Source organism: Oncorhynchus mykiss, chromosome 25, assembly GCF_013265735.2.
Source record: "Oncorhynchus mykiss isolate Arlee chromosome 25, USDA_OmykA_1.1, whole genome shotgun sequence".
Classification (NCBI taxonomy): domain Eukaryota; kingdom Metazoa; phylum Chordata; class Actinopteri; order Salmoniformes; family Salmonidae; genus Oncorhynchus; species Oncorhynchus mykiss.
The window spans coordinates 29,707,005-29,779,093 of NC_048589.1; the positions used below are offsets into that span (position 1 = coordinate 29,707,005).

Consider the following 72,089-nt stretch of genomic DNA (forward strand, 5'->3'; position numbering starts at 1 on the left):
TACTACTGTATTTAATGACATGTGTGAAATGTGTATATAGACTCTACTACTGCATTTGATGAGATGTGTGAAATATGTATATAGACTGTACTACTGTATTTGATGAGAGGTATGAAATGTGTATATAGGCTCTCCTACTGTATTTGATGAGAGGTATGACATGTGTATATAGGCTCTATTACTGTATTTGATGAGATGTGTGAAATGTGTATATAGACTCAACTACTGTATTTGATTAGATGTATGAAATATGTATATAGACTCTACTACTGTATTTGATGAGATGTGTGAAATGTGTATATAGATTCAACTACTGTATTTGATGAGATGTATGAAATGTGTATATAGGCTCTACTACTGTATTTGATGAGATGTATGAAATGTGTTTAAAGACTCTACTACTGTATTTGATGAGATGTATGAAATGTGTATATAGGCTCTACTTCTGTATTTGATGAGATGTGTGAAATGTGTATATAGATTCAACTACTGTATTTGATGAGATGTATGAAATGTGTATATAGACTGTACTACTGTATTTGATGAGATGTATGAAATGTGTTTATAGACTCTACTACTGTATTTGATGAGATGTATGAAATGTGTATATAGACTGTACTACTGTATTTGATGAGATGTATGAAATGTGTTTATAGACTACTACTGTATTTGATGAGATGTGTGAAATGTGTTTACAGACTCTACTACTGTATTTGATGAGATGTATGAAATGTGTTTATAGACTACTACTCTATTTGATGAGATGTGTGAAATGTGTTTATAGACTCTACTACTGTATTTGATAGGATGTATGACATATGTTTATAGACTCTACTACTGTATTTAATGACATGTGTGAAATGTGTTTATAGACCCTCCTACTGTATTTGATGAGATGTATGAAATGTGTATACAGACTCTACTACTGTATTTGATGATATGTGTGAAATGTGTTTATAGACTCTCCTACTGTATTTGATGAGATGTATGAAATGTGTATATAGACTCTACTACTGTATTTGATGAGATGTGTGAAATGTGTTTATAGACTCTACTACTGTATTTGATGAGAGGTATGAAATGTGTATATAGGCTCTCCTACTGTATTTGATGAGAGGTATGACATGTGTATATAGGCTCTATTACTGTATTTGATGAGATGTGTGAAATGTGTATATAGACTCAACTACTGTATTTGATTAGATGTATGAAATATGTATATAGACTCTACTACTGTATTTGATGAGATGTGTGAAATGTGTATATAGATTCAACTACTGTATTTGATGAGATGTATGAAATGTGTATATAGGCTCTACTACTGTATTTGATGAGATGTGTGAAATGTGTATATAGACTCAACTACTGTATTTGATTAGATGTATGAAATGTGTTTATAGACTACTACTGTATTTGATGAGATGTGTGAAATGTGTTTACAGACTCTACTACTGTATTTGATGAGATGTATGAAATGTGTTTATAGACTACTACTCTATTTGATGAGATGTGTGAAATGTGTTAATAGACTCTACTAATGTATTTGATGAGATGTGTGAAATGTGTATATAGACTCAACTACTGTATTTGATTAGATGTATGACATGTGTTTATAGACTACTACTGTATTTGATGAGATGTATGAAATGTGTTTATAGACTACTACTCTATTTGATGAGATGTGTGAAATGTGTTAATAGACTCTACTAATGTATTTGATGAGATGTGTGAAATGTGTATATAGACTCTACTACTGTATTTGATGAGATGTGTGAAATGTGTTTATAGAGTCTACTACTGTATTTGATGAGATGTATGAAATGTGTTTATAGACTCTACTACTGTATTTGATAGGATGTATGACATATGTTTATAGACTTAACTACTGCTGTATTTAATGACATGTGTGAAATGTGTTTATAGACTCTCCTACTGTATTTGATGAGATGTATGAAATGTGTTTATAGACTACTACTCTATTTGATGAGATGTGTGAAATGTGTTAATAGACTCTACTAATGTATTTGATGAGATGTGTGAAATGTGTATATAGACTCTACTAATGTATTTGATGAGATGTGTGAAATGTGTATATAGACTCTACTACTGTATTTGATGAGATGTGTGAAATGTGTTCATAGAGTCTACTACTGTATTTGATGAGATGTATGAAATGTGTTTATAGACTCTACTACTGTATTTGATAGGATGTATGACATATGTTTATAGACTTAACTACTGCTGTATTTAATGACATGTGTGAAATGTGTTTATAGACTCTCCTACTGTATTTGATGAGATGTATGAAATGTGTTTATAGACTCTACTACTGTATTTGATGAGATGTATGACATATGTTTATAGACTCTACTACTGTATTTAATGACATGTGTGAAATGTGTATATAGACTCTACTACTGCATTTGATGAGATGTGTGAAATATGTATATAGACTGTACTACTGTATTTGATGAGAGGTATGAAATGTGTATATAGGCTCTCCTACTGTATTTGATGAGAGGTATGACATGTGTATATAGGCTCTATTACTGTATTTGATGAGATGTGTGAAATGTGTATATAGACTCAACTACTGTATTTGATTAGATGTATGAAATATGTATATAGACTCTACTACTGTATTTGATGAGATGTGTGAAATGTGTATATAGATTCAACTACTGTATTTGATGAGATGTATGAAATGTGTATATAGGCTCTACTACTGTATTTGATGAGATGTATGAAATGTGTTTAAAGACTCTACTACTGTATTTGATGAGATGTATGAAATGTGTATATAGGCTCTACTTCTGTATTTGATGAGATGTGTGAAATGTGTATATAGATTCAACTACTGTATTTGATGAGATGTATGAAATGTGTATATAGACTCTACTTCTGTATTTGATGAGATGTATGAAATGTGTTTATAGACTCTACTACTGTATTTGATGAGATGTATGAAATGTGTATATAGACTGTACTACTGTATTTGATGAGATGTATGAAATGTGTTTATAGACTACTACTGTATTTGATGAGATGTGTGAAATGTGTTTACAGACTCTACTACTGTATTTGATGAGATGTATGAAATGTGTTTATAGACTACTACTCTATTTGATGAGATGTGTGAAATGTGTTAATAGACTCTACTAATGTATTTGATGAGATGTGTGAAATGTGTATATAGACTCTACGACTGTATTTGATGAGATGTGTGAAATGTGTTTATAGAGTCTACTACTGTATTTGATGAGATGTATGAAATGTGTTTATAGACTCTACTACTGTATTTGATAGGATGTATGACATATGTTTATAGACTCTACTACTGTATTTAATGACATGTGTGAAATGTGTTTATAGACTCTCCTACTGTATTTGATGAGATGTATGAAATGTGTATATAGACTCTACTACTGTATTTGATGAGATGTGTGAAATGTGTTCATAGACTCTACTACTGTATTTGATGAGAGGTATGAAATGTGTATATAGGCTCTCCTACTGTATTTGATGAGAGGTATGACATGTGTATGTAGGCTTTATTACTGTATTTGATGAGATGTGTGAAATGTGTATATAGACTCAACTACTGTATTTGATTAGATGTATGAAATATGTATATAGACTCTACTACTGTATTTGATGAGATGTGTGAAATGTGTATATAGATTCAACTACTGTATTTGATGAGATGTATGAAATGTGTATATAGGCTCTACTACTGTATTTGATGAGATGTATGAAATGTGTTTAAAGACTCTACTACTGTATTTGATGAGATGTATGAAATGTGTATATAGGCTCTACTTCTGTATTTGATGAGATGTGTGAAATGTGTATATAGATTCAACTACTGTATTTGATGAGATGTATGAAATGTGTATATAGGCTCTACTACTGTATTTGATGAGATGTATGAAATGTGTTTATAGACTCTACTACTGTATTTGATGAGATGTATGAAATGTGTATATAGGCTCTACTTCTGTATTTCATGAGATGTATGAAATGTGTTTATAGACTCTACTACTGTATTTGATGAGATGTATGAAATGTGTATATAGACTCTACTACTGTATTTCATGAGATGTGTGAAATGTTTTTAGAGTCTCCTACTGTATTTGATGAGATGTATGAAATGTGTATATAGACTACTACTGTATTTGATGAGATGTGTGAAATGTGTATATAGACTCTACTACTGTATTTGATGAGATGTGTGAAATGTGTATATAGACTCTACTACTGTATTTGATGAGATGTATGAAATGTGTATATAGACTACTACTGTATTTGATGAGATGTATTAAATGTGTATATAGACTCTACTACTGTATTTGATGAGATGTGTGAAATGTGTTTATAGGCTCTACTACTGTATTTGATTAGATGTATGAAATGTGTATATAGGCTCTACTACTGTATTTGATGAGTGGACTCTCATGATATTTCTACAGCTTTTTTCCCTCCAGACAGAATCACCCAGGTCCATCATTATTCTACTGTCTGTACCTGACCTACATTCCCACCAACTGGCACACAGACTTGAGAATTCATCTGAATAAAATAGCTCCATGACATAGTCACTGACTGACTGAGCGGGAGATAGAGTGGGTGACTGACAGACATAAAGGGCACGTCAGTGACACGAAGAAAGCTGCTCAGAGTGTATGTATGCAGCCTAACATGAGCAGGCCCAGCCCAGTTAGAGTTGGGAGGACCAACATTTATGTTCCTCTTAATTGCCGATGAGAAGAAGAACATGCTTGGGGGAAGAAGCAGGATCAACAGACAGCACTGAGGGCAGATTCAGGCAGACCCGTGCGAAGTAGTGGACCACTAACATTGGCATGCTGTGTCTGTGCAGAGCCAGAAAGGAAGGTTTGTTTAATCCCTAAACCCTCCTCCCTCTGCCAAACCCGTAATCCCACTAATCTCCACCACATTGCCCAAGAACACACAGAGACTCAAAAAATCCCCATACAGCTAGTCATCCAATCCTTGCCTCCCTCAATCCCAGCAGAGTGCAACCACTCTCTTGGTCAGTATGGCATCCCTGGCAGCTAAACACAAACACACAGGGAATTTGCAGTGTTGGTGGTGTAACTGCACAGTTTGTTGTATTGGTGGTGGACGGTGGTGGTGGGGCCAAATAAGGGAAATGTTACCCTGCTCGACTACTTCCGCTCCTGGCCCCTTGCGTGCGAGGCAGGGTGTGCTCATTGATGCCAACTATTGAATTGTAGACACAGAGGGGCTTCTCGCTCGCCGGGTGGCTCTGCTCTGGCTGCCGGAGAGAGAGAAGTGGTGACCCAGAATAACTTCATCTAACCACTACTAGGAGACTAAAGTGGAATAATCAGGGCTATTTCGCTCTCTCGCTCTTTTCTAGTCAGACACACTTTGCAACAGAGTGAACGTTGAGCGATCAGCACGGAAATTCTCTCTGAGCCTCTTAACTACTCTGTTGGCCAAACAGCTAGCACTACCATAACAAACAAAAGTATATGAGCATAAACAGGCCTGGTGTGAAATAATCCCAGGAAAACAGACTTTGAGGGAGAGGAGAGAGAGCCTGTGAACCTGAATCTGTCTCTCGATTAATTGACAGACAAATTGCTTATTGACTTTCCAGATTCTCTCTCTCCGACTAGAGGCAACAGCGCTCATTGGATAGAGACAACAGCACATTTGTGTTTGGGCTAAATAAGTTCCCATGATGCTCTCTGGCACAGTGCGGTGCAGTGCAGCGAGGTTGATTCCCCACCACTAGCTCCCTGACATTTCCATGAGCCATGCACTTGAAATGTTGCACAGTAATTGATGTTGAGCCTAACATGTGTTCAGACTCCACTACAAATTAGAAGGGAAAAGGTTATCATAATATTTAGCTAGCCCAATTTGTAGAACTTGAACTGTTCCCTGTGGGGACATCCAGAGGAAAAATATATGTTTTAAAGTTTAACTTTTGACTAAGGGGATAGCAATATTGCTGAAATATTAAACAGAGTGGAGCACTCCAACAATAATTTGGAGGCCTGACTGTGGGGATGGAAGGCTTGAGCACTCCAACACCAACACCGGAAGGGCTTCTCAGAGGGAGTGAAGTATAGTGCAAAGTTCAGCCTAAAAAAATATAGTTTTTGTGGATTGTGTGCTGCCCCTCCCCTTACCCAACACCATTTAACAAACTTCCAACTAATGGAATTAGGTATTCCATCTGTGTATTTTACTACATTTGAATCATAATTATTCTACCAACTAATTGTACTTTAAAAATGTTAGTCTTTATTAGATTAAAAACTATTTGACACTTTTTTTCAGAGCTAGGGCATAAGTTACACAAGCAGTGAGTGAGAAATTGTATTCAGGTCCATTGGTGGAGTCAATTCCCAATATATTGGGAATAAGTGTACTATTTATGAAGACTCTATCAAAATCGGCATGTGCAGGAAATTAAGTTATATAACGATGAGGTCTCATAATTACCAAAGAGAGTGCAAGTTGTAGACAGAATTACAAACTAAAAGAAATAATATGAAAATACTTTCATTTTGCGGAAATAAATGTAGGCCCATTTTTTTCTGTTGGATATTTAAAGAGGGGTGTAATTTAAAACTCAGTGTTATGTGTAGGCAATGTGTGTGTTGAAGGCCTGTTTATAAGTTATGCTTGAAAAGTTGTCTCCTGCTGTCGTCGCTCACTGACCGATGCGACCACGGTTGTTGTAAAGAATGTGTTTGGAGTTGCAGAGTGACGGATGGCAGAGTACAACTGCAGGTGTACATTCTTCAGACAGCGAACTGGCATCCACTCAGCACCACGCTATTTCCGCGCGCTAATGGAGTCGTCTCTGTTCACATGGGCTCAGTGAGCCTCCGCCGCTATAGTACGGCGCTCATGGGCAACCAACACTGATCTATAAATGTACTTGTGATGTTGTGTCAAATAAACACCAACTGACGCATTAATGGTCACCAAGCATTGTATATTCAAAGTTGAGAAACTCTTTTCAAATGATCCTTTGGGGGCAACCTGGAAAGAAAAACAGTCCTGACATAAAATCAATATCAGAGGAGGAATACAAGCCACCACTAAACGGTGCAGGAAGAGAAAGACCACATACTAGTGTAGTGTAGCCTACATGAAGAAGTCTCGTTTGGTATAGGCTATGGTCTCAAAATTGACATACCCTCCTCAATTTGCAAAGGGACTTTTTTGTTTCTTGTTGTCTAACAGAAGTACTACATCATTTAGCTTTTTTCTTTTCCTTTTGGTGGAATTATTATTTGTGCCAACAATTGGAAAATAATGAATAAACAAGTTAGGCTACTAATGCCACAATCCCATTCAGCATGTTATCTGGAAACAGAACATACGGTTTATCATCGGTAGAACTTGTGATTTCTCATTAGCATATAAACTAGTCTACATATCTTCTACGGCAAAACCCGCTATTAAATAGCCTACACGTTGTCGACAGCTCTCTTCTGTTGTTAATAAAATGCTACAAACAGAAGTAGAATATGCAGATTAATTCATGAAATTATGTGAATGTGATTTATTTAGGCCCATTTATTTTGCAGAATGGGGGGCCACTGCCGATGAGGGCTATTCGAGGTGAGATTTTCATTCACCAGTAGGGCCTAAACATTGGTTCCATCCTTTGTATCGTGTTTCATACACTTTCCTGTTTGAATTGATTATCATTATTGAGATATCTGTTTGGTTCTCTTTGATTGATCGTGCACGCTGTGTCGGAAGGCTAGACACAAGATTTGAATTCTCGTTTATTTGTGGAATATCTCCCGCAAAATAAATATCATTATCATGTTATAATGTTTAATGTTTTTTTTATGCATTAGTAAATCTTCTTTGAAAATAATGGTATGAAGATTATGATAGTCTACTAAAATAACAATAACGATCTTATAATAACAGCAACAAAAATAACATTGTTAATAATAATGTAGGCCTAATAATAATTCATTATAAATTATAATCAATAATACAATCAGTTAAATGTCTACGTAATAATAACAATATGCTAATGGTAATACAATATTTAATAAAAACAATAATAATTACAATTGTGCTAAGTTAGTTTCTTATTTCAAGCATCTGAATATTGGTAATGACCGGTGTCTCGAATTTCGTCCCTTAATTAAACAAATCCTCGGTAGACTAAACTGTAATTTTCGTTGCATTATTGTTATACCCGAAGAATCGTGTAGGCACACCCAAATTAGAGTATAGCCTATAACCAGCTATAACAAGTGAATATCCTGCCTTTCCAAAAATTTATTGCTGACTCTTATCGAATATGGCTACAGTTTAAAATTTGTGATATGTTTGTAATAATGTTTGCAATAAGTCAACAACACTAATTATTCATTATTCATTATTTCAAAGGCAATCCTTATAGAGGAGATGGCTTCTCTGCTGCATTTTTCTGTTTCGATATGCCACGTACCGGTAGGTAATCTTGATTTGACCAAGCTTTCAAAGAAGGCAAAGTGTACAACCTCGTCCACTATTTTGACAATCATGCCGAGAAGTGCACACAGCATTCCTTTATGTTCAACAGAAACTATGAGATAAATCAAAAAATATTTGCGCTGGTTCTAATCCCCTCAATAAAATATTTGTAAGAAATTAACTTGGTAATTTAAGTTTATGGTAGTTTTAGCAGGGTAGTATTTATGGAAGGATGCACTTTAAACGTGTTATTATTCCTTAATAGTTAAATGTTCGATGGAAACATACGTCTTAGTGTTTGCAAATAATTTTACTTGAAGCAATCACTTCTGCTCTTGTTTGTTTGGGTTTCCTATAATAGTCACAAGGCTGGTAATTCATAATATTCATATTTTTGTCTTGTATGGAATGCATGTTTTCATTTACCGTCTTTCTTAATTTTGTATGTTTTTCTTGTGGCCCTTGGTGCCCAACTAAACACAGAAGTAGGTATGCGTGGACCCTGATCCATTGACTAACGGAAAACATTTTGTATTGAGCGCCATCTCATGGTAGAATAGTAATTGTTGTACATTCAACAGTGCGTGTAACTTTCCAATGTGCCAGTATAAACCAGCATAAGTTATGTGCCTTCATATCTCCAAAGTATGAAAACGGATAACTTATCTCTTAAATAATAATAAATAAATGTATATCTCTGGAAATTGATTACGAATTAGTCCCCAGAATGAATTACCCAACCTACTGTACCTAGGCCTTCATACCAATAATAAACCATCTGATTCAACCAGCTCTCAATCATATAAATGTAATCTCAACATGAATCTCCAAGTGAATGATAGTGTCTCTCTCTCATCAGTGGCATTCAGCCAATGTGCATATGGTTTTGTCTCACCTCTGGCTTGACTTTCTTCTCCCAGTATGGGGAATGGCTTTTTTCCCCTCATCTTTCTCCCTGATTCTCCATGCTCATTCTTCATACAGTCCCCCTAAACTATGGAAGATGCAGCATGAGTATGGGTGCCATGATTAAAATAACTTGCAATTTGTAAACATATGTTCTCAATAACTCCTGTTGCCAGTGTACTCAAATGTAGGTCAAAATATAAGGCACGAGGCATTGGGGTGTATGTGTAAAGCAAACTCACAAATCATGTAATAAATCCATGGTATTAAAGACTTACATATCAGCTTTGAAATATATTTATTTAAATGTGTAGCCAGAGAAAATAATGTATTCCCTGTAGGCAAAAATGCATTAAAGGCTGGTTGCAATCGCGCAAAGAGCACAAACATACTGTACAGTAGCCACATACGCAACATTCAGCATCACATCATGAACACATTTCAACACTATAGACTAGAAAAGCAGCTAGCTCATGATGAGAACAAATGCTTACAGGTATTCTACATTCACTGTTTCTCTGTATCCAGGCCTCAGGATTTTGCCTCCACACTCTTGAAGCCGAGTCCGCTCTCTATCTCCCTCTCTGTCTTTGTCTTTCCACCATTTCTGGCTATACTGGTTTTCTGTGAATTCTTATCATGTCATCATATAAAGGTACATTCAAGAGTGAAATAAAACTTGAGTAATAATAGTATCAGTTCTCACTCTTAATACCGCTAAGGTTAGTCCTGAGCTGTCTCGTTGGGTCGTACCCAATCACAGTGAAACACATCTAATTTTGGTTTTGACTAAATCGTTTAGCTGGCTTTTTTGGGGGGGGGGGGTTGTTTGCTGCTGTTGACTTAACATACAGTACACCTGGATGATCCTTCACACCCAGAGTTATACAGTATAAGACGTTAGATTGTCTTTCATGAGGCAGGGAGGCAATACACCTGATTGACTCATATACAGACAATTAGAAATTTGATTATTTGTTAGTTAGAAAGTTAGTTTAAAGGCAGAGTTTGGATATCGAGCCCCTAGCTGCTGGCTGGGAATGGAGGGCTCAGTCAGTCACTCAGTTAGTTGTGTTGTGGAGGGAGTGAGACGGCTCTTAAGGGGGCAGAGGCAGCAGTGTTCAGTACTACAGCACGTTGACTCTTAAGGGGACAGTATCCCTGCATTTACAGTATTCACATCACGCTGACTCTGTCGCTGAGGGCCGCCATGGAGTCCACCTCCTCCGACTCGTGGTCAGGCTCCACCCCCTCGCTAACGTCGGCGTGTGGGTTGACGAGGTGGGCGGGGTACGTCAGGCCGTGCTGCTCAGCGTGGCGTTCCCAGCGGGTGTCATCGCTCTCATGCGTGACGTAGCGCTCGTGCATCTTCCATTCTAGGCCACGTAGGTCCAGCCACATTTGGTAGTCCTGAGAAGGACATCATTAGCAGGGACACAGTAGTTAGCATTAGCCTAAGGTTTCAATTGTATTCTTTTGATTGTGTAAAAAAAAAAAAAAAAATTTTTGCGGCTGTTGGATGACAAACTCGTGTCTCTCATCACTCTTGCTGTAGGGCTTACCTGTATCCAGGAGTGTCTGAGAGACTTAGTGTAGCCCGGGTGGTCTGACAGACTTACCATAGCCAAGGGGGTCTGACAGACTTAGTGTAGCCAGGGGGGTCTGACAGACTTACCGTAGCCAGGGGGGTCTGACAGACTTACCGTAGCCAGGGGGGTCTGACAGACTTAGTGTAGCCAGGGGGGTCTGACAGACTTAGTGTAGCCAGGGGGGTCTGACAGACTTAGTGTAGCCAGGGGGGTCTGACAGACTTACCGTAGCCAGGGGGGTCTGACAGACTTAGTGTAGCCAGGGGGATCTGACAGACTTAGTGTAGCCAGGGGGGTCTGACAGACTTAGTGTAGCCAGGGGAATCTGACAGACTTAGTGTAGCCAGGGGGGTCTGACAGACTTAGTGTAGCCAGGGGCGTCTGACAGACTTACCGTAGCCAGGGGGGTCTGACAGACTTAGTGTAGCCAGGGGAATCTGACAGACTTAGTGTAGCCAGGGGGGTCTGACAGACTTAGTGTAGCCAGGGGGGTCTGACAGACTTAGTGTAGCCAGGGGAATCTGACAGACTTAGTGTAGCCACAGGGGAATCTGACAGACTTAGTGTAGCCAGGGGGGTCTGACAGACTTAGTGTAGCCAGGGTGGTCTGACAGACTTAGTGTAGCCAGGGGAATCTGACAGACTTAGTGTAGCCAGGGGGGTCTGACAGACTTAGTGTAGCCAGGGGGGTCTGACAGACTTATCGTAGCCAGGGGGGTCTGGCAGACTCAGTGTAGCCAGGGGAATCTGACAGACTTAGTGTAGCCAGGGGGGTCTGACATACTTACCGTAGCCAGGGGGGTCTGACAGACTTAGTGTAGCCAGGGGGGGTCTGACAGACTTAGTGTAGCCAGGGGGGTCTGACAGACTTAGTGTAGCCAGGGGGGTCTGGCAGACTCAGGTTAGCCAGGGGAATCTGACAGACTTAGTGTAGCCAGGGGAATCTGACAGACTTAGTGTAGCCAGGGGGGGTCTGACAGACTTAGTGTAGCCAGGGGGGTCTGACAGACTTAGTGTAGCCAGGGGGGTCTGGCAGACTCAGGTTAGCCAGGGGAATCTGACAGACTTAGTGTAGCCAGGGGGGTCTGACAGACTTAGTGTAGCCAGGGGGGTCTGACAGACTTAGTGTAGCCAGGGGAATCTGACAGACTTAGTGTAGCCAGGGGAATCTGACAGACTTAGTGTAGCCAGGGGGGTCTGACAGACTTAGTGTAGCCAGGGGGGTCTGACAGACTTAGTGTAGCCAGAGGAATCTGACAGACTTAGTGTAGCCAGGGGGGTCTGACAGACTTGGTGTAGCCAGGGGGGTCTGACAGACTTAGTGTAGCCAGGGGAATCTGACAGACTTAGTGTAGCCACAGGGGAATCTGACAGACTTAGTGTAGCCAGGGGTTCTGACAGACTTAGTGTAGCCAGGGGGGTCTGACAGACTTAGTGTAGCCAGGGGGGTCTGACAGACTTAGTGTAGCCATGGGGGGTCTGACAGACTTAGTGTAGCCATGGGGGGTCTGACAGACTTAGTGTAGCCAGGGGGGTCTGACAGACTTAGTGTAGCCATAGATGGCTGACAGACTTACTGTGGCCGGCCTCCCGAGTGGCGCAGTGGTCTAAGGCACTGCAATGCAGTGCTAGCTGTGCCACTAGATATTCTGGGTTTGAGTCCAGGCTCTGTCTCAGCCGGTCACGACCGGGAGGCGCATAGGGCAGCGCACAATTGGCCCAGTGTCATCCGGATTAGGGGAGGGTTTGGCAGTCAGGGATGTCATTGTCCCATCGTACACTAGCGACTCCTGTGGCGGGCCGGGCGCTGTGCACACTGACACAATCGCCAGGAGCACGTGTTTCCTCCGACACATTGGTGCGGCTGGCTTCTGGGTTAAGTGGGCATTGTGTCAAGAAGCAGTGCGGCTTATTGCAGCGAGGAGACAAGACTGTAACTACCAATTGGATACCATGAAATTGGGGAAAAAATGGGGTTAAAAAAGAAAAAATTATATAAAATACTTACTGTAGCCATGGATGGCTGACAGACTTATCCAAATACAATAAGTCTTCTTACTCCTTTGTGCTATGTACAGTACCATTTTATTCATTTTATCTGTTACATTGTCTGTTAAATCTCTCATTTAAATGAGTTTCCCCCCCCCCCCCCCCCCCCCACGTTGTAGACATACTGTACTAGTAAAGGCCAGTGAACTACTTTTGTGATTTTTTGTATTACTGTTTACCATAATTTCTAACTTGAGTCTGATGATTATCTGAACAAAACAGTTGATCTGATAATACTTGTGGAATATAAAAATACTTGGTTGATATACACTACCAGTCAAAAGTTTGGACACACCTACTTATTCAAGGGTTTTTCTTTATTTTTACTATTTTCTACATTGTAGAATAATAGTGAAGAGATCAAAAGTATGAAACAACCCATACGGAATCATGTAGTAACCAAAAAACTGTTTAACAAATGAAAACAAGCCTCCCGGGTGGTGCAGCGGTTAAGGGCGCTGTACTGCAGCGCCAGCTGCGCCATCAGAGACTCTGGGTTCGTGCCCAGGCTCTGTCGTAACCGGCCGCGACCGGGAGGTGTGTGGGGCGATGCACAATTGGCCTAGCATCGTCCTGGTTAGGGAGGGCTTGGCCGGCAGGCTGGCTTCCGGGTTGGATGCGCGCTGTGTTAAGAAGCAGTGCGGCTTGGTTGGGTTGTGTATCGGAGGACGCATGACTTTCAACTTTCGTCTCTCCCGAGCCTGTACGGGAAATGTAGCGATGAGACAAGATAGTAGCTACTAAAAACAATTAGATACCACGGAATTGGGGAGAAAAAGGGGTAAAATTCAAACAAAAAAAACAAAAATGAAAACATATTTAATATTTGAGATTCTACAAACGGTGCCTTTGCACACTCTTGGCATTCTCTCAACCAGCTTCATGAGGTAGTCACCTGGAATGCATTTCAATTAACGGGTGTGCCTTGTTAACTTGTGGAATTTCTTTCCTTCTTAATGCCTTTGAGCCAAAGGCTGAGAAGGTAGGGTAGGTATTCAGATAGCCCTATTTGGTAAAAGACCAAGTCCATATTATGGCAAGAACAGCTCAAATAAGCAAAGAGAAATGACAGTCCATCATTACTTTAAGACATGAAAGTTAGTCAATGAGGAAAATTGAGGAGGAAAGTTTCTTTCCAGTGCAGTCGCAAAAACCATCAAGCGCTATGATGAAACTGGCTCTCACAAGGACCACCACAGGAAAGGAAGACCCAGAGTTACCTCTGCTGCAGAGGATAAGTTCATTAGAGTTAACTGCACCTCCGATTGCAACCCAAATAAATGCTTCACAGTGTTCAAGTAACAGACACATCTCAGCATCAACTGTTCAGAGGAGTCTGCATGAATCAAGCCTTCGTGGTCGAATTTCTGCAAAGAAACCACTACTAAAGGACACCAATAAGAAGGAGAGACTTGCTTGGGCCAAGAAACATGAGCAATGGACATTAGACCGGTGGAAATCTGACCTTTGGTCTGATGAGTCCAAATTTGAGATTTTTGGTTCCAACCGCCATGTCTTTGTAAGACAGATGATCTCTGCATGTGTGGTTTCACCGTGAAGCATGGAGGAGGAGGTGTGATGGTTTGGGGGTGCTTTGCTGGTGACACTGTCAGTGATTTATTTAGAATTCAAGGCACACTTAACCAGCATGGCTACCACAACATTCTGGCTGTGTAAGGGCTATTTGACCAAGAAGGAGAGTGATGGAGTTGCATCAGATGACCTGGCCTTCACAATCACCCAGACTCAACCCAACTGAGATGGTTTGGGATGAGTTGGACCACAGACTGACGGAAAAGCAGCCAACAAGTACTCAGCAAATGTGGGAACTTCTTCAAGACTGTTGGAAAAGCATTCCAGGTGATGCTGGTTGAGAGAATGCCAAGAGTGTGCAAAAATGTCATCAAGGCAAAGGGTGGCTATTTGAAGAATATCAAATATACAATATATTTTTTATTTGTATATGACTTTTTTGGTTACTACATGATTCCATTTGTGTTATTTCATAATGTTGATGTCTTCACTATTATTCTATAATGTAGAAAATAGTAAAAATAAAGAAAATCCCTTGAATGAGTAGTTGTGTCCAAACTTTTTACAGGTACTGCATGTTATCCAGTTTCTTGAAATACTTCGCAAATGCAACTTCTTTCTACATGAAAACTGAAAAGTTTTATTCATTCCTTTTCAGTAGTGAGTGGATACATTTTCATATGTTCGGTCCACCATGGCAATCAAACCCACAACCCTAGCATTGCAAGTGCCACACTATACCAACGGAGCCACATTCTCACATCACAAACCACTTATGTCTCAATGTACTCAATTACTGCATTGTGCATTGTTTTTCATCATGGTGATAGAAAGTCTACAGGTCCAAACCTAGATAACCAGCCTATGTACAATGCAGTAGCGTACCTTTACATTAAGTGGTTTGTAAGGATAGTAATTTAATATTGCACAAAAAGTGACGTTATTTGATCAAGAAAACGATTTAATTTGATGTGGATGTTTTGTGTCTTTGCCCATAACTTTGCACCTTTTGATGTAAATCTTTGAGGACAGGGTTTTGTTCTTTCTGGATTCCATTAGAGTGACAATAGGAGAGAAAGGGGCATGGGAACTACTCTTACAATATCAACTATTGAATCCTGCAAGATACTGTTCTTAATTATACAACTAAGTGGAGATGCAGATTTTTTTTTTCTCCATGCATTACAGACATCTATATCAGTGGAGGCTGCTGAGGGGAGGACGGCTCATAATAATAGCTGAAACGGAGGAAATGGAATGGCATCAAACACATGGAAACTATATGTTTGATGTATGTGATACCATTCCACTCATTCCGCTTCAGCCATTGCCACGAGCCTGTCCTCCCCAATTAAGGTCCACCAACCTCCTGTGGTCTATATCAGCCCGATAATACTACTAAAGGCCCAGTACTTTTGTGATTTTTTTTTTTTTTTTATTAATATATTTTTTTATTAATATATTTTAAAATTGTGATTTTTCAGGAGGTGCTGCAGCACCCTCAGCACCCATACTTTCCGCAGCTATGGAAGGGTAGCTTATCTGTAGCCAGGGATGGCTGAAAGACAGGCCGAAAATGTCTTCTTTTTAAAACTATTTTGTGATATTTGCAGTATGGAGTGTACGTAGTAGGGAGAGCTTACCTGTAGCCAGGCATGGCTGAGCGACTTGTCCACGCTGTAGCGCTTCCTCATCTTGACTTGCAGCAAGTTATTAATGAGGTCAATTGCTGGAACAACAAAGCAGGCCGTCAGAGGATAACTCATGGTGGGAAACCTAGAGGATTTGGTGCAGGCCCCTTTCAGAGCCATGCAAGGGCTAATGAGCAAAGCCAACATCATGTTAAGATTATTTCAGGGGTCATGGTTCTCTGAGTCCCAGTTGGGATTCTTGACCTTTAGGCCACTCCTCTATAGTACCAGGGATCGCTTGGCATTATGCACATGAATAGGCTGAAACAAGAATTGGTTCTCTCTCTCACACACTCTCTCTCCCCCCCCCCCCCTCTGTCTATTCCTCCCTCTCTCTCAAGCACACACACACTCTCCCTCTGTTGCTTTCTCTTCCCTCTGTCTCACTCACTCACTCACTCACTCACACACACACACACACACACACACACACACACACACACACACACACACACACACACACACACACACACACACACACACACACACACACACACACACACACACACACACACACACACACACACACACACACACTCTCTCTCTCTCTCTCACTCTCACACACACACACACTTTCTTTCCTTCCTTTTCCATCTCTCGGACAATGACGCATGCCATCCGCTCAATTCAATAGCAGCATAGTTGTTGGGGCCAGGATATGTGTTGTAGGCTTTCAAAGTGGTTTTGTGAGCCACTGAGCACTAGAGGTGAGAAAAATTGTGATAAGAGAGGTTCCTATGCTAGGCCCTAACACGAATCAATTCTAAAAAATCTGCAGACTCCCTCAGATAAACATAAAACTGACTCACTGACCTCGTAAATGCATGTATTCATGTGAAAACATATATTTTTAAAATTTATAATTCGTCTCTGTTTTTCATAATTTCTTTTCAATTTGCAAGAGGCTGAATGTATCTCACCGGAGAAAGCATCTAAGTGAGCGAAACAGCGTCCCTCTGTTTCTGTATGTGTATGACATCTATCTGATTCTGTCTGGTCCTAAAGAGTATGACATTGTTGCCCCCTGTACCACTGAATGCAAGGGAAGCCAGTGAGCATTTGGCCTCCCTTGACAAAAAAGTATAAAATAATAGCCAATCAGCTTTGAGCTAAACTGAGCGAGCACAACAGTGAATGGTCCTGGCACACCAAAAAAAAGTGTCAAGGGAAGCCAGTTTAGATTTTGCTTCACTCCTATCACATCGCATAAAAATAAATACGTAATTGACAGAAACAACTTAAATTGTTGCATCTAGTTGTGTTCTGTTCCTCCGGTGGCTAGATAAAATTGTCCCTTTCCTAAATTAGCCATGGATGGAGTTAGGGATTTGGGCCTGTGATTTTACTTCATTCTCAGTACTGGCCAATGATTATAATGCCGATTCGAATCCAACCATAAATTCATACATTGTGCCCCTGGACTGAGAGGACGTAAGTTCAATATGTAGCTAGATGTTGAATGCTAATGTTAACTAGAGCAAACAACGCAATTATCACAACACATAGGTTGTAATATGGCTTTTCTTTCTGGCTAGGGTTCCCCAGGGATTTTACCAACGCACCGCTACTAAATCAGATTATCATAAAAGGCATTCTGACCGTGTAGCAAACATTCACTATATGATTACAAAATCCAACAGAGACTCAGGAAGAGGCTATTCTAGTCTGATTTTCAGAGTAATGATGTATCATTCCAACACAACTATATCAAATGTTATTTTACAGTAAAGGAGTTATCACAGTAATGCATGAGTCATTGCTGCTCGACAGACACCCACCTTCCTGGGACACCTTCTTCCAGGGGTTGGGTGGGTACATGAAGGCAGCATTCTGGATCTGGTCGTGAATGTCCTCGTCCTCGTTGAAGGGGAAGGTGCCGCTGAGGCTGACGTAGATGATGACCCCCACAGACCACATGTCCAGGGAGCGGTTGTAGCCTTTATTCCTCAGGACCTCAGGGGCCAGGTAGGCCGGAGTGCCCACCACTGACCGACGGAAAGACTTCTCTCCAATAATGCGGGCAAAGCCAAAGTCGCACAACTTCACCTGAGACACAGATAGGATGTGTCTCAAATTACACTAGATTCCCCACTATGTTGGGAATATCAGTGACGTTTGAGACAAGGTCATGTGTGGTAGTGAATATTACACTAGATTCCCCACTATGTGGGGAATATCAGTGACGTTTGAGACAAGGCCATGTGTGGTAGTGAATATTACACTAGATTCCCCACTATGTTGGGAATATCAGTGACATTTGAGGCACGGTCATGTGTGGTAGTGAATATTACACTAGATTCCCCACTATGTTGGGAATATCAGTGACATTTGAGACAAGGTCATGTGTGGTAGTGAATATTACACTAGATTCCCCACTATGTTGGGAATATCAGTGACATTTGAGACAAGGTCATGTGTGGTAGTGAATATTACACTGCCACAGTTCCCTGTCTCGTATTCACTTGAACATGAGAAAGTGTGGTGGTAATCAAGGGTTTCCTACTAGAGTAACTGGACTAAGACTTGTTAGAGAAGGCTAATACATAACATCCTGTATGTTCGCCATCCAAACAGTTGGATCCACAGACATAATAATAATCAGCTGGCAAGGATTACCCAAAAGGCCACTTAACGTTATCACACTGTCTGTTCGACATGGACACGATATGGTCTACAGACGATTTACTGTAGCTACAGAAATCTACCAAAATAGACTTTGGCAAGACTGCAGAGGATGTCAGTTCTCAGCACTATAATGACGCCAGTGATGTTGCCAGAGGATGTCAGTTCTCAGCACTATAATGACGCCAGTGATGTTGCCAGAGCATATTTGGGGAAATGAAATAAAGATATATAAGAACGGACTCTCTTTTTTCCCTTTCAGAAAATATTTGTTGTAAATAACACAAATGCAATTTGTTTAACACCCATCCAATGCCTGGCCATGCCTGAGACAGTGACTCATAGTACAGTACAGAGCAGTACTGGGCTATGGCTATGGAGAGAAGGGCAGCATAATTGGGAGTGTATCATTAAAATCAAGAGACATAGAACATTGTAGAGACACTGAGCGTGCAGCTTCCATAATCATCCACATTATCTTAGAGTAGACTGATAGATGAATGTCTGTTTATGTCTGTGAAATTGATGTTTCTGTTTTGGCTTGTTTGGAGGATGAGCTGTAGGTTTGCTTACTTGTGGAAAAGCATCTGCGGACGCCAGTAAGACGTTTTCTGGTTTGAGGTCACAGTGGACGATATTCTTGAAGTGGAGATGACGAAGAGCCTGAAGAATCTGAAAAATATGTGAAATTAATGATTTGTACACGGTGAATGATTACTTTAATTAGGAATGATTAAAACATTTAATATAATCTGGTCATTTGCATTTATATACTGTCAAACATTACTGAAATGAGCTAAATCAGGTTCACACTGACTGTTTCTTGGTAGTCTTAAACAAATCTACTTTGAAACAAAAGCATACAACTCAAACACATGGTTATGGGCTTTAAAAAAATAAGACACATGTACCATGTCATATATAGAGTTGAAATCTATTACATTGAGAGTTTGCATCCTAATATTACACTATATACATCACAGAAGTCTGAAATATAACAAAAATATTTCTTTGACAGAGAAACACCAGATTTTCTGTGTTTAAAAACAAATCATGTTTAAAAATATGAATAACATTCCAGCCATGAGGCCACTAGGTCATTTGACTACAGCAAAGAGCAACTAATACATTGCATATCATAGTGAAAAGTGCAACAACACGTGATTAAACAAATATTATAATATTATTATCAGAAAAATACATAAGCATACCTGTAAACCTTTTACTACACTGACTGTGTTTCTATACAGTATACAGTATGTGAGTGTCACAGTAAAAGCAGGTGTGTGGCACTGCTACAGCACATCCGTCCATTGTCTGCGAGCGACAACGCTTGTCAGCCAGGGTTACCTGTGAGACGAAGAACTTGGTGATGCGTTCAGGCAGCCTCCCCTTCTCACTGGACAGGATCATCTCCAGCATGTCTCCGTGGAGTTTCTCCATGACAACGAAGACGCGCTCCGGAGTCTCAAACATGCACTCCAGGTTCACTACCCCAGGGTGGTGCAGGTTCTAGGAAGTAAAAACAGAAACACAGGAGCCTTTTAAAGGAAGCAGGCAGAGAGCTCGACAGGCTCTCCAAACACCCACTGTGTTGTCATGATAATAACTTCATTATTTTCCTACTGAGACAATATCTCTATTTTTGTCTTTAGATCTGTTGTTTTTCCTCTCATGTGTTCATCATAACGTGTCTGGCAACATCTGAGAAAAAGGTTCTAATAGTGTGTGTTTCATAGGAGCACACAGGACCACGCGTGCTGGTGTGTTTACCTGAAGGATGGCGACCTCATTGCGTAGCTGGCTCTCCTGCTTGGTGGGGAAGCGTAACTTGTCAATGATCTTAATTGCTACATCCCGGCCAGTTTTTCGGTGCTTTCCTGTAGTATGAAGACATTATATTATGGAGAAATCAAAGGCAGGTTACAGGTTTAAACAGGTTTTACTTCTCTGAATTAATGACTATCTCAAATACTTTTTCAAAAGATTAAAATTGATCTGATGAACCCCTTTTAACAATGTACTGCATTATTTCACAATATAATAAACACCTTCTTGGTCATGCAAATATTTTTCTGGCATTTGCCAGGTTATCAGTGTGACAAGGAGGTACAAATGCATCACCTCCATAAACAATCCCAAATTGGCCCGATCCAAGGACTTCATCTGGGAATATCTGATACACTGAGCTGATATCCTGTAGGTGTGAAAATCCAGTCAATGGGTTTAAATGTGTATACTGTCACAAATATTTAGTTTTTGGTTTGTCTACAACCATTTTTATCTCTTCTCACATGACAACTTAATACCCACTAATCTCATACACGACTGGAAGAGTTACCCAGAAATATAATTATAACCAGTGGTACTGTGACTAATTATCGAGAGTAGCTATGGCAACTGCTCTGGCTGAGTGGGTAATCAAAATCATCTCCATTTGAGCTACTTAGAAGATGATGTCACCTCAGAAATCTAACCACGCATTCAGCTTTTTTCTTTATGTTGAAGGTTGTACAGTCCCAGCCACTGTCATGTCTAGTTTAGTGGATCCATGTCTGTGCAATGTTAAGTTGTCTACTGTCTTTTGTCTATTATTTTTTTAAATCCTACAAAATCTAAAAAATAATATAACCATGCAAGAGGTGAAGGCATGACCCGCAATATATTATTACCGCAATATTATATATAATATAGATATATTATGACCAACATTATAGTCACTAAATCTGAAAATAAAAATATACCCAAAGTCGTTCAAATCACGTGAGACCAAATTCTACTTACCACATTCTCTTGAATCTGGCAGTTGGACACTGAAATACTGATGGAAACATCCTCTGTTGGTGTAAGGGAAATGTTAAGAGTATTCCATAAGAGTTAAGAGTAGTCCATAAGAGTTAATGGTCTTCCATACTATAACCTTGAGAGTGTTCCTTCCTAATGCTGAGTAGGGTTACAAAATTCTGGTAACTTTTCCCAAATTCCCAGAAATCCTGGTTGGAGGCTTTAGGATTTCCTGCCTATTCCCCTCCTGATTCCAGGAATCTTCCAAGCAGGATTTCTGGAAAACCTGGGAATTTTGGGAACGTTACCAGAATTTTGCAACCCTAGTGCTGAATAAAACAAGGTTGCTTCAATAAAATTACATTAATTTCTATAAGAGTCCATCTATCCAATTAACTCTGCTTATACTTACTGTGGCCACTGTGACGTGACCCGTGTGACAGTCCTTTAGAGATGGCGGGCATGAGGGCATGCTGGATGGCCATCTCCCACATCCTGGCCACATCCGGCCCGACCCCGCTGACCAGCATACTGCTGTGGGCCGACATGCTCCCCGGGCCCTCCGGCCTCGCCAGGTTCTCCCCTACATAGTAGACCAGGCTGCCCGTGGCGATCTCAAAGCAGTGGGCGTTGGAGCCCTCAGACAGTAGGTTGAAGGTCTTCGCTGGGTCCAGAGACAACACCTCTGACAATGGAATTTCCTGCCACACAGCAGAGGTAGTATTGCTCTTTGCTGTTTGGGGACTAGGCTGGGTTACTGTCAAGTGCTTTGTGACAACAGCTGTTGTACAAAGTGCTTTATGAAATACATTAGATTGATTGTTGTAGTAGCAGTCGTTTTACAGTGGTTAGAGCACTTGCATTTCAATATAAACATGATATTTCAATCTGATCAATGTCTGATCAATGTCTTGGTCCATTAACTTCAGTTCTTAGGTTCCATTCACCCTTCACCCATAATAATCTATATAACATTTCAATTGATTTCTTACCTTGTAGTATTTGCTGCCTGTGTCATTCTGGAAAAGGGTGATGCATTTGCTGTCCAGCCTCCAGTAGTGTCTTTTCCTCTGAAGTGGAAACAGATAGAGAGCCTTGCACAGACTGGGACTACATAACATATGTTCCTGGTGGGTTCCCCCTCTTGGCAATGGGGGTTTCCATCTACTCATACAGCATCTATTATGCCATAGGTCAGTGCCCATAGCAGATTTTACTAAATAAAAACAACATTTAACATTTAATAGACATGCATTCACAAAATAACTTCCACAAAACATTACAAAATGTCTATAAAATGGCAGAACATTAGTGTTGCAAAAATGTGCAGGTTTTCCAAAAATCATGGAATTTTGCCACTCTACAGCAGATTGATTAGTTGGTGTGATAAATACATTAATATAATCAGACTTACCAGAGTGTCTTTGCTGCTGAAGTGCACTAGCCAACCTTCCTTCATGATATTGCTACTTTTCCTCTTGGTGTTTTTGACTGACTGGACCACTCGCATAAGTGGGATGTTGTTGCTAGTAGATGGGCTTTGAAATGAAGGGAGTCAAACATAAAAACTCTGGCCGTGTGAATGCTTTTCTTCTCAACTTCAGAACTCAGTTAGGGTTACAGATTGGGTCAGGGTTGAGCTGAGGTGTGGACATGAAGCTAGGGTTAGGGTTATGGGTAGGGTAAGAGTTGAACCGGAATGTGGACATGAAACTAGGGTTAGGGTTGAGGTTAAGAGTTGAAACGGAATGTGGACATGAAGCTAGGGTTAGGGTTGTAGTTAAGGCTAAGGTTTGAACCGGAATGTGGACATGAAGCTAGGGTTAGGGTTGTAGTTAAGGCTAAGGGTTGAACCGGAATGTGGACATGAAGCTAGAGTTAGGGTTGTGGTTAAGGCTAAGGGTTGAACCGGAATGTGGACATGAAGCTAGGGTTAGGGTTGTGGTTAAGGCTAAGAGTTGAACCAGAATGTGGACATGAAGCTAGGGTTAGGGTTGTGGTTAAGGCTAAGGGTTGAACCGGAATGTGGACATGAAGCTAGGGTTAGGGTTGAGGTTAAGGCTAAGAGTTGAAACGGAAAGTGGACATGAAGCTAGGGTTAGGGTTGAGGTTAAGGCTAAGGGTTGAACCGGAATGTGGACATGAAGCTAGGGTTAGGGTTGAGGTTAAGGCTAAGAGTTGAAACGGCTAGGGTTAGGGTTGAGGTTAAGGCTAAGGGTTGAACCGGAATGTGGACATGAAGCTAGGGTTAGGGTTGAGGTTAAGGCTAAGGGTTGAACTGGAATGTGGACATGAAGCTAGGGTTAGGGTTGTGGTTAAGGCTAAGGTTGAACAGGAATGTGGACATGAAGCTAGGGTTAGGGTTGAGGTTAAGGCTAAGGGTTGAACCGGAATGTGGACATGAAGCTAGGGTTAGGGTTGTGGTTAAGGCTAAGGTTGAACCGGAATGTGGACATGAAGCTAGGGTTAGGGTTGAGGTTAAGGCTAAGGGTTGAACCGGAATGTGGACATGAAACTAGGGTTAGGGTTGTGGTTAAGGCTAAGGTTGAACCGGAATGTGGACATGAAGCTAGGGTTAGGGTTGTGGTTAAGGCTAAGAGTTGAACCGGAATGTGGACATGAAGCTAGGGTTAGGGTTGAGGTTAAGGCTAAGGGTTGAAACGGAAAGTGGACATGAAGCTAGGGTTAGGATTGAGGTTAAGGCTAAGGGTTGAACCGGAATGTGGACATGAAGCTAGGGTTAGGGTTGAGGTTAAGGCTAAGAGTTGAAACAGCTAGGGTTAGGGTTGAGGTTAAGGCTAAGGGTTGAACCGGAATGTGGACATGAAGCTAGGTTTAGGGTTGAGGTTAAGGCTAAGAGTTGAAACGGAAAGTGGACATGAAGCTAGGGTTAGGGTTGAGGTTAAGGCTAAGGGTTGAACCGGAATGTGGACATGAAGCTAGGGTTAGGGTTGAGGTTAAGGCTAAGAGTTGAAACGGCTAGGGTTAGGGTTGAGGTTAAGGCTAAGGGTTGAACCGGAATGTGGACATGAAGCTAGGGTTAGGGTTGTGGTTAAGGCTAAGGTTGAACAGGAATGTGGACATGAAGCTAGGGTTAGGGTTGAGGTTAAGGCTAAGGGTTGAACCGGAATGTGGACATGAAGCTAGGGTTAGGGTTGTGGTTAAGGCTAAGGTTGAACCGGAATGTGGACATGAAGCTAGGGTTAGGGTTGAGGTTAAGGCTAAGGGTTGAACCGGAATGTGGACATGAAACTAGGGTTAGGGTTGTGGTTAAGGCTAAGGTTGAACCGGAATGTGGACATGAAGCTAGGGTTAGGGTTGTGGTTAAGGCTAAGAGTTGAACCGGAATGTGGACATGAAGCTAGGGTTAGGGTTGAGGTTAAGGCTAAGGGTTGAACCGGAATGTGGACTTGAAGCTAGGGTTAGGGTTGAGGTTAAGGCTAAGGGTTGAACCGGAATGTGGACATGAAGCTGGGGTTAGGGTTGTGGTTAAGGCTAAGAGTTGAAACGGAATGTGGACATGAAGCTAGGGTTAGGGTTATGGGTAGGGTAAGGGTTGAACCGGAATGTGGACATGAAGCAAGGGTTAGGGTTGAGGTTAAGGCTAAGGGTTGAACCGGAATGTGGACATGAAGCTAGGTTTAGGGTTGAGGTTAAGGCTAAGAGTTGAAACGGCTAGGGTTAGGGTTGAGGTTAAGGCTAAGGTTGAACTGGAATGTGGACATGAAGCTAGGGTTAGGGTTGTGGTTAAGGCTAAGGTTGAACAGGAATGTGGACATGAAGCTAGGGTTAGGGTTGAGGTTAAGGCTAAGGGTTGAACCGGAATGTGGACATGAAGCTAGGGTTAGGGTTGTGGTTAAGGCTAAGGTTGAACCGGAATGTGGACATGAAGCTAGGGTTAGGGTTGTGGTTAAGGCTAAGAGTTGAACCGGAATGTGGACATGAAGCTAGGGTTAGGGTTGAGGTTAAGGCTAAGGGTTGAACCGGAATGTGGACTTGAAGCTAGGGTTAGGGTTGAGGTTAAGGCTAAGGGTTGAACCGGAATGTGGACATGAAGCTAGGGTTAGGGTTGTGGTTAAGGCTAAGAGTTGAAACGGAATGTGGACATGAAGCTAGGGTTAGGGTTATGGGTAGGGTAAGGGTTGAACCGGAATGTGGACATGAAGCAAGGGTTAGGGTTGAGGTTAAGGCTAAGGATTGAACCGGAATGTGGACATGAAGCTAGGGCTAGGGTTATGGGTAGGGTAAGGGTTGAGCCGGGGTAAATTGCTTCATTCTAATATTTTAACAGGACCTATGACTACTGTACATATCCACAGCCATAGCCATTGGGGGTCCCCCTTTCCTAGTCCCAGGCCCAGTCAATCACCTTATAGCCCTGTTGCAGTCATCCTCTGGGTCATGGAGGTCTCCCATTTCCCCATGGCCAGCCTCCAGCAGGCCCGAGTCAGGCACTATGGCCTCCTCCATGTCATCCATCAGACCACTGTTCATGTCACTGTCGTGGTCGTCACAACCCTCCCCCATCCCCACATCAGACTCCGCCCCTGAGCTCAGCAGATCTGGAGGAGGAGGAGCAACAGGTGGAAACACACAAGGTGTAGACAAAGAGAATAGTAGAAAATGAAGTATGACAGAGAAACCCTGTTTTTTAAAAGAAGAAATAAGGAACGAAAAGCGGTAGTGGTAGTGTGGGAGAGATTTTTAAATAAAACAGTGACATCATTTCACAGTCATAATTCTGTTGATATTTCAAGGAATATTCTGGTACTTCCAAGAATTCAGCTGGTGTCCTATATATGATTCTCTTCCTACAGTCTCTCATAACTGAAGTAAATGTTGCAGAATTGAAAGAAAAATATCTCAATCCTGTGACATTTCTTGGAAACTACATGAGATGGACCACCACTTACTAGGAAAAATCTGCCACACTTAAAGCAAATGACTATCTAAAGTGAAACTTGCCTTCAGTTTTAGACACTTCTCCAAGGCAGTTGTTTGGCACTTTGGGCGCACATCGTTTATGACAGTTGAATTTGCAATCTGTAACCGTGAGAGAGAAACAGAGAGAGTGAGAGAGTGTGTAAGATGGGAAGGAGAAAGATAGAGAAAGGAGAGAGAGAGAGAGAGAGAGAGAGAGAAAGAGAGAGAGATGGCCTGTCCATATGAAACCTGTCTAATAGCACTGCGAGTACAAACAGACCCTTATCTGTCTGCTAGAGTACCTAGTACTACCTACGTCTCACACACAATACTATCACACTCTGTTCTGCTGAATATATAAAGTACAACTCTATTGAAGTGATAATGTCTGAGAAGCCGGTGTTTGGAGGATATACTATTGGAACGGGTGTTGTTAAGCCCGATGTCACGACTCCTACCGAAGGTGGCTCAACTTCCTGTTCGGGTGGCGCTAGGCGGTCGTCGTCACCGGTCTACTAACTGCCACCGATCCCTTTTTCATTTTCTGTTGGTTTTGTCTGATTTGTTTCACCTGTTTCTTGTTTACATTTTGAGTTGGGCTATTTAAGCCGGTAGGCCCGCTTGCTCTTTGTGCGGGCTTGGTTCTTTTCCCCACTGTGTGATGTGTGGTAGTGCGTGTTGTTTAGTTACCTGTTTTGGGCATTTGTTTTATTATACCCAGTTTCGTGGAGAGTGCCTCCTGCACCTGACTCCGCACCCACTTCGCCTAGTGTGTTACACCCGAGACTAAGTCGAGGGCCGGCCAACCGTTCCAATATTTCCTCCAAACAGCAGCGTTGAGGGCGTTATCACTTGTATACAATGGGTTACCAACATATTCAAATAACGATTGACATATTCTTGTGTACACTGTAGTAACCATAGAGTTACAGTACATCTGTGAATTATATTATATGTCTATAGTAGTCACAACACTGTTTCTGCATTTGCAGTTACCATGTAATTATAAAGTTACAGGGCTATCTATTAATCAGGCCACAATAGTTATTTAAGATGTCACAAAGAAAGCTTGAGGTAGAAACAACTGCCATCTGTTAGCTTTGCCAACTCTGTGACAACAGAGTCTTGAGATTTCCAAAAATAATACCATAATAATATTGAGCTGGCGAAAGCCCACAGGTGAGTCACACATTATTACAGTATGTACTGTGTGACTCACTATCATCCCCACCTCCGACCAACCACTGGTAACCTCTCTCATTATCTCAAGTTTCTCTGAACCCCTACGGTACCTTTGCATTGCAGGCCTTGACGGAACAGGCCCTTGAGTAGCTTCTTGCAGTGCTGGCAGACGGTGGGGCGTGTGTAGGAGTGGATGACAAGGGTGTGAGGCACCTTAACTTTGGACAGGAGGATTTTGTCTAACTCTATAGGCCGGCCGATGTAGGAAGAGGACCTTCTCTCTCTGCCAGAAAAGAAGTCTGTCTGTGTCTTCTGCTGTGGAGGGTAAACAGGGTAGACTAGTCAGTGTTGCTCTGATGCCCCACTCAGAGCAAGGCACATGGTAGGTAACAGATCACAAGCAACAACAACCTAAACTAAAATTATATTATTCAATCTCCTTTCTTTGTCTTATTTGTCTTATTTTGGCATATGACACAAAAACAGGGAAACAGCGATGTGCTTCTGGTGATAATAGGCGTATTGATACTGCAATACGTGAGGGCAGGGTATTGGGGTACCTACCTCCATGCCGGGACTGACAGGAGACTGAGCATGCAGCGAGGAGAGAACAGGGACACACACAGGGAGGAGGTGAAGAGAGAGATCAGAGTTAAACCATAACAATATTCACACACATGCCTGACTGCTGCTCCAACAGAATTCATAATGAAAACAACCAGCCACAAAGGCCTTCATAATCACATCAGGTCCTTTATATTAGGAACATGCTACTCATCATAATTCAACAATTTGCCATTGAGAGGTTGGGAATGTGTAGGCATGTACTGTAGTAATCTATGGTGTGTGTGTGTGTGTCTGCGTCTGTGTGTGTGTGTGTGTGCCTGGGTCCGTGCGTCCATCCATGCTCGTGTGAGCATGCACATGTGTGTGTGTAGCTCTTCATGATGACCCACAGTAACCAGGGTAAACTCACCAGTAACCAGGGGTAAACTCACCAGTAACCAGGGGGAAACTCACCAGTAACCAGGGTAAACTCACCAGTAACCAGGGGTAAACTCACCAGTAACCAGGGTAAACTCACCAGTAACCAGGGGTAAACTCACCAGTAACCAGGGGTAAACTCACCAGTAACCAGGGATACACTCACCAGTAATCAGGGTAAACTCACCAGTAACCAGGATAAACTCACCAGTAACCAGGGTAAACTCACCAGTAACCAGGGGATAACTCACCAGTAACCAGGGATAAACTCGCCAGTAACCTGGGGTAAACTCACCAGTAACCAGGATAAACTCACCAGTAACCAGGGTAAACTCACCAGTAACCAGGGGTAAACTCATCAGTAACCAGGGTAAACTCACCAGTATCCAGGGGTAAACTCACAAGTAATCAGGGTAAACTCACCAGTAACCAGGATAATCTCAACAGTAACCAGGGTAAACTAACCAGTAACCAGGGGATAACTCACCAGTAACCAGGGATAGACTCACCAGTAACCAGGGATAAACTCACCAGTAACCAGGATAAACTCACCAGTAACCAGGGTAAACTCACCAGTAACCAGGGGTAAACTCACCAGTAACCAGGGTAAACTCACCAGTATCCAGGATAAACTCACCAGTAACCAAGGGTAAACTCACCAGTAACCAGGATAAACTACCCAGTAACCAGGGGTAAACTCACCAGTAACCAGGGCAAACTCACCAGTATCCAGGGGTAAACTCACCAGTAATCAGGGTACACTCACCAGTAACCAGGATAAACTCACCAGTAACCAGGGGATAACTCACCAGTAACCAGGGGATAACTCACCAGTAACCAGGGATAAACTTGCCAGTAACCAGGGGTAAACTCACCAGTAACCAGGATAAACTCACCAGTAACCAGGGTAAACTCACCAGTAACCAGGGGTAAACTCACCAGTAACCAGGGTAAACTCACCAGTATCCAGGGGTAAACTCACCAGTATCCAGGGGTAAACTCACCAGTAACCAGGATAATCTCACCAGTAACCAGGGTAAACTCACCAGTAACCAGGGGATAACTCACCAGTAACCAGGGATAAACTCACCAGTAACCAGGGATAAACTCACCAGTAACCAGGGTAAACTCACCAGTAACCAGGGGTAAACTCACCAGTAACCAGGGTAAACTCACCAGTATCCAGGGGTAAACTCACCAGTAACCAGGGGTAAACTCACCAGTAACCAGGGGTAAACTCACCAGTAACCAGGGGTAAACTCACCAGTAACCAGGGGTAAACTCACCAGTAACCAGGATAAACTCACCAGTAACCAGGGTAAACTCACCAGTAACCAGGGGTAAACTCACCAGTAACCAGGGTAAACTCACCAGTATCCAGGGGTAAACTCACCAGTAATCAGGGTAAACTCACCAGTAACCAGGGTAAACTCACCAGTAACCAGGGAAGAACTCACCAGTAACCAGGGATAAACTCACCAGTAACCAGGGGTAAACTCACCAGTAACCAGGGGTAAACTCACCAGTAACCAGGATAAACTCACCAGTAACCAGGGTAAACTCACCAGTAACCAGGGGTAAACTCACCAGTAACCAGGGGTAAACTCACCAGTATCCAGGGGTAAATTCACCAGTAACCAGGGGTAAACTCACCAGTAACCAGGGTAAACTCACCAGTAACCAGGGGTAAACTCGCCAGTAACCAGGGATAAACTCACCAGTATCCAGGGGTAAATTCACCAGTAACCAGGGGTAAACTCACCAGTAACCAGGGTAAACTCACCAGTATCCAGGGGTAAATTCACAAGTAACCAGGGGTAAACTCACCAGTAACCAGGGGTAAACTCACCAGTAACCAGGGATAAACTCACCAGTTACCAGGGGTAAACTCACCAGTTACCAGGGGTAAACTCACCAGTAACCAGGGATACACTCACCAGTAACCAGGGTAAACTCACCAGTAACCAGGATAAACTCACCAGTAACCAAGGATAAACTCACCAGTAACCAGGATAAACTACCCAGTAACCAGGGGTAAACTCACCAGTAACCAGGGCAAACTCACCAGTATCCAGGGGTAAACTCATCAGTAATCAGGGTAAACTCACCAGTAACCAGGGTAAACTCACCAGTAACCAGGGTAAACTCACCAGTAACCAGGGGATAACTCACCAGTAACCAGGGATAAACTCACCAGTAACCAGGGGTAAACTCACCAGTAACCAGGATAAACTCACCAGTAACCAGGGTAAACTCACCAGTAACCAGGGGATAACTCACCAGTAACCAGGGATAAACTCACCAGTAACCAGGGTAAACTCACCAGTAACCAGGGGTAAACTCACCAGTAACCAGGATAAACTCACCAGTAACCAGGGTAAACTCACCAGTAACCAGGGGTAAACTCACCAGTAACCAGGGTAAACTCACCAGTATCCAGGGGTAAACTCACCAGTAACCAGGGGTAAACTCACCAGGAACCAGGGGTAAACTCACCAGTAACCAGGATAAACTCACCAGTAATCAGGGTAAACTCACCAGTAACCAGGGGTAAACTCACCAGTAACCAGGGTAAACTCACCAGTATCCAGGGGTAAACTCACCAGTAATCAGGGTAAACTCACCAGTAACCAGGATAAACTCACCAGTAACCAGGGTAAACTCACCAGTAACCAGGGAATAACTCACCAGTAACCAGGGATAAACTCACCAGTAACCAGGGGTAAACTCACCAGTAACCAGGGGTAAACTCACCAGTAACCAGGGTAAATTCACCAGTAACCAGGGGTAAACTCACCAGTAACCAGGGTAAACTCACCAGTATCCAGGGGTAAACTCACCAGTAAACAGGGGTAAACTCACCAGTAACCAGGGGTAAACTCACCAGTAACCAGGGAATAACTCACCAGTAACCAGGGATAAACTCACCAGTAACCAGGGGTAAACTCACCAGTAACCAGGGGTAAACTCACCAGTAACCAGGGTAAATTCACCAGTAACCAGGGGTAAACTCACCAGTAACCAGGGTAAACTCACCAGTATCCAGGGGTAAACTCACCAGTAAACAGGGGTAAACTCACCAGTAACCAGGGGTAAACTCACCAGTAATCAGGGTAAACTCACCAGCAACCAGGATAAACTCACCAGTAAGGCCTCGTCGGAGGTGAAAGGCGAAGGTTCATTAGACCGTGTGGTGGTCAGTGTGGTCAAACCGGTCAGAGAGACATTGGACAACCTCCGCTTGCGGATACCACTGCAGTTATTTGGGATTTTAAAGGCACAGCGCTTGTGATAGTTCAGACCACAACCTTCAGGGGAGAGAAACAGACGGTTTCAGAGCAAAGGTGAGTTCACGTGTAACGTGGTCATTTTTATACTTGCATCAAACTTGTGAGAGACTGTCTTTGTGGAACTACACTGAATAAAAATATAAATGGAACATGTCAACTGTTGGTCCCATGTTTCATGAACTGAAATAAAAGATCCCATAAATGTTTCATACACACAGAAAGCTTATTTCTCTCAAATGTGGTGCACAAACTTGTTGACATTCCTGTTAGTGAGCATTTCTTATTTGCCAAGGTAATCCATCCATCTGACAGGTGTGGCATATCAAGAAGCTGATTAAACAGCATGATCATTACACAGGTGCATTGCCATAGATGTCTCAGGTTTTGAGGGAGCGTGCAATTGGCATGCTGACTGCAGGAATGCCCACTAGAGCTGTTGCCAGATAATTTAATGTTCATTTATCTACTATTAGCCAGCTTCAACATTGTTTTAGAGAATTTGGCAGTACATTCAACCGGCCTCAAAACTGCAGACCACGTGTAACCACGCCAGCCCAGGACCCACACATCCGGCTTATTCACCTGCGGGGTCATCTGAGAACAACCACCCAGACAGTTGGTGAATCAGTGGGTTTGCATAACCGAAGAATTTTTGCATTTCTGTCTCAGGGAATCTCATCTGCATTCTCGTTGTCCTTAGGGTCTTGACCTGACTGCAGTTCAGCGTCATAACCGACTTCAATGGGCAAATGCTCACCTTTAATGGCCACTGGTACGCTGGAGAAGTGTGTTCTTCACAGATGAATCCCGGTTTCAACTGTACCGAGCAGATGGCAGACAGTATGTATGGCGTCATGTGGGTGAGCGGTTTGCTGATGTCAACGTTGTGAACAGAGTTCCCCATGGTGGCGGTGGGGTTATGCTACGGACAACGAACATAAACTATGGACAACAAACACAATGCATTTTATTGATGACAATTTGAATGCATATAGATACCCTGACAAGATCCTGTAGCCCATTGTCGTGCCATTCATCCGCCGCCATCACCTCATGTTTCAGCATGATAATGCATGGCCCCATGTCGCAAGGATCACTACACAATTCTTGTAAGCTGAAAATGTCCCAGTTCTTCCACGGACTGCATACTCACCAGACATGTCACGCATTGAACATGTATGGGTATGCTCTGGATTGACGTGATGACAGCTTGTTCCCACCAATATCCAGCAACTTCGCACAGCCATTGAAGATGAGTGGAACAACATTCCTCAGGCCACAATCACCAGCCTGATCAACTTTATGTGGACGAGAGGTGTTGCGCTGCATGTGGCAAATGGTGGTCACACCAGAAACTGACTGGTTTTCTGATCTACGCCATTACTTTTTTTTAAGGTATCAGTGACCAACAGTGAAATCCATAGATTTGGGCTTAATGAATTTATTTCAATTGATTGATTTCCTTATATGAACCGTAACTCAGTACAATCTTTGAAATTGTTGCATGTTGCATTTAGATTTGTGTTCAGTATAAGTAGGAGTCATCTAATGGAACAAGTCATTCATGGATTGTTGAAATTCCAGTCAGACACCACATTATGTAATACTTTTATACATGTTAGACTATTGTGTGTACCTTCATCCCCTCTATGCACGACCTTTCCAACCACTTTCCAACTGCCTCCAGCCTGACAGAAGACAAATTGTTTTCTTCTTCCCAACACTCTTCAAGCAGGGACTTTGCTGCTCATCGTGGACCCTGAAGAGACCTCTTCGGACCAGAGTACACCTGAGTGGCCTGTATCCAATGTACCCTGATAATATCCCCTCTTAGAGAGTTATGTAATGGTGTCAGAGTGGCTGGAACCTAATTACATTTGTTGAAATAGGTCCACGGCGGTGTCCAAAATTGTACCCTATTCCCTACAAAGTGCACTACTTCTCACCAGAGCTCTGGTCAAAAGTAGTGCACTATATGGGGAATAGGGTGCCACTTGAGACGCAGACCAGAGCTCCTTCTATACAGTACCTACCTTCACACTTGAGACCCTGTCTCACTAGGCCCCACAGCATCTCTCCACAGTGGTCACAGAAGGCAGGGGACCGGTAGGAGTGGACAAACAAGCCATGGGGACGGATCTGGAAGTCCTCCACTGTGGCAGAGGCTAGAACAGGACAACGACAACGACAACAATAGTCAATGGTTCAATTCCAACATTTTCCTCACACTCCTAGATTTAAACAGTACTCAAGAACTGAGTTGTATTCTGTGAATAGTGATATAATAGTAGTGTAGTGGGACCGTGTTTTCAATGGATGTACAATTCAAAATGAATGGCTGTTCCCTGGTACAGTATTTGTATATGTTGAGGTAACCAAGGCTTTTTGCTGCATATGGAGTTGTGATTTTCTGATTGGCTGGTACAGTTAGGCTGCATTGGGCCAATGGGATAGAGTGGAGAGCACAGCATGAGAGTAGACTGCCTCATCAAACACACATATCTCCCCACCAACATGCTTGTCTCAGCACGCTCAAGTAGAATACATTCTGATTAGCCATTCTGCTGGGTAAACTGCTTCAATTTATTCAAATTATTGTTTTGCCTTTTGTTTAAAGGCCAATATATGTTTGGAAGTTTAACAACGTGTAAACTGTCATTACATGCTTCAGAAAATTAGTGTGTATGTGAATGTGGAGTCTAGGTAGTCTTAATCTACATATGTTTATTTGCATTTTAAAATGTGTTCCTATGTCAAATTAGTAGTTCTAGTGGCTTGCTTGATACAGCAGACTACAAGAACACAAACTTTACTGCGGTGGTAAAGACTGCTCACATGATACACAGTGTATCTACATTCCAGTATGGTACAGTATTGATCATTTGACTCTTCCACAATGGCAAAAAGTCTTACAGTGTGCCACATTTCAGTGTACAAACAGGGCAGAAAGCATTCTCATAGGACAGAGTTCAAGTTGAGTTCTTCCTCTCTTCCATATTTATGTTTACAGTATGGTGTACACGCCCCTGCTTGCATCCAGACGCATCCTGCGCCAACGTAACAAACGTACGCTGTTCACACCCTCATGCTGATGACAGAAAAAGTGGTTTTAGCATCCTATCCACCTTCACACTAATTAACTTGCTCTTGAAGTTGAAAAGCTCAAATGAGGAAACACAAAATGTGAGATCTTTGACAGCAAGACTGACTGGTGAAAACTACTCTCTGGGATGCAGTGTAACATACCGTAATGTTCATTTACCAACCATAAGCATTTTTATTTCTCCTTGTACGTAGGAGATTTAACCCAAGTGATCATCTGTGAAGGGAATGAATGATTTTATTGATGAGTTCAATGGAGCTCAAGTGTACTGGATCTGTCAAGTTGGGAAGCGTTTATAGCAGCAGCTCTATTTTATCATGATCACACTCACACTGTCTCAGACTTATCAAGATTAAGGAACAGAAGAAGGTTATATCTTGTCTCAAATGTGAGTGTGAGCATAAGCTGAGATTAACTGAATAAAGACAGTAGTACACAAATAAATACCTGTGCAGTAAGACATACCAATGTGAACCTTTACAACACGTGACCATAACATAACACAATAGCTATACATTAGAATCAATGCAGTTCTCTGTTGTGATTCACTTTGCGCTACCTGGCTGATGCAGAAACAGACACAGAAACACATGTCAACACACCACAGTCAACAGAGGACACATTTTTTTCAGATCAGCCACCTAGGTGGAAATGACCACAATTAATAACCACAGACTGTCTCGTCTTCACTTCTTCTTTCTGACAGTTGTAAGGTTTTCCCTGCGTTTCTTTTAGTGTGCTCACTGATCTATCAGCTGTTGAGTGTGTCATTAAAAAGTGTCATGACAGATGTCGGGGAGCATGTATATGAGAATCTGTGCATCTGGGCGTGTAAATCACTAAATCACCTGAGCCGTCACCTTTCCAGTGAGGCGTGTAGCCAAGGTAACAGAGGTGTCGTTCTACCCCATGTCTCCCCTGTCACTGTACCACAGACACAACTAAATGACCTGCCATACTGTAACACACAGAGGGGGAAGAGAAAGCCTGCCAAGTGTTTAGAAAAACACTTTACCAGTGTCAAGATTGATACTTGGATCACGTCCTACTCCTGAGCTAAGATAAGCCCACCACTGATTTCTCACCGGGTGAGGCATTTAAACTGTCCACAACAAGGGGAGCGGGTGGAGAGGGGCAGAACACTGCCAAAACAAAGCAAACCCACTGATCACTCTGGTTGAATCAATGTTGTTTCCACGTCGTTTCAATTCAATTGAAACAACGTGGAATAGACATCTGTGCCAAGTGGGGAGGGACATCACTGGACACACATAGACAACTTACTGTTTTGTTATTTCCATATTATTTCACAAGAGAGGGGCATCTGAGAGCTTACTGTCTTTGGTAAATGTGCATATTGGGATAGCTCCAAATGTCTAGACCTTAACCTGTTCTGATTGGCAGGTAACCTTCTAGAGTTTTTATTATTATTTATTTAACTAGGCAAGTACGTTAAGAACAAATTCTTACTTACAATGACGACCTACCCTGGCCAAACCCTGGACGACGCTGCGCCAATTGTGCCCCTATGGGGTTCCCAATCACAGCCAGATGTGATACAGCCTGGCCTTGAACCAGAGACTGTAGTGACACCTCTTACACTGAGATGCAGTGCCTAAGACCGCTGCGCCACTCTGGATATGTGGATAAATGATCTTTGGTAGCAGGCTACATCAGCCAGCAGCTACATGCACTATAGTTCTGTATTTGTCATGCAGACAGTTGTTCATGTTCTTGTCTGTTGTGTTGACTGACTTAACCATATAGCTATTAGCCAAGCACACTGAATACACACAAGCTTATGTCATGTAAATCCATTTCATAGTAACATTATGTCCTCACTATTATCATTGTGTCGTCTGATTAGTCCATTACTCTGGGTAACATCTCTCTCCTCCTTTTCAAGCTGCTATTATGGAGATGCTTTGGAGATGCTCTGCTGTTATTCAACCTCAAGGGTTCAAAGGAGAGTTCACCTCTCTTCCCTATGTCAACTGGTCTATTCCAGAGGCTACATAACTGACAGAAAGGAGAGCTGAATAGAACCAGTGAATGCAATAGGCCTATGTTCAATTGCAAATCAAATCAGATCAAATCCAATTTTATTGGTCACATGCACATGGTTAGAAGATGTTAATGTCAGTGTAGTGAAATGCTTGTGCTTCTAGTTCCAACAGTGCATTAATATCTAACAAGTAATCTAACAATTCCCCAACAACCTTATACACACAAATCTAAAGGGATGAATGAGAATATGTACATATAAGTATATGGATGAGCGATGGCCAAGTGGCATAGGCAAGTTGAGGTAGATGGTATAAAATACAGTATATACATGTGATATCAGTAATGTAAGATATGTAAACATTATTAAAGTGGCATTGTTTAAAGTGACTAGTGATCAATTTATTAAAGTGTCCAGTGATTGGGTCTCAATGTAGGCAGCAGCCTCTCTGAGTTAGTGATTGCTGTTTAGCAGTCTGATGGCCTTGAGATAGAAGCTGTTTTTCAGTCTCTTGGTCCCAGCTTTGAGGCACCTGTACTGACCTCGCCTTCTGGATGATAGCAGTGCGAACAGGCACTGCCTCGGGTTGTTGTTGTCCTTGATGATCTTTTTGGCCTTCCTGTGACATCGGGTGCTGTAGGTGTCATGGAGGGCAGGTAGTTTGCCCCCGGTGATGCGTTGTGCAGAACGCACCACCCTCTGGAGAGCCTTGAAGTGGAGGGCGGTACAGTTGCCGTACCAGGCTGTGATACAGCCGACAGGATGCTCTCGATTGTGCATCTGTAAAAGTATGTCAGGGTTTTGGGTGACAAAACATTTCTTCAGCCTCCTGAGGTTGAAGAGACGCTGTTGCGCCTTCTTCACCACACAGTCTGTCTGGGTGGACCATTTCAGTTTGTCTGTGATGTGTACGCCCAGGAACTTAAAACTTTCCACCTTCTCCACTGCTGTCCCGTCGATGTGGATAGGAGGCTGCTCCCTCTGCAGTTTCCTGAAGTCCACGATCATCTCCTTTGTTTTGTAGACGTTAAGTGAAAGTTTGTTTTCCTGACACCACACTCTGAGTGCCCTCACCTCCTCCCTGTAGGCTGTCTCGTCATTGTTGGTGATCAAGACCACTACTGTTGTGTTGTCTGCAAACTTGATGATTGAGTTGAAGGCGTGCATGGCCGTGCAGTCGTGGGTGAACAGGGAGTACAGGAGAGGGCTGAGCAGACACCTTTGTGGGGCCCCAGTGTTGAGGCAAAGTGGAGATGTTGTTTCCTACCTTCACCACCTGGGTGCGGCCCGTCAGAAAGTCCAGGACCCAGTTGCACAGGGAGGGGTTGAGACCCAGGGCCTCCAGCTTGATGATAAGCTTGTAGGTTACTATGGTGCTGAGCTGTAGTCAATGAACAGCATTCTTACATACAGTACGTATTATTTTTGTCCAGATGGGATAGGGCAGTGTGCAGTGTGATGGCGATTGCGTCATCTGTGGACCTGTTGGGGTGGTATGCAAACTGAAGTGGGTCTAGGGTGGCCGGTAAGGTGGCGGTGATATGATCTGCATTATTGATATGCGTTAATATACTGTGGACAAAGGTTAAATGAATGTAGCCTATATGCAAAAAGAACACAGGTGAACAGAACTCACCCTCAAACAGGAGCATGCTGCATACTCAAATCCAGAGGAACACTGTCTGCATGTTGAGAAGTTCCACTTTAAATGATGAAGATAAGGTTGTGCCATGCGTGACCTTCTAAGGAGGGATCATTTTCATTAGGGAAACTGAAAACCAAAACAAATGTTGGTTTGTGGTCAAGTTTGGCTATTTCCTCCCTATCTCAGTTTATTTTCTTCCGTTTTGGGCTAACGAACACAACCCTATTCTAGTGTGTAGTCTTATCTGACAGGACCACCTTAACCAGGTAGTGTGTATTGTGTAGTGAACACTGGTCTTACCTGACAGGACCACCTCAACCAGGTAGTGTGTATTGTGTAGTGAACATTGGTCTTACCTGACAGGACCACCTCAACCAGGTCTCCCTCTGTGATGTCTGTAGCACATTTCACCAGCTGGAGGATGTTCTCTGAGCCTGGGTCGTGGCGGAACAGCAGGATCTTGTCATACATCCCATAGAAGCCACACTCGGGTAACTGTGTGGGAGAGACAAAAAGAGTAGCTGCCATTGGTTAACATTTGATAGGTTTTCTTGTTTGGTTGACTAGAGGTCTGTTCAAACCCAATTTGTTGTTATATTGCTTGTTGACTTAGTGGAGAGAAATGTACAATTATTTCCTTTCAAACTATTATAAAACATTATGTTTAATTGTCACATTAAAGAGGCCCTTTTCTGCTTTGTTTGTATGCAACCCAAGAAGACAGCAGTCTCAATAGAGACCCTTCTGGGGGCATGTCACACAGCAGACTAGGACAGAGTGTACGCTATAGTGTACGCTATAGTGTACGCTATTCTCCACATAGCTCACCCTAATATACATGCTACTGTACATACCATTTTCTTTTCAAGTTAAATACGGTCTATACACACCATGTATTTATATTCTGGATTCTGACACTGCTCACTCTAATATATCTACGTGGAGAGTTCATTGGACTTGTTCTGACATTTCGTTGTTCATTGTTTTATTTTATTTGTGTATTAGTATTGTATTTGCTAGACATTCAACTGAACTGTTGGAACTAGTAACGTAAGCATTTCACTGCACCTGCTACTACATACAACACCTGCAAATCTGTGTACCTGACCAATAAACTTTGATATGATTTTGATTACATTAACCTTATAACATTTAGAGGAACAGTGATGTTGTCTCTAAATTCAATTTAGAGAGCCCATAGTTCAAATTTTCACAATTGATGATACTGTACTGTCTGATACCAAACTGACAATTATGTAATAAATATACTAGCGCATTACTGAGTAGCTCCAATGGTTCTTCAGGGATATTTACAAAGCTGTTCATCACAGCCTCCATTCAGTAGTAATGCAAGTCACAGCTAAGTAATATGCCTCCTCAAATTGTTTTTACTCTGCTGATTATGGAGCCCGATAATGATGCAGACTGTTATAAGCATGTTACGAGCCCTTATTATGTCTTATTATGCAGCTTATAATATGTTATATACAGTCTTTACCAAGTGGCAGAAGCCTATAGCCAACAAACAGACATGGCAATTGTCTTCCTTTGGTAAATGTAGGGTAGGTGTTAAACCAAACAGTCTGTTGCCACAGAGCCCACATTAATTAACACTGGATTTCTCAAGGTCAGTTTTCACTAATCTATCCAAAGTCAAACTACTTGCACTACGTTTAAACACTATTTCTGTGGTTAGTTACAAAACAGTTTTAGGAATAACAGCCTGCCAATCAATCCAATGTCAAAGAAAAGAGCAACATATTGACTGACCTGTGTAGTGTGGTGAGGGAACCACTGCTGTGCATAACCCGCTATTGATCTACTCTGATGAGCTAGGTTACAGCATGTAGCCAATTCCACTACTTCACCATCTAGCCAAGCTCACATCACACACACACACACACACACACACACACACACACACACACACACACACACACACACACACACACATCCATGGATACAGTCATTTGATCAACTGTTACCCTTAGACTAGTCACAAAGTAACACCGAAATGGACTGTTGCAATATTATTATTGTAATAACTCTGAGAGATAATGATATGTTTTGCAAAGGGAGCACCTGAGGATAACGATGCAACAGAAACAGCTAGAGGGAAAAATACCTAGTAGATTTTTTTTTATCAATGAGAATAAACAATGATAATATATTCCAAATATTGTCTAAGACAAAAAGAAAGAAGACTTCAAGTGGCATGGAAATTAACATATCTCTATCATAAAAAGAAGTTAAGCATCTCACAATTGTACTATGAGTCTAATATGTTAGCTAATCCTATTGTGAATAACGCGTCTTAGTAGCAATATCACACATTTTAGCATGTTTTCACACTTGGTCACATTCAGACAATTTTTGTCAACCCAAATTTGTTGTGCCATGTGAACACTCCAAAAGGAACTCAGACCACTTAAAAGAGCCCCCGAAACGAACCGAACTGAGACCTTCGCAAGAGGTGGTCTGAGTTCGGTTCACTTTAATTACAAGGTCCGGCTCACTTTTTTAAGGTAATATGTACACAAAGTTCTCCAGGTTGGCTTGACATTATGCAACACCGTTTCCCTTGCCATAACACCTCTCATTGATTCTGCAAAAGTGAGAAGATGATGATTCAGATTCGTGGGAAAAAAAAGTATGTGTGGCGTTTTGTACTGACAATATGTTTCTGATTATTTGTGTGCAATATGTGAGCTATAGGCTAAGAGAGCTTCATATGCTGTTTATTTGATTGTGGGGTTTGAATAGTGTGAGAAGGCAACAATATTTTGTGATAATCACAAAATAGGGTACAAAATCAACACTAGCTCTTAAAGGGGCAGTAGCCTACATTGGGTGTAAAATGTTCAATTACAGCAATATTTAATCTGCAATTATTATTTATTTTTCTCGTACCAAGCATATTTACATGTTAATATTATCTTCTGATTATAATTAGTATGTATTGTCTTTGAACTAAATGCAATCTATTAGCATCCAAATTGTAAAAACAGTTGAAGACAGAAGTTTACATACATCTTAGTTTTCACAATTCCTGACTTTTAACCCTGGTAAAAATTCCCTGTCTTAGGTCAGTTAGGATCACCACTATATTTCAAGAATGTGAAATGTCAGAATAATTGTAGAGAGAATGATTTATTTCAGCTTTTATTTCTTTCATCACATTCCCAGTGGGCCTTGTTTAACTTGGGTCAAACATTTCAGGTAGCCTTCCACAAGCTCTCCATAAACGTTTGGGTGAATTTTGGCCCAGTCCTCCTGATAGAGCTGGTGTAACTGAGTCAGTTTTGTAGGCCTCCTTGCTCGCACACGCTTTTTCAGTTCTGTCCACAAAAGTTCTGTAGGATTGAGGTCAGGACTTTGTGATGGCAACTCCAATACCTTGACTTAAGCCATTTTGCCACAACTTTGGAAGTATGCGTGGGGTCATTGTCCATTTGGAAGACCCATTTGCGACCAAGCTTTAACTTCCTGACTGATGTCTTGAGATGTTGCTTCAATATATCCACATAATTTCCCTCCCTCACGATGCCATCTATTTTGTGAAGCGCACTAGTCCCTCCTGCAGCAAAGCACCCCCACAACATGTTGCTGCCACCCCCGTGCTTCACGGTTGGGATGGTGTTCTTCAGCTTGCAAGCATCCCCCTTTTTCCTCCAAACATAACGATGGTCATTATGGCCAAACAGTTCTATTTTTGTTTCATCAGACCAGAGGACATTTCTCCAAAAAGTGCAATCTTTGTCCCCATGTGCAGCTGCAAACCGTAGTCTGGCTTTCTATGGCGGTTTTGGAGCAGTGGCTTCTTCCTTGCTGAGCGGCCTTTCAGGTTATGTCGATATAGGACTCGTTTTACTGTGGATACTGATACTTTTGAACCTGTTTCCTCCAGCATCTTCACAAGGTCCTTTGCTGTTGTTCGTGCATTTATTTGCACTTTTCGCACCAAAGTACGTTCATCTCTTGGAGACAGAATGCATCTCATTCCTGAGCGGTATGATGGCTGCGTGGTCCCATGGTGTTTATACTTGCGTACTATTGTTTGTACAGATGAAAGTGGTACCTTCAGGCATTTGGAAATTGCTCCCAAGGATGAACCAGACTTGTGGAGGTATACAATTTCTTTCAATTTGCTGACTTCTTTTGATTTTCCCATGATGTCAAGCAAAGAGGCACTGAGTTTGAAGGTAGGCCTTGAAATACATCCACAGGTACACCTCCAATTGACTCAAATTATGTCAATTAGCCTATCAGAAGCGTCTAAAGCCATGGCATCATTTTCTGGAATTTAACAAGCTGTTTAAAGGCACAGTCAACTTAGTGTATGTAAACTTCTGACCCACTAGATTGTGATACAGTGAATTATAAGTGAAATAATCTGTCTGTAAACAATTGTTGGAGAATTTAATTGTGTCATGCACAAAGTAAATGTCCTAACCAACTTGCCAAAACTATAGTTTGTTAAGAAGAAATTTGTGGAGTGGTTGAAAAATGAGTTTTAATGACTCCAACCTACAGGTAGAAAAGCTTACCTTCAGAAAAGGTACAAATTTGACTTTTTAGGGTGCCACCACTGTGACAAAGCTGTGTGTTCCTTTTAAGTGGCAAAAAAATTACCTCTAAAAAGGTTTTTGAGTGTTGCTTTAACACTGTAGGGTGTAAAGCCTTATTTGCATATTTCCCAGGGTGCCTTTCAAACACATTTTTGAGTTACCAGTACCGCCCATATGACTGTGTGCTAGTGATAGAGATATGGTTGTAGCATTCAATGGCTTTCAGTCCTGTAGAGTGCCTAAATAAAAAATGTATCATTGAAATTAAACTCTTTATGACAATACATGACATATATCATAAGGCGATAACTTGACAGCCTAGCTTTACCGCAACACAGTGGTCTGAAACTCCTGGTTTGCAGGCCACATTAGGCAAGTCACATTATGCTGGCTTGTAAAGTGATATGTATTTCCTATTTGAATCCAGCCAAAGTTAGAATATCCATGAATGTTAACTTTTAATCACCTGAATTCTGCATTTATAATGACTGCCAAGGTAGGGAATAACAAAAAATGAGACTACGTAAACCATCTAAACGGGAACAACCATCTCAGTAACGGGTGCAATAAGTCCAAATACTAACAGATTGGATTAGTTTAGAAAAATGTATGATATTTATCTTTGTGTAGCATAAGATCAATCAATCAATGTGCATGCAAAAACACATATTGAAACAAACAAATAAAAATCGACCTGCAATAGAGCATGCTGGGAAATATGATAATGATGGGTGTGGTTTTTGAGAGTGTGTGATGATTGTCCCTTTATATTCAAAATATTGGGCACAAAAATGTACCATTATACTAGATTATCCACACATGTACCCTAAAAGGTACCGAACAGTAGGCCTACCATGTAAGAGTTTATCTGTACATTTGAAGATACATTATGTGATTATTTTTTTTTTTAAATTTATATTTATATTTGTACTGTACCCTAACCATACCCTTATTTCTAAGAGTGTGGCAAATACAAATCTATATCTCAATTTTCTCTACCTAGTTAATGGCAGTAGATATCTCTCCTGTCAGCCTCTAATGAGGTCTGTACAAAAATATACAGAGGTAAGTGTGGTACTGAGGTCACCATGAGAGCAACCCCACTGTAACAGTAGGGTTGTCATGGCAGCGTAACCCAAGGCTCGATTCCTGATTGAAATTATATTCATTTATTTGACACAACGGATCCACATATATCTGCTGAATGTCTGAACCATCAAAAGAAAAGCAGAGAGAGACTGAACCTTGTCATTTACCCCCCTATGAGGGAGAAATGCTTATTTTAAAAGTACAGGACATTCACAGGCAACAGTACTAGCTATATTGCCTCTCTGGGGAGACTGATGTGGCACTTCCAAGATGGCCTTTCAACACTGTTATTTTCCTGCTTTATATTTTTTACGGATAAGTGCGATGTACAAAGAACATCAATTTGGAGGCCGTCTTCTCTCTCAAACAATAGGCGCAGTCAGTGGCGTAGCTAGCTGAAGTTCTGTTTTTAACACTGTTAGAAGCAGCTGCGGCTCAGTCCGTCGGCTGAGGGGGAAATAGCCTCTGAAAGCTATTCAGCCTGTGTGAATCACCAATGCAGCTCTAACTGCCGTTCTGCTCTCACACCTACGCCATAGACTAGTCTTATTGAGTTGCCCTTCCTTCTGAGAACATCAACCTATGCTTTTCTTTCACCTTACGCCTTGGTAGAAAACTCCACTGTGCAAAGGTTTAAATCTTGTTGTTGAGGTTTTCAAACAAGATATTTGTGACTAAGGTCACTTTTCAAAGTCAAACAACATAATTCTTTCAAAAGGTGGATTGAGAGAGGAATAGTCTGGTCCTCTGTTGTTAGTGGGGATGTGTTTTTTTTGTTTTCATGAATTCGTTAACTAAATATAGGGTTGAATGCATGATGAATTCAAAAAAGCTATGAAAAAATGCAATATGGTACACAAACTGTGAAGCTCAAAAATGTCATTGATTCATGACTGAGTGAACCTGTGCTATAAGTGTCTCAAGCCCCGTTTATACCTGGTTCTAACATGCATCCTTTGTCTTGATCTTGTCCTCATTCTGATTGTGCCCACATTTTCAGACAGGTGTAGACGATTAAAAGATGCATTCTGATCTGATTGTGATCAGATATTCATGACCAGCTCTGGAGGTAGTCAAGCATGCATTGTGTCTGGATATCTTACAAGTGTAGACAGATATGGACAGTGAAACCATTTAATCATTATCATTATGTCTTAAAATAAAAAAAATAAAAAAATATAATGTTTTGAAAGAATAGGCCCAGGAAATCTGGTCACAATGTGGGCACAGTGGACAGATATGAGACACATTTTAATACATTGTGTAGACATATTTCTGAAAATGTGTGCACAATCAAAATCCGGATATGATCAAGACAAAGGACGCATGTTAGCGGCAGGTATAAACAAGGCTTAAGTCGAGTTCCAAGTCCAAGTATAATCATGGTAAATGATCTGATTTAAAATTGAATATGCACATCAGCTGCAATTGAATAAAAAGTGTCTAAGTGGTGGGAGAGCAGTCTGTTGCAGCAGTACTGTATATATCTCAGTGGATAGAAGTGTCTAAATGCACTGTGGTCATAACATTTCTAAACTAACGCCCAAGAATAGCAAAACCAAATGCTATACTGCTCTGACAAAGGAAGTACACAATGACTACACAACCTATTTCAAATCAAAACAAATCCAATTTTCACAGTTTTGCGGAAATGAGTGACTAAGCAGAATTGAGTGGGAAAAAAAAGACTAAGAATAACACGAGCACTCTCAAAATGGACGTGTGTCGTTCCACACAAATGAGTGACTTTGATATTTTAAGTAGAAGTTGTGCACCAACATTACATTTTCAACGAAGTGCCCGTTAATAAAAAAAAGTGCCCCTTTGCATCTATCCAGTATATGTGACCAGAAATAATAATAATAATAATATATTAACCACATGGAGAATCAATCACATTCACAATTCAAAAAGAATATTTATAAAATAAAGTGCAAAAAATTATACATTTTCACATGTCCTTCTGTGCACCATCTGTGGACTTCTAGGAAGAGTTTAACCCACTTAACCCCAAAATGTCTCCAAGTTTTCACCATCATTGTAAAGCCCTAGTTATTTTGTTGCTTTGAAAAAGTTATTTCTGAAGATTATTAGTTATTTAATGTGATTAGTGATTCATTTGAAGGAAAAATGTTGAACTGTCCCTCATTTTAAGGTTAACCCTGTCACGTGATCTGAACTCCCGTTTTAATATTGTGAAACTATTACCGGTACTTTTTTCCCCAAAAGAAACATTGAACATCTGATGGTCAAATAATAGCGTAAAAGCATGTAAGCTGGTTCTACTCTTTTTGGGCATTTCTTGGTGTTTTGTGGTGGAAGACTGAGTGGGTTGAACATAACGTCAAACCTGCTACCCATAGATAGACAGGCTAGAATAACACGTCAACCCTGCTACCCATAGATAGACATGCTAGAATAACACGTCAACCCTGTTACCCATAAGATAGACAGGCTAGAATAACACATCAACCCTGTTACCCATAGATAGACAGGCTAGAATAACACGTCAACCCTGCTACCCATAGATAGACAGGCTAGAATAACACGTCAACCCTGTTACCCATAGACAGGCTAGAATAACACATCAACCCTGTTACCCATAGATAGACAGGCTAGAATAACACGTCAACCCTGCCACCCATAGATAGACAGGCTAGAATAACACGTCAACCCTGTTACCCATAGATAGACAGGCTAGAATAACACATCAACCCTGCTACCCATAGATAGACAGGCTAGAATAACACATCAACCCTGTTACCCATAGATAGACAGGCTAGAATAACACATCAACCCTGTTACCCATAGATAGACAGGCTAGAATAACACATCAACCCTGTTACCCATAGATAGACAGGCTAGAATAACACGTCAACCCTGCTACCAATAGATAGACAGGCTAGAATAACACGTCAACCCTGTTACCCATAGATAGACAGGCTAGAATAACACGTCAACCCTGTTACCTATAGATAGACAGGCTAGAATAACACGTCAACCCTGTTACCCATAGATAGACAGGCTAGAATAACACGTCAACCCTGTTACCTATAGATAGACAGGCTAGAATAACACGTCAACCCTGCTACCTATAAATAGACAGGCTAGAATAACACGTCAACCCTGTTACCTATAGATAGACAGGCTAGAATAACACGTCAACCCTGTTACCCATAGATAGACAGGCTAGAATAACACGTCAACCCTGTTACCTATAGATAGACAGGCTAGAATAATACGTCAACCCTGTTACCCATAGATAGACAGGCTAGAATAACACGTCAACCCTGCTACCCATAGATAGACAGGCTAGAATAACACGTCAACCCTGCTACCTATAAATAGACAGGCTAGAATAACACGTCAACCCTGTTACCTATAGATAGACAGGCTAGAAATGTTTTAGCAATACATTTTCTGCCCCTCCTGGTTGCACACAACAAGCTCCATTCCCCCTGTCACAAGGGGATGGCTGATTTAAGATGAAAAATGGTCAAACCGGTTACGGTCAACCCTGTAACTTTTTGGGCACTTTACAGGTATACTATAATACTATATCTATATATTTTAGTTTATTTAACCTCTTGATATGGAAAAACTTGTGTTTTATGAAGTTGATCATGTGCTCTTTATGACAGAATGTTAAAATGAGGTTAAAGCAACAGTTTTTTTCCCCTCAAAGTTACAGTACACTTCTCAAAAGGCACCAAATTGGTGGAACGACCCACATAACAGGCTCATTGCTCTGATATCAATGTCCTCTTCTTTTTGTTAATGTATTTTTGTTTCATGTTAAGGATCAGTTTCCAGTGCCTGTACCTCACGACTATACTGTGGGCGTATATTGCTGACTATTTTGTTTTAATAATGGAGTTACTGTAAATATAAGCCTTGCATCACATAGAATGGACACCATTTCAATCGAATAGCAACTTACAAATCCTGACAATCTTATAGGATCACCTTCCTCTCATGAGAAATGGCATGTACTCCCAAAATACAGTGCATTATGCAAAAAGCTATATACCTTTCCTTGTGTTTACTAACTGACACCTTTACCCCAGAGATAGTGTGGTCTTTGGCTCAGAGTCCTGACTGAGTTGTGTAAATGGAAAGGAACTCCCTATAAAGAGACAGAGGTGTGGATGTGGCTTGGGCGATACTAAATAGCACACACAGTATAGCACATAGAGCTAGAGACGCCTCAAGATTGCCTGACTTGTCCAAGCCCTTGTCACCACCGAAGGTGAGATATTGTCAAACTCGACTGTACAAAGCATTACATTTCAAAAGGATCCCAAAAGGGTTCTGTGCAGAGGGATAGGGTAATGCTGTTTTCATCTGAAGAACCCTTTTTAGAAGACGAGGGTTATTTGTAAGTCAAAGGGTTCTTTCTACCTTTAAACAACATAAGAAGCGTTTTGGAAGAAAGGGTGCATTGATTATTATTTGTAACCCTTCTGAATTTGAATAAGCTTTTTTATTGTAATGCTTTTTTCTTTCTTTTAAATAGTGCCAGAGCATTAGTGTTTACCTCAGTGTTTAAACTTTAACATCAGGAGTTTGGGTAATATGATACATTTAATATATTTGTACATGTATATATCATTCCCTTCATCCTTTTACATATACAGTACTGATGTACAGTAGTTGATATCTTTGCCATGATTTCTGTCGTTCAGTGTAGCACTTTGATGATTTTATTGAGCAGAAAGTAGGAGAATGTTGGGCCCCGTTACTAAGATGGTTGTTCCAGTTTAGATTACTTGATTAATCAATCTGCTCTACCCTGGCAGTCATTCTGAATGCAGGTTGAGGTTGATTAAAAGTTCCAATTGTTGGATATCCTCACTCTGGCTGGATTCCAATAGGAATTACACATCACTTTGCATGCGAGCATAATGTGACATGCAGGGCTGATGTGGTCTGTAAACCAGGAATTTATAACTAGGTGTTGTAACTAGGTCCTCAAAGAAAGTTTTTATGATACAGTATACAATATGTCATGTATTGTCATTTTTTCTTTTATAGGCAAATAGAGTAGGAGTATGACAATGTATGCACTCACTACTGTAAGTCATTCTGGATAAGAGTGTCTGCTAAAATGTAAACATCTTCAGCCAGGTTATTATCCCTGTATGGTATGAGCAGAGGTTTATCATGTGTTTCTCACTGTGAGTATTGCTGGCTGTGGTGTGACAACCACTGGTCAATACTGTTACACTTCTGGGCTTTTGTTTCTCTGCCTCACTCTGTACACACAAACCCCTATGACTGGCGGACATAGAAGAGCTGTTGCTGCAGCTATTGCTATTATTTTAGCCCTCAGAGTGATACGAGGTGCAGTACACATAATCGCTCACAACACATACAATTGCAATTCAAAGGCAAACTCTCTAGTCTAGACTAACCCTGCCACGTTTTTTTATTTTTTATTATGTGATTTATGTAACTCTTCAGGGATACTAGTGTATTTGAATAGAGTTACAAAATTCCAGTATACTATCTCCAAATGCCAAGGTTTTTCAGAAATATCAGTTGGAAAATTTGCAGAATCAGAAGGGAATAAACAGGAAATCTGGAACCCTTTAACCGGTATTAATTTGGGGAAAGTTAATATTTTATAACTCTAGACTTGAACGCATGCATTAAGAGAGAATGTCTGATATGAAAGCTAGAGAGATAGCTACTAAAGAGCTGAGAAATGATTGGTACCATGGGGTATGATGGGTGGGCGTCCATAACCAGTAGAGAAAATAAAATCATTGTTATTATAAAGACTAATTACCGGAACAAAATCAATTAACATGTCTCACTGTAAATGAAATTCCTACTTATTATACTGTACTTTTCATTTTACAGTGAATAACCAAGGGTCTGGAGTGCTCACTCACTTAGTTAAATAAGTATGCATACTGTATATGCACTGTATGTATACTGTATGTACACTGTATGTACAGTGCCTTGCGAAAGTATTCGGCCCCCTTGAACTTTGCAACCTTTTGCCACATTTCAGGCTTCAAACATAAAGATATAAAACTGTATATTTTTGTGAAGAATCAACAACAAGTGGGACACAATCATGAAGTGGAACGACATTTATTGGATATTTCAAACTTTTTTAACAAATCAAAAACTGAAAAATTGGGCGTGCAAAATTATTCAGCCCCCTTGAGTTAATACTTTGTAGCGCCACCTTTTGCTGCGATTACAGCTGTAAGTCGCTTGGGGTATGTCTCTATCAGTTTTGCACATCGAGAGACTGACATTTTTTCCCATTCCTCCTTGCATAACAGCTCGAGCTCAGTGAGGTTGGATGGAGAGCATTTGTGAACAGCAGTTTTCAGTTCTTTCCACAGATTCTCGATTGGATTCAGGTCTGGACTTTGACTTGGCCATTCTAACACCTGGATATGTTTATTTTTGAACCATTCCATTGTAGATTTTGCTTTATGTTTTGGATCATTGTCTTGTTGGAAGACAAATCTCCGTCCCAGTCTCAGGTCTTTTGCAGACTCCATCAGGTTTTCTTCCAGGATGGTCCTGTATTTGGCTCCATCCATCTTCCCATCAATTTTAACCATCTTCCCTGTCCCTGCTGAAGAAAAGCAGGCCCAAACCATGATGCTGCCACCACCATGTTTGACAGTGGGGATGGTGTGTTCAGTGTGATGAGCTGTGTTGCTTTTACGCCAAACATAACGTTTTGCATTGTTGCCAAAAAGTTCAATTTTGGTTTCATCTGATCAGAGCACCTTCTTCCACATGTTTGGTGTGTCTCCCAGGTGGCTTGTGGCAAACTTTAAACAACACTTTTTATGGATATCTTTAAGAAATGGCTTTCTTCTTGCCACTCTTCCACAAAGGCCAGATTTGTGCAATATACGACTGATTGTTGTCCTATGGACAGAGTCTCCCACCTCAGCTGTAGATCTCTGCAGTTCATCCAGAGTGATCATGGGCCTCTTGGCTGCATCTCTGATCAGTCTTCTCCTTGTATGAGCTGAAAGTTTAGAGGGACGGCCAGGTCTTGGTAGATTTGCAGTGGTCTGATACTCCTTCCATTTCAATATTATCGCTTGCACAGTGCTCCTTGGGATGTTTAAAGCTTGGGAAATATTTTTGTATCCAAATCCGGCTTTAAACTTCTTCACAACAGTATCTCGGACCTGCCTGGTGTGTTCCTTGTTCTTCATGATGCTCTCTGCGCTTTTAACGGACCTCTGAGACTATCACAGTGCAGGTGCATTTATACGGAGACTTGATTACATTGGTCAACATTGGATCATTCAGAGATCCTCACTGAACTTCTGGAGAGAGTTTGCTGCACTGAAAGTAAAGGGGCTGAATAATTTTGCACGCCCAATTTTTCAGTTTTTGATTTGTTAAAAAAGTTTGAAATATCCAATAAATGTCGTTCCACTTCATGATTGTGTCCCACTTGTTGTTGATTCTTCACAAAAAAATACAGTTTTATATCTTTATGTTTGAAGCCTGAAATGTGGCAAAAGGTCGCAAAGTTCAAGGGGGCCGAATACTTTCGCAAGGCACTGTATATTGTATGCATATAAAACTGATCTTATGCAGTATGGACTGTACTAATTAACAAACACTTGAGATATTTAACACCTGAATCTAACATGGACTAATCTAATGTACTGTACCCTCTACTAATCTCTTACGCTCTTTCTCGCAGACACAACTATAGTCGACAAAGAGAATACGTTCTTGGTTAATAATTTCACACCATATTTAATCATAGTTCTCTTTTAAGACGGTTTCTCATTGTCACCATAACAGAGATACTTTTTAGGAGATGGGAAACTCCATTGGAATCGTATTAACGGCCATTGTGTATGTGTAACAACCCTTCAAGCGTAAAAATGGTTTGAACTCCATCTAGTCAACACGGCCCGTTGATGATGTGGGGCCAACATACACAATGGCCGTTAATAAGATTCCAATGGAGTTTCCCATCTCCTAAAAAGTTGATTCTGGGACAAGGAGTGCACTCCGCAAGGAGTGAATGGGAGTCAATTGGGCATTAGCTCAAAAACCAAACATTAGCATGAATTACATCAACAAGAAGTACAGCTTTAAAAGCCTCCAGCAACAGGAAAGGTGAATTATTATGTGGATTATAATTCATGGACATCTTTGTAGAGGTTTACACATTTTTCGAAAGGGAAAATCACATCTGAAATTCCAAAGTGGAAATGACAAACTTCTGAAGCCTCAAAAAAGTTGTATATTTCTGCATTTCAGGAATGTTCTCCTGCAACACAGTGATCAAAGCTTGGCCCCAGTGATGTACGGGGCCTTACGCATTCCCTCTGTAGTGCCTTACGGTCAGAGGCCGAACAGTTGCTATACCAGGCTGTGATGCAACCGGTCAGGATGCTCTCGATGGTGCAGCTGTAGAAATTTTGGAGGATCTGGGGACCCATGCAAATCTTTTCAGTCTCTTGGGGGATAATAGGCATTGTCGTGCCCTCTTCACAACTGTATTGGAGTATTTGGACCATGATAGTTTGTTGGTGATGTGGACACCAAGGAACTTGAAGCTCTCAAACCGCTCTCCTACATCTCCATCGATGTGAATGGGGACATGTTCAGCCCTCCTTCTCCGGTAGTCCATGATCAGCTCCTTTGTCTTGCTCACATTGAGGAAGAGGTTGTTGTCCTAGCACCACACTGCCAGGTCTCTGACCTCCTCCCTATAGGCTGTCTCATAATGGTCGGTGATCAGGCCTACAACCGTTGTGTCGTCAGCAAACTTAATGATGGCGATGCAGTCGTGGGTGAACAGGGAGTAGAGGAAGGGACTAAGCACGCACCCCTGAGGGGCCCCAGTGTTTAGGATCAGTGTGGCAGATGTGTCGTTGCCTACCCTTACCACCTGGGGGTGGCCCATCAGGAAGCCCAGGATCCAGTTTCAGTGGGAGGTGTTTAGTCCCAGAGTCCTTAGCTTAGTGATGTGCTTTGTGGGCACTATGGTGTTAAACGCTGAGCTGTAGTCAATGAACAGCATTCTCACATAGGCGTTCCTTTTGTCCAGGTGGCAAAGGGCAGTGTGGAGTCCAATTGAGATTGCGTCATCTGTGGATCTGTTGGGGAGGTATGCGAATTGGAGTGGGTCTAGTGTTTCCGGGATGATGGTGTAAATGTGAGCCATGACCAACCTTTCAAAGCACTTCATGGCTACAGACGTGAGTGCTATGAGGCTGTAGTATCGATTTTAATTTTTCCCAACACTGACAGAAACCACAGCTTATTTTTTGTAATTACAATTATTGAGAGTGCAGTGTTTACTTAATTACTAAAGTAATTAACAGTCAGGCAGAGGTATTTTGTTGCCGTTCTCTACCTGTTCTCAGTGGTGAGGATCAGTACAATGCTCGTTAATGGGGGGGTCACTAGCATAAATATTAAATAATAAAGGGGCAATCCAGAATTGGTATAAATTATTTATTTTTACTTTTAAATGTATGTTATATAGCTATTAAACTTATTCATATGTCATGACACTCCATCAGAACCCAAAAGGTAATAATATTTTACTCCATTGTTTGCAAGTGTAAACAAACACGTTACTGCATCTCATGGATGGTCAATCCTTGCATCCATAGCGGCATCTATGTAATTTTAGTATTAGTCTGTAAGAACACACTAGATAACACAAAGTCGACACTACAGATTTATACTGTACATCCTAGTTAATTAGCAGATGAGACCAAAGAAGGCTTTTATGGTGCCGACACTAAGGGGAGAGCACTCATGAGAGTGCTGGGGCAGAAAAGGGCCATGATCCTCAAAGGGAATGGTGACCCTCTACAGCATCTCTTTTATGCTAATGAAGATGCATGGTGCTTAGAATGCTTTCCAAAACAGCTGCCCCACAATGGCCTATGCACATCGCACAACCTTCATCTTCGGTTCTGTTCTTCCCAAGGTGTGTGTGTGTGTGTGTGTGTGTGTGTGTGTGTGTGTGTCTGCTAGTACGTGACCCTACTGCACATGGCTCTCATCAGGATAATGGCACTCATATGGATACTTCACAGGCAATCAAAATCAGTTGCCAAGCAACTGGGGGACCATTCTCTAACTAGGAGACAAACCTTGGGGAGCTGACCACAGAATGTAATAATTTTGCTAATTAATTTCATCTTGGGGACACGTATAGTAAACTATAACTTGATAATGTTTGTTTAATGTTTCTCATTTGTATAACACCAGGGATGAAAGTTCAAAACTACCAGATGTATACCATACAGTCGTAGCGAAAAAGGGAAATAGAACTGGCTATCATCATGATATAAAAATCACCATCTTTATCTCCAAATACATAACATACATTACTTCTGTTTCTCAAACCATATTCACGACATTATGAATTTATGAGAGCATCCCAGTGTTGAATATGAGTGGTTATTATTGTGGGTGAAGAAATAAAGAAAGCTTGGTGTGAAGAAGAAGTAGAAGAATTGTAATGGAAGGTTGAGGTTGGTTGAAGGACTTGTGGGATGGATGCTTAGTCTATGTGGTCATCACAGCTCCCATCACAGCTCTACTTATGGACTGACACAGACTGAACAAGGAAGTTAGCACTTCCTGTGAGGAACTAACATGGTGCCACCTGATTAATAAGGACACTTGAATGAAAAGAGCTGTAAAGAGCGGTAATGTAAAAAGGTGGTAAAACTTCAAACAAAGGCACCATCCTTTTAATTAGTCCTGATAACGCTTGGCTCTAGTGGATTCCAATGGGATGGCCTGTTAACAGTCTATTAGGTCTATTAGACAGCCTTTTGATGGGAACCAGGACCCTGGTTGAAGAAGTAATGAAGAGGTCAAGGCGGTGACTGCCCATCCTCGTTTCTCTGTCCAACATCGGGTAAATTTATTAAAGGACTGTTCAACACTCATACATGTCATGTCAATAGCAATGGTTAAGCTGGTTCATGGTTGCAATATCTTATTTGGATCAGGACTTGCATGTTAGGTGGAGGATGACACGACAATCCGATATACATCATGGACACCTACATCTGCATACTATACAGATCTTAATTTGATCAACCTGTTGCAGGATAACTTTCCTGGTTAAAAAGGCTTCTGAAGTTTGTAATTTCCACTTTGAAATTTCAGACTTGATTTTCCCTTACGAAAAATATATCAACCCCTACAAAAATGTCCATTAATTATAATAATAATTAACATTTCCTTTTGCTGTGGGATTATTTTCCTGCTGTAAGAAACGGGTTCAAATTAAGATTCTACATCTGGATCTCTGTTTGTTTAACAACAGATTACTACTGTAAATCTTCATTCCGCATGTCATTTTATAACTGTAATAAAAACCACACAACATAATTGAAAGGCAGAGCTTTACAGTGAGTATGTTTACATGCACACTAATAATTCAAAATTAAACTCATTACGGCAGGAGTCAGATTATACAATAGATTATACAATAAACACCTTACTCTGCTTATCTTAATTGGCGTAAGGTCAAAATTGAATGAAGCATACGCCGATTAAAACACCTAGTTTTCAGAGCAATTTGTTGAATTATTAAACACCTTAACCATCATTCCATTTGATCTGCACAGCGGTGTACTTGATCTGCACATGTGCTAGCACCAGCCGAGTGAGCCTCCCTCTTTAGCGCGAGTGAAGTTCGGAACAACAATTTCTTACAAGTCGTTTTCACATACAAACTTTATATGTCTGAACTCAGAAACAAACATGCTTCCCAAAAATAACATGTTCACTGTGGTAGAATGTTTATTTTATTATTTTCATTGGCAGTATCATCAGGTAGCCTGATTTCCAATGTGTCCATAGAAACAGGATAATTGTTCTTTTTTTATTTAACTAGGCAAGTCAGTTAAGAACAAATTCTTATTTTCCATGCTGGCCTAGGAACAGTGGGCCTAGCTCAGGAGCAGAACGACAGATTTGTACCTTGTCAGCTCGGGGATTTGAACTTGTAACCTTCCGGTTACTAGTCCAACTAGTCCAACCACTGGGGTACCCTGCCGCCTCTTCCTGCAAAGCATGCAATCGTTTTAATTAACTATTACATTAATCTGACTACACACAATAATCACATTATTCTGTGCATGTAACTGCACTCAGTGTCTGAATCAGTATAAGTATCAGTTTCAGACAGACAGACAGTCATTGAAGGTTATTGACATGTCCATCTAAGCTATAACAAGACCCTTTCAAGGAACTTATCTTTGGACATGACTATCAATGTCATCATTGCCCTTAAATGATCTAACTCTCTCTTTGCCACAGTAAGATTATCTCTATACTTTGGTCTATAAATAGACATTCTAATCGGCACACCAGACTTCTTTAAGTTGGCAAAGAACACCCAGAGAGCTGCCAGAGTAGTGCTGTAAACTTTGATTGGTCAAGCATTCGATGCAACCACTCCCAAGGAGGTCATTTATCCTGGAAAGACCAATCATCGTGCCAAACTAGCTTTTAGTACAGTTGCAATTTGATTACTAATTCTAGGCATTAGGGCCAAATCTTAACTTCTATAAAGTCAACTTGATCCATCCCAGGACATGCTAATGTGAAATCAAACTTACTTTCTCATAATCCACAGTGTCTAGGCCCTGTTGCATACTGTTAGCTTTGTCATTTTATACACCACACACACCCACACACCCCCACACACATACACACACCCCCCCCCCCCCCCCCCCCCCACACACACATATTTAAGATCTCACCTCACTTCGTAATATTTAAATTAGTGTTTCTGAGCATCTATACACGAGAGGGAACCTCTCTCTGTGATAAAATGTGTCTACAACAAGGTGTTGAGGTACAACGTCCTGTAGTTCATATATATTTTGTGCCTTACTTAATTAAGAATTTAGTGTCATTTTCCAACACACACTAATAACCCTGGGACAGAAGGTGTTTCTGCTTTCTAGTGTCATGTCAGTATTACTACTGTAACCCTTAGACAACAAGAAAAGCCTACATTTTAACACACATGCTTCAGAGGATGACAGACGTGCAACCCAGGAACATTATATGTGTAACAGATAACTTCTCATATGACCGGTATCATGTTGAAACGGAAATAAACGAATGAAGGGAGACTATACCCACTGGGCACACAAGGGATGAATCAACGTTGCTGCCACGTCATTTCAATTAAATGGCGTTGTACCAATGTAGAATAGACATTATATTGAAGTCTGTGCCCAGTGGGTAAAGACGTCATCACCAAATTAAACTATCAAGTTACAACATATGTAGGCCTACATAAAATTGTGTTTGAGAGATAGTTTTCAGGTGGGTTTTAACAAACTGTGTTTTTTATCCCATACCCTTTTCAGATATAAACAAAATACGGTAGCCTATAAAGAAGATGCTATGATAAAGAATAGGTGTTTTTCTTCTAGATATGAAAGGGGTTTATACGACCTCAGATCTTGGAGTAATAGATGGTCATATATACACCATGTCGGCTACAACAGGCCTGATGATTATGGAGGAAGGAGGTGATCACCACATGCTCGAATGGTAGATAATTGTCTTGTTATTCAAAACTGTTCTACAATGTCAGTGATCTCTGTGCATGGAATGTACTATAACTCCTCACCATGCTCACAACACACATAGTTCGCATCCCAAATGGCACCCTATTCCCAATGGGCCCAGGTCAAAAGTAGTACACTATATTGGGATTAGGGTGCCATTTGCGACGCATCCATCGGCACAGTATAGAACATTATAATATAAACCTTCACAGTCAAAACTTAAACATCCTCCCCCTCTGAGCCTGTCATTATTAATGAGCACACTATAGACTAGGCTCAAGCAGAGCCAGTAGTGTAGGCCTACTGAGAGTCTGCACTAGGGTGGTGCTGGCATGCCAGCAGTACAGCAAAGAGCTGTAAAATAGTCTCTAATAAAGTGTGAACATACAGCTATTAAGAGATGCTTACAGATGTGGGATCTTAATTTGATCACTGTGTTGCAGGAGAACATTCCTGAAATGCAGGAAATGTAAAACTTGTAGAGTATTTGAGGTTTTAAAAGGCTTCTGAAGTTTGTCATTTCCAATTTGACATTTCAGACTTGATTTTCCCTTACAAAAAAATGTATCAACCTGTTGCTGCAGGATTAGTTTCCTGCTGAAGCAAACAGGCTCAATTTAAGATTCTACACCTGTAGTTACCATGTTGTTAATCAGTGATCAATTACAACTTTATTAAACATCTGGATTCTTAATTTCCTTAGCTTGTTTAACGTTTCCTTTCTTATGTTGAACTTTTCCTCTCTCGTAATGATAAAACCCTCTTTGTAGGTATATATTTCCATGACCAATACATTTGTGGGGTAGCTGCCCACCCCCCTGTAATTCTATCAGAAACCACTTCCTGTCACCAGTCTCTTTCCCTTGCTGCCACTACTCTTGCTCAACTGGGGGGTCTAAAAAAAAGTGTACACTGTAGCCACTTATTTCCTTCTTGGTTATTTTGCCTAAGAATGACCATGGACTTTTCTGAGTTGTTCATCCTATCAGAATGGAACCACACAAAAAATGTAATGTTTAGGCAAACATGACCTACTGTATGGCTCTGGGTCAGATCCCACTGGGCATTCACTGGTTGAATTAACTTTGTTTCTATGTAATTGCAATACAATATATGTTCAACCAACGTGGAATAAACGTTGAATTGACGTCTGTGACCAGTGGTATGATTATGTCACGCAATATAATAGACTGAAATCTGTATACCCGAATGTAAACATGTAGGCAAAAGTTAATAGTTCACTAATACCTAGCCTATATCTGTGCATTACATGTTTTCCAACTAAATCCATAATAAGAATGGCGCTACAGAAGTTATAGGATATTACCTTCTGGTCCACGATGGAGCATGCCATCTCCCGGACCTGAGCGAGGCTGAAGTCGACAGAGTCCAAAAGAACAGGCTCGCGGCTCAACCCGATCTGTATCTGGAAAGATATGCCATTGGACCCCGGGGACAGGGGACTTGGCGGTCGGATCACTGGCGGAGCGCTCATATGAATCTCCCGGGAGTCAAAACAATACCGATTTGACATAGGTGTGTAAATCTACGTACTTGTCTAACCGCTAAACAACCGCCTGTTTTGAATATCAAACTAAAATGTCAAATCTCCGATCGTGTCATGAACGCAAAATATGACGAGATTATAAGGATAATAAAACGAATGATAGAAATCAGAGAGATTATGAAAAATCTCTTAAATCATTTGAGAGGTGAAAGACGATGAAGTATAGCCTACGTCAGTTATGTTTGATTGTTCGGATGTGATCAGAGCCCGCCTCCTGCCTGGCTGACAGATGATAGATCTCATCATCAGTGAGACAGGGTGATGCGAGAGGAAAGAAGAGCTGAGCGGTGACGAGGAGCGAAATGGATGGTAGGCTACTCCTCATCCTCTCTTTTTTAAAAGTTTAATTATAGGTTTGGGTACCAATGTGGCTGAACAAGAGCTGTCCTCTCCAACATCCGAAATGTTGACTCAATGGAAATATTACCACCAACTAGACTTCCATTCTGTTACAGCCAAGAGCCAAATCTAGAAGTACATTTTCTGGATAAGGCAATGGGACAATCATATGTATAAATAAAAAATAAAAGACGTGACGAATTATGGCTAATTAATTATAATTTTAAAAGTTGAATAAAATAAAACATATTTTGTTCAAGTGATGAGAGGAGCTATTCAACACCTGTAGTTGGGATATGCAAAAAAAAAAAAAAAAAACATTTCCAATTCACACATGTATATTAATACACACTATTACATGTGTGAAATAGGACAGGTATGATCACCCACCAACGTATTATTATTATTATTATTATTATTGTTATTATTATTATTACCTGGTCCTTATGAGTCATTCTGGAGGGGGAACAGATCTCAAACCTGCCCCCAGGGATAACTTCCTAGTGGTCCATAACAGCATTGCAGTAAAACAGTAAAATAAATACAGTCGAAGTCGGAAGTACACATACACCTTAACCAAATACATTTAAACTCAGTTTTCACAATTCCTGACATTTAATCCTTGTAAAAAATCCCTGTTTTAGGTCAGTTAGGATCCCCACTTTATTTTAAGAATGTGAAATGTCCGAATAATAGTAGAGAGAATGATTTACTTCAGCTTTAATTTCTTTCACCACATTTGCCAGTGGGTCAGAAGTTTACATACACTCAATTAGTATTTGGTAGCATTGCCTTCACATTGTTTAACTTGGGTCAAACTTTTCGGGTAACCTTCCACAAGCTTCCCATTCCTCCTGACAGAACTGGTGTAACTGAGTCAGGTTTGTAGGCCTCCTTGCTCGCACACACTTTTTCAGTTCTTCCCACAAATTTTCTACACGTTTGAGGTCAGGGCTTTGTGATGGCCACTCCAATACCTTGACTTTGTTGTCCTTAAGCCATTTTGCCACAACTTTGGAAGTATGCTTGGGGTCACTGTCCATTTGGAAGATCCATTTGCGACCAACCTTTAACATCCTGACTGATGTCTTGAGATGTTGCTTTAAAATATCCACATAATTTCCCCTCCCTCATGATGCCATCTATTTTGTGAAGTGCACCAGTCCCTCCTGCAGCATAGCACCCCCACAATATGATGCTGCCAACCCCGTGTTTCACGGTTGGGATGGTGTTCTTCAGCTTGCAAGCATCACCATTTTTCCTCCAAACATAACGATGGTCATTATGACCAAACAGTTTTATTTTTGTTTCATCAGACCAGAGGACATTTCTCCAAAAAGTATGATCTTGTCCCGATGTGCAGTTGCAAACCGTAGTCTGGCTTTTTTATGGCAGTTTTGGAGCAGTGGCTTCTTCCTTGCTAAACAGCCTTTCAGGTTATGTCGATATAGGACTCGTTTTACTGTGGATATAGATACTTATGTACCTGTTTCCTCCAGCATCTTCACAAGGTCCTTTGCTGTTGTTCTGGGATTGATTTGAACTTTTCGCACCAAAGTACATTCGTCTCTAGGAGACAGAACGCGTCTCCTTCCTGAGTGGTATGACGGCTGCGTGGTCCCATGGTGTTTATACTTGCGTACTATTGTTCGTACAGATGAACGTGGTACCTTCAGGCGTTTGGAAATTGCTCCCAAGGATGAACCAGACTTGTGGAGGTGTACCATTTTTTCTGAGGTCTTGGCTGATTTCTTTTGATTTTCCCATGATGTCAAGCAAAGAGGCACTGAGTTTGAAGGTAGGCCTTGAAATACATCCACAGGTGTTATGCACAAAGTACATGTCCTAACCAACTTGCAAAAACTATAGTTTGTTAACAAGAAATTTGTGGAGGGGTTGAAAAACGAGTTTTAATGACTCCAACTGTATATAGGGCAGGTAATCAAGGAGGTGATGGAGTCCAGGTGAGTGTCATAATATGCTGATGCGCGTAACAATGGTGACAGATGTGCGACGTAACGAGCAGCCTGGTGACAGAGGGAGGCCAGAGAGAGAGCACATGTGACAGACATACTGTGGATTTGCTAAACAGTATTTTTATAACAGTAAGAAATACTGTGGATTTGCTAAACAGTATTCTTAGAACAGTAAGAAATACTGTAGATTTGCTAAACAGTATTCTTAGAACAGTAAGAAATAATGTGGATTTGCTAAACAGTAATCTTAGAACAGTAAGAAATACTGTGGATTTGCTAAACAGTATTCTTAGAACAGTAAGAAATACTGTAGATTTGCTAAACAGTATTCTTAGAACAGTAAGAAATACTGTAGATTTGCTAAACAGTATTCTTAGAACAGTAAGAAATAATGTGGATTTGCTAAACAGTATTCTTAGAACAGTAAGAAATACTGTGGATTTGCTAAACAGTATTCTTAGAACAGTAAGAAATAATGTTGATTTGCTAAACAGTGTTCCTAGAACAGCATGTGTGCTGGCATGTTGGTAACAGGCTGGGAGAGCTCAAGACTAGTGGTTGCTAGGAGAGAGAGAGAGGACAGCTGATGCTTCTCCTCCTACGCTTCAACCTTGTACACATTAATGCTTCAGCTCAGCTGTAATACATTTACACCAGCAGATATGCTTTTCCATCATATCAGCTTTGAGTATTTTACGGGCAGCTTGCAGCTGATTAAGGCATAGAGACATCACAGCAGTACATTTACAGTGCCCCGAGTGACACTGTCATAGAGATTTATCTCTATGAACAATGTATCCACAATTATACTTTGAACCTCAACCCATTTTCATGGTCAAACTGCATACAAATATATGTAGCATTACGTGATTTAATAGCTAGCATAATGCATCATGATATATTACATAAGGAGATTTAACTAAAGTATCCACCGTACAGTATTACATTTTGACAGAAAACAAAGTCCTCTTACAAAGTCCTGTTTCTGTCACGCCCTGACCTTAGTTCCTTTTTATGTCTCTATTTTGGTTTGGTCGGGGCGTGAGTTGGGGTGGGCATTCTATGTTGTTTTTCTATGTTTTCTATGTGTTTAGCCTGGTATGGTTCCCAATCAGAGGCAGCTGTCTATCGTTGTCTCTGATTGAGAACCATATTTAGGTAGCCTGTTCCCACCTGGTGTTTGTGGGTAGTTGTTTCCTGTTTTGTGTTGTGTCACCTTTCAGGACTGTTTTGATTTTCGTTGTTTCACTTGGTTATTTCGTGTTCAGTTATATTACATTAAAATGGACACTTACCACGCTGCGTTTTGGTCCGATCTTTCCTGTTCCTCAGATGAAGAAGATCGTTACAGTTTCCACCATTATGTCAACTTCAATATGTGACATACTGTATGTCATATGAAAGCCGTGCTAGACTCTCATCGAGATGGATGGATGGATGGTTGGATTCCATCATTTCAGGCCTGCTGACAGTGGCAGCAAATTACTCTGATTATTGTAATTCTCCCAGAAAAAAAGAGAGGAACAGAACCATTATGAATCCTCTAAGAGCACGTGTTTCTGTGTGTTTGTATGGAAGGCTGACACAGTGTGAGACTGTCGTCTTTTTGATGGAGATACTTTATATTATCTCTATCAGTATACACAGGACATCTGCAAAGTTTGTCTGTGAAGCCTATTGTAATACATATATATAATTTAACAGACATATATTTCTACTGTATGTACATTTTGGGTGGCCCCAGGAATCAAAACCACAGTCTTGGCGTTGCAAAAGCCATGCTCTACAATCATACAGGACAAGACTATCATCTGTCTTAATTTCAGTATTTATTTATGTTTCATACTAATTGTTCACAAAAAAATAGGGAACAGTTAACTAGACATTATGCATACAGTGAATATTTCAATATTCATTTCTATCATCAGGTAATTCACTGTACGTGATTCACTGTACAGACTGTTGAACCTGGTGTGCAGCTTACTGTACATGCAAAGGTCCAAAGAAAATGCCTACCTACCCTGATCTAATGGCAAGATTAGATAATCATTTCTGCAGCTTCATGATTACAAATACATCTGGATCATAATTATGGATCTCCTTGTTGAAATAGATTATGCCAAAAGATATCGAAAGAGACTAGAGAGATGTTTTTCAGCCCTTGCACTTTACCTATTTCAAGAGATGTACATGTCTAATCTGTTTCCAGTTATAGATGTGTGTGTTACTTTAGGTCATAGGTCACCTTAGCGAACTAAACTTCACACTATGGTGAAGGAAGTTTCCTATAGACTTCATCAACGGCGCGGAGCCAAAACTAGGCTTTGTGGAATCTAGCTCCGATTATATCGATTCACCCAAGGTCAATACATATGTAACGTCCATCTTGTACCTATGTTTGTCCCAGTGGAGGCTGCTGAGGGGAGGACAGCTCATAATAATGGCTGGAATAGAGTAAGAGGAAACCATGTGCTTGATGTATTTGATACCATTCTACTCATTCCACTTCAGCCATTACCGAATCATCAAATCAAATTACATTTTATTGGTCACATTCACATGGTTAGCAGATGTTATTGCGAGTGTAGTGAAATACTTGTGCTTCTAGTTCCGAGAGTGCAGCAATATCTAACAAGTAATATCTAACAATTCCACAAAAAATACCAAATACACACAAATCTAAGTAAAGGAATGGAATAAGAATATATAAATATAAATATGTGGATGAGCAATGTCAGAGCGGCATAGGCTAAGGTGCAATAGGCTAAGGTGCAATAGAATGGAGTATATACATATGAAATGAGCAATGCAAGATATGTAAATATTATTGAAGTGGCATTATTAAAGTGACTAGTGTTCCATTTATTAGTGGCCAATGATTTCAAGTCTGCATGTTTTTTGGTCCCAGCATTGATGCACCTGTACTGACCTCGCCTTATGGATGGTGAACAGGCAGTGGATCGGGTGGTTGTTGTCCTTGATGATCTTTTCGGCCTTCCTGTGACATTGGGTGCTGTAGGTGTCCTGGAGGGCAGATAGTTTGCCCCCGGTGATGCGTTGTGCAGACTGCACCACCCTCTGGAGATCCCTGCGGTTGTGGGCGGTGCAGTTGCCGTACCAGGCTGTGATACAGCCCGACAGGATGCTCTCAATTGTGCATCTGTAAAAGTTTGTGAGGGTTTTAGGTGACAAGCCAAATTTCTGTGGCGCCTTCTTCACCACACAGTCTGTATGGGTGGACCATTTCAGTTTGTCAGTGCCTTGTGAAAGTATTCGGCCCCCTTGAACTTTGCGACCTTTTGCCACATTTCAGGCTTCAAACATAAAGATATAAAACTGTATTTTTTTGTGAAGAATCAACAACAAGTGGGACACAATCATGAAGTGGAACGACATTTATTGGATATTTCAAACTTTTTTAACAAATCAAAAACTGAAAAATTGGGCGTGCAAAATTATTCAGCCCCTTTACTTTCAGTGCAGCAAACTCTCTCCAGAAGTTCAGTGAGGATCTCTGAATGATCCAATGTTGACCTAAATGACTAATGATGATAAATACAATCCACCTGTGTGTAATCAAGTCCCCATATAAATGCACCTGCACTGTGATAGTCTCAGAGGTCCGTTAAAAGCGCAGAGAGCATCATGAAGAACAAGGAACACACCAGGCAGGTCCGAGATACTGGTGTGAAGAAGTTTAAAGCCGGATTTGGATACAAAAATATTTCCCAAGCTTTAAACATCCCAAGGAGCACTGTGCAAGCGATAATATTGAAATGGAAGGAGTATCAGACCACTGCAAATCTACCAAGACCTGGCCGTCCCTCTAAACTTTCAGCTCATACAAGTAGAAGACTGATCAGAGATGCAGCCAAGAGGCCCATGATCACTCTGGATGAACTGCAGAGATCTACAGCTGAGGTGGGAGACTCTGTCCATAGGACAACAATCAGTCGTATATTGCACAAATCTGGCCTTTATGGAAGAGTGGCAAGAAGAAAGCCATTTCTTAAAGATATCCATAAAAAGTGTTGTTTAAAGTTTGCCACAAGCCACCTGGGAGACACACCAAACATGTGGAAGAAGGTGCTCTGGTCAGATGAAACCAAAATTGAACTTTTTGGCAACAATGCAAAACGTTATGTTTGGCGTAAAAGCAACACAGCTGAACACACCATCCCCACTGTCAAACATGGTGGTGGCAGCATCATGGTTTGGGCCTGCTTTTCTTCAGCAGGGTGGGGTCGAGACCCAGGGCCTCAAGCTTATTGATGAGCTTGGAGGGTACTATAGTGTTGAATGCTAAGCTAGTCAATGAACAGCATTCTTACATAGATATTCCTCTTATCCAGATGGGATAGGTCAGTGTGCAGTGTGATGGCGATTGCATCGTCTGTGGACCTTTTTGGGCAGTAAGCAAATTGAAGTGGGTCTAGGGCAAGGGGGGGAGCAAAGTAGAGGTGAAGGTCGAGGAGAGGCGAAGGTCGAGAGCCGTGCATCCTCTGAAACTTGACCTAGCCAAGCCGCACTGCTTCTTAACACAATGCCCGCTTAACTAGGAAGCCAGGCGCACCAATGTGTCGGAAGAAAGACCATACACCTGGTGACCGTGTCAGCGTGCATGCGCCTAGCTCGCCACAGGAGTCGCTAGAGCGCGATAGGACAAGGAAAACCCGGCCTGCCAAACCCTCTCCTAACCCGGACAATGCTGGGCCAATTGTGCGCCGCCTAATGGGTCTCCCAGTCACTGCCAACTGTGACACAGCCTGGGATCGAGCCCAGGTCTGTAGTGATGCCACAAGCACTGTGATGCAGTGCCTTAGACTGCTTTACCACTCGGGAGGCTCCAGCAATTGATTTTAACAATCAATTGATCCCCCAAAAAATCTATCTCTTCGTTGAATTTCAAAATCCCGATGTGGCCCTCGAGCCAAAAGGTTTGCCCACCCCTGGTCTAAGGTGACAGGTAAGGTGGAGGTGATATGATCCTTGACTAGTCTCTCAAAGCACTTCATGATGACAGAAGTGAGTGCTACGATAGTCATTTAGTTCAGTTACCTTTGCATTCTTGGGTACAGGAACGATGGTGGCCATCTTGAAGCATGTGGGGACAGCAGACTGGGATAGGGAGAGATTGAATATGTCCACAAACACACCAGCCAGCTGGCCTGCGCATCCTCTTAGGACGCGGCTAGGGATGCCGGCTGGGCTGGCAGCCTGGCGAGGGTTAACACATTTAAATGTCTTACTCATGTCGGCCCTGGAGAAGGAGTGCCCACAGTCCTTGGTAGCGGGCTGCATCTGTTGCACTGTATTATCCTCAAAGCGGGCAGAGAAGGTATTTAGTTTGTTTGGAAGCAAGACGTCGGTGTCTGCGACGTGGCTGGTTTCCTTTTGTAGTCCATAATTGTCTGTAGACCCTGCCACATATGTCTCATGTCTGAGCCGTTGAATTGCGACTGCACTTTGTCTCAATACTGACGTTGTGCCTGTTTGATTGCCTTGCGGAGAGAATGACTACTCTGTTTGTATTCTGTCAAATTCCCAGTCGCCTTGCCATGGTTAAATGCGGTGGTTCGCGCTTTCAGTTTTGCGCGAATGCTGCCATCCATCCACAGTTTCTGGTTAGGGTAGGTTTTTATAGTCACAGTGGGTACAACATCTCCTATACACTTCCTTATAAACTCACTCACCGAATCATCGTATACATCAATATTATTCTCTGAGGCTACCCGGGACATATTCCAGTCTTGGAGCGTGGATTCCGATTGGTCAGACCAGCGTTGAATAGTCCTTAGCACGGGTACTTCCTGTTTGAGTTTCTGCCTATAGGAAGGGAGGAGCATAATGGAGTCGTGGTCAGAATTGCCAAAAACAGGGCGGGGGAGGGACTTTTCGGGTTTTTTTCTTAGCCAGACGTGATGAACAAAACGGAGCGATTTCTCCTACACAAATAATATTTTTGGAAAAACTGAACATTTGCTATCTAACTGAGAGTCTCCTCATTGAAAACATCCTAAGTTCTTCAAAGGTAAATTATTTTATTTGAATGCTTTTCTTGTTTTTGTGAAAATGTTGCCTGCTGAATGCTAGGCTTAATGCTATGCTAGCTATCAATACTCTTACACAAATGCTTGTGTAGCTATGGTTGAAAAGCATATTTTGAAAATCTGAGATGACAGTGTTGTTAACAAAAGGCTAGGCTTGTGAGTGAATATATTTCTTTCATTTCATTTGCGATTTTCATGAATAGTTAACGTTGCGTTATGGTAATGAGCTTGAGGCTATAATTACGCTCCCGGATACGGGATTGCTCGACGCAAGAAGTTAAAATCCCCAGCTACAGTAAATGCAGCCTCACGATATATGGTTTCCAGTTTGCATAAAGTCCAGTGAAGTTCCTTGAGGGCCGTTGTTGTATCAGCTTGAGAGGGGATATACACAGCTGTGACAATAACAGAAGAGAATTCTCTTGGGAGATAATACGGTCGGCATTTGACTGTGAGGAATTCTAGGTCAGGTGAACAAAATTACAAAAGGGGATTTTAGCATGTACAGTTGAAGTCATAACACTTAGGTTGGAGTCATTAAAACTCATTTTTCAACCACTCCACAAATTTCTTGTTAACAAACTATAGTTTTGGCAAGTCGTTCAGGATATCTACTTTGTGCATGACAAGTAATTTTTCCAACAATTGTTTACAGATAGATTATTTAATTTATAATTCACTGTATCACAATTCCAGTGGGTCAGAAGTTTACATACACTAAGTTGACTGTGCCTTTAAACAGCTTGGAACATTCCAGAAAACGGTGTCATGGCTTTAGAAGCTTCTGATAGGCTAACTGACATCATTTGAGTCAATTGGAGGTGTACCTGTGGATGTATTTCAAGGCCTACCTTCAAACTCAGTGCCTCTGCTTGACATCATGGGAAAATCAAAAGAAATCAGCCAAGACCTCAGAATAAAATTGTAGACCTCCACGAGTCTGGTTCATCCTTGGGAGCAATTTCCAAACACCTGAAGGTACCACATTCATCTGTGCAAACAATAGTACGCAAGTATAAACACCATGGGACCATGCAGCTGTCATATCGCTCAGGAAGGAGACGCGTTCTGTCTCCTAGAGATGGACGTACTTTGGTGCGAAAAGTGCAAATAAATCCCAGAACAGCAGCAAAGGACCTTGTGAAGATGCTGGAGGAAACATGTACAAAAGTATCTATATCCACAGTAAAAAAAGTCCTATATCGACATAATCTGAAAGGCCGCTCAGCAAGGAAGAAGCCACTGCTCCAAAACCGCCATAAAACGGTTTGCAACTGCACATGGGGCCAAAGATCGCACTTTTTGGAGAAATGTCCTCTGGTCTGATGAAACAAAAATAGAACTGTTTGGCCATAATAACCATCGTTATATTTGGAGGAAAAAGGGGGATGCTTGCAAGCTGAAAAACACCATCCCAACCGTGAAACACGGGGGTGGCAGCATCATGTTGTGGGGGTGCTTTGCTGCAGGAGGGACTGGTGCACGTCATAAAATAAATGGCATCACGAGGGAGGAGAAGTGTGTGGATATATTGAAGCAACATCTCAAGACATCAGTTAAAGCTTGGTCGCAAATGGGTCTTCCAAATGGACAATGACCCCAAGCATACTTCCAAAGTTGTGGCAAAATGGCTTAAGGACAACAAAGTCAATGTATTGGACTGGTCATCACAAAGCCCTGACCTCAATCCTATAGAAAATTTGTGGGCAGAACTGAAAAAGTGTGTGCGTGCAAGGAGGCCTACAAACCTGACTCAGTTACATCAGCTCTGTCAGGAGGAATGGGCCAAAATTCACCCAACTTATTGTGGGAAGCTTGTGGAAGGCTACCCAAAATGTTTGACCCAAGTTAAACAATTTGAAGGCAATGCTACCAAATACTAATTGAGTGTATGTAAACTTCTTACCCGCTGGGAATGTGATGAAAGAAATAAAAGCTGAAATAAATCCTTCTCTCTACTATTATTCTGACATTTTACATTCTTAAAATAAAGTGGTGATCCTAACTGACCTAAGACAGGGATTTTTTTACTAGGATGAAATGTCAGGAATTGTGAAAACTGAGTTTAAATGTATTTGGCTAAGGTGTGTGTAAATTTCTGACTTCAACTGTAAATCTTGGTGGGCAAAAAAACAAACAAAAAAACAAGTGGGGTGCATGCCAGCAAAGCCACTACACAACACAAAGCTAAACAATACATGAATTGCACTATAACAGTGACAAACCGTGCCCACAAATTGTTATGGCCTACATAAAGCTGTCCCAACAGCAGTCCCAACATTTTACCACTGCTACACCTGGCTATCAGCGGACTCTCGTCTGGCAGTGAAACAGTTAATTCAGCCTCATTTACTGACTTTAAAAAAAACATAGCTGATATGGCTGACTTGTTTAAACAAATGTGGTTTCTAATGACATTTGAGATGTACAAACTATGGCATAAGGGGACGACAAGCGGATAAGAGACAATCCGTAATTTCATTTAAGACATTAATGAGCGAGCTAGGACAGACGTAGTCAATTTAACTATTTGTTTAGCACCTTTGAAATGTACAGTGACAGAATTCAGAACATGGGCCATTCTTACAGTACACAAAGTCAGAACTGTAGGATAAATAATGGGTGCATATAAGCAGACAATAAAAGCTCTAACAAAATTTGATGATTACATTTCTCTTAAAATTGTTATAGGCTACATGTGTACCACCAGGTCAGAAAAGTAGGTGAAATTAAGAGGGGTAAATAGATTAAATTATTAGGGTGAGGCACATGGGCTACTAACAGCTTAAAAAACAACATACACTTAGTATTACTTTCTTAACTACAGTGTACATATCAACCTGGCAACCTGGCATATTAAATATTTTATGCAGCATCATACAATACATTTTTAGACATTTTTAGACTCACCTTGTTGTGCTGTGCTCACTTGAACAGGAAGCTGGAACGGCGGTCCTTCGTGGGCAAATTTTGTCATCGAAGTCTGGCATTCTCTGGATTTATGGTGCTTTCAAGGCAACTGGGAACTCGGGGAAAAAAACAAGGTCTAATCATGATGATTTCAGTGATCTTCAGGTCGTAGCTCTAGAAAGAGGCCCGAGTTCCCCACTTTCAAAGTCCGAGTTGGATGACCATTCCAAACATATTTTCCAGTCGGGGCTAGTTTTTTTCTGGAATTCCCAGTTGTCTTGAACTCACTGAGGTCAAGTTTTCGCTACTGTAGATATAATGTGATTTGACGTAATGTTATCTGTGGCCAATTACCTTGAGCCATCTTGGATGGACACTTTTAATGTAACTCTATGGTAGCACCCAAGGGGCTTGAATCTTTGAGGTCTACCCTTAGACTTGGCGGTGACGTACTCTCCCCAAGAGTGACAGAACACTGAGCTAATCATGGTGCAACTAGAGAACATTACCAACACCTACGCTCCGTATTTTCCTCTGGCTGCCCCTCCACCACAGAAAGCACTTAGCTAGGCTGAAACAGCTGCATTTCAGAGCAGCCTCACTGAAGAAAGTAAAAAAGAGACCATGTTTGTATGCGGCTTTAGGAGGACAGCAGTGCTATCAATGATTTTTTTTTTTTACATTGTTTGCAAACTGATATGTGACATGTATTAAGGCCAAAATAACATTATTTTTTTGTGTGTGGGGCTCAAAATAGGTCCTGAATGATGGGTCGCCACTGACTGTTGCTCTTAAGATGACAACTCCATTCCACAAAGCCTGCTCTCGCCTCCACACTGTTGGTGAGGTTCATCAGAAACTTTCATCACCATGGAGTAGAGTTTAGTCCACTGTAGTTACCTACATTTTTTTTGTTAACCAGGCAAGTCAGTTAAGAACAAATTCTTATTTACAATGACAGCCTACACCGGCCAAACCTGGGCCAATGTGCACAACCCTATGGGACTCCCAATTACTGCCGGTTGTGATACAGCCTGGATTAGAACCAGGGTGTCTGTAGTGACCCCTCTAGCACTGGGATGCAGTGCCTTAGACCGCTGCGCCACTTGGGAGCCCAAACACATTAAATTATTGTTGTTCTTTCTGCTTTAGTCTGGTGAATAATGTTGGGTATTTATCGATAATTTTGTGTAGTTTAGTTTGATTTTCCACTCATT

General features: G+C 41.4%; 1 protein-coding gene across 1 annotated transcript; it reads right to left on the minus strand.

The window, feature by feature from the left end:
- Positions 1-9,597: 9,597 nt before the first annotated feature.
- LOC110505765 (serine/threonine-protein kinase D1) lies at positions 9,598-59,887 on the minus strand. Its single transcript, XM_036962945.1, has 19 exons — positions 59,358-59,887; positions 39,153-39,291; positions 34,077-34,208; positions 31,898-32,061; positions 28,334-28,357; positions 27,880-28,084; positions 26,630-26,707; positions 26,034-26,226; positions 23,079-23,202; positions 22,657-22,734; positions 22,077-22,365; positions 21,665-21,717; positions 21,005-21,077; positions 20,654-20,760; positions 20,231-20,392; positions 19,454-19,552; positions 18,037-18,304; positions 16,211-16,296; positions 9,598-10,806 (listed from the first exon to the last, which is right to left on the minus strand). Exons 1-19 carry the CDS (start codon positions 59,562-59,564, stop codon positions 10,573-10,575), a joined length of 2,715 nt encoding a protein of 904 aa, XP_036818840.1. The 5' UTR covers positions 59,565-59,887; the 3' UTR covers positions 9,598-10,572.
- Between the last annotated feature and the right edge of the window lie 12,202 nt (positions 59,888-72,089).

Coding starts and splice junctions, on each gene's coding strand:
- LOC110505765 (XM_036962945.1), bottom strand. CDS start 59,564: ATGTCAAATCGGTATTGTTTTGACTCCCGGGAGATTCATATGAGCGCT. Junction 28,085..28,333: donor CTGTCAGTCCCGGCATGGAG/GTAGGTACCCCA, acceptor TACCCTCCACAG/CAGAAGACACAGACAGACTT. Junction 23,203..26,033: donor GACTGCAACAGGGCTATAAG/GTGATTGACTGG, acceptor TTCATTTCAAAG/CCCATCTACTAGCAACAACA.